Source organism: Pinus tabuliformis, chromosome 2_2, assembly GCF_031772625.1.
Source record: "Pinus tabuliformis cultivar Carrire ecotype Pingquan chromosome 2_2, CPIR1, whole genome shotgun sequence".
Classification (NCBI taxonomy): Eukaryota; Viridiplantae; Streptophyta; class Pinopsida; order Pinales; family Pinaceae; genus Pinus; species Pinus tabuliformis.
Window position 1 is genome coordinate 595,209,015 of NC_142300.1, and position 72,089 is coordinate 595,281,103.

The 72,089-nt window shown below is 38.6% G+C and overlaps 1 pseudogene; it reads right to left on the reverse strand.

Annotated features, from left to right (window-relative positions):
* Positions 1-28,196: 28,196 nt before the first annotated feature.
* Positions 28,197-38,178, reverse strand: LOC149194057 (subtilisin-like protease SBT2.3 pseudogene; annotated as a pseudogene).
* Positions 38,179-72,089: the final 33,911 nt, after the last annotated feature.

Below are 72,089 nucleotides of genomic sequence, written 5' to 3' on the forward strand. Positions count from 1 at the left end.
CTGCCGGCAACATTAGGGGAACCCTGGACCGAGCTAGCGAAGATAGTACAAAGTTATATCAACTGCGAAGAGAGAAAAGACGTGGTAAGACCTCGTCACCTGAAACTTTTAGTTGTTTTAAAAGGAAAATGTTTTGTAAATATCCCCGCACTTTTAAATTCGTTACTACATGACGCGGCCCAAAGCCTGAAAAAGGCCCAGCACATAGATGCAGTCGTTAGCCACCATGGGCTGATTCGGTTGATAGTGAGCCACAATCTCACCCAACAGCAAAGCACTTGGGAGGAACTGGTCGCAATAGTCGAAGGAGGATCGGCTGCACCACCCCCAAAACCTGAACAGTCCTCTAGTACACCGGAACGATTAGAGAAACGCAAGAAGTCAGCAGCAGAAAGACATGCCGCTTCTAAACGGAAACAGCCTTCCGATACGCCAGAACGACCAGAGGAACCCAGAGAACCTGCTGGCACACCCGACCTACCTGAGAGACAAGAAAGTCAGCTCGGCTGGCCCGGATACGAGGAAGGTTGGAAAGAATTCAGGAAACAACGGCCCAGCCAATTGAAATTGCGGACGAACCTCCAGAACCAGAAGGAGGACCTTCCGAAGGAAATGTGGAGCAATCAGGGCCCAGGACTGGCCAGCCGGAAGAGGAAGAAATGGTTATCGAACAGAGCAACCAAGAAGATGAGCACCCTGAGGAAGAAAGGGCCACCGAACATAACAATCGAGAAAATGAGCACTCTGAGGAAGAAAGGGTTACTGAACAGGGCAATCAAGAAGAAGAAATAACACAGCCAGGGGGTAGCCCGTTGCAGGACCCTGTAGGTGAGGAGGAATTGGCAGCAGTTCTGGCCAATATGGGGGAATATGGCCAGCCCTCCAGCACAGCAGGCGTCCCTGACAGTCCCGCAGAGGAAGAACTACCTGAGGAAGTACATGCAGAAAAAGTAGGAGAAGAAAACCTGCCTGGTTATGATAATGAAGACAACAATCAGGGACAGTCTGTCCCCAGGACGCCGGAAGATATCCCAGATGAAGAAGGAGCGGGCTTAAGGGTCAAACCCTTTGCCGAGGCAAAGGAGATTAAGAAATTAAGGAAGAAACAACAGAGATTGTTGGGCACTATAGCCAGGCTCCGGCAGCAAATTCGAATTCTGAAAGCCGATTTGAGAATACGAAGGACCTCAAGGAAAAGGAGGAGGGCCACTACAGCAAAAACCCCGAGGACAAGAACCCGTTTTGTTGGTCGAAACCCTATCAGGAGACTTACTGCCGAGGAACAGTCTGTTGTTCCAAATGTTAATGAGGAACAGGGTGCTGTTCCAAATAACATAGAGGGACAGACTGTTGTTCCATCTGACCCCGGAGAACAAACTGACATTCCAATTAAGGGAGAAGAGCAGCAAGATGTTTCAATGGCAGGGGGACCTTAGCAGCCTTTCATTCGTGTCAAGAAGGAGAAAGAGAATAAGGAAATCCAAACAGAGGCACCACCCTCAGGGGTTATTCGGGTTCTGAACTCTAAACAGCGCAATAAAAAGTTGCAGGAAAAATTCCCGGCCTCTACGGCTCAATGGAACAAGGATCCAAAAAATGAGAAACTTGCACAGGATGATGAAGCAAGCCCAACAAGAAGCTGAACAACTAAGAGAGCAAGCAATCCCCCGGGAGAAATACGAAGAATTACAACAACAACTTCGGAGTATGAGTCAATCCGAAAGCCAAGCCTTTGAGGGATGGCAGAAGGAACAAGAAAAGGTTGCTAAGGTAACTCGTCGATTAGATAGTGTTGTTAAGCAGATGGACACTGTGTGTTCCTTATATAATGACGTTTTGACTTGTAGGGCCCCTGCTAAAAATTATGCTTTATTTTTGCTTGAAAGATATTTGAGATTGAAAATAAAAGCCGTTAGGGCAGGAGCACCTATCCACATCAACACTGTTAATGATTTTATAGACTGTTGCAAGCATTATGGGGCTAAGGTTCAAAGGTTATTGTGCGAGTTTTACTTGCACAACCTTATGCTAGACCAGGAAACTGATTTAAATCCTGGCCCTTTTGTTGGCGATATACAATTCCAAGCCTTCATCTCATTTGGGGTTAATCAGATGAAATGGCTCAGAGCTTATAACACCTTTCAGAGACAAGAAAATAGCCTAGACTTGTGGATACGAGCTGAACCTAGAGACCCAGTGACGCTATGGAGAGAGCATAAGAGTCTTATGAGGATCCCAGGTGTCATTGAGGTAATAGGATCCATGCACGAAGACTTGATCCGAAATGGTCTGGAATATTTCCTGACTATTAAAGATCTTGCCCTCGATGCTGCAAAATTTCGATACTGGACCTCTAGTCCAAGCATCCAGCTCAGGGAACCATTCAAATATGAGAATTTCGAGCTGGCTGCTAGCCGATTCAACCTTTATGGGGAACGGATTCTGCAAGCAGGGCCATCCTGGTTAGGGTATCGATTTCGCATTCCAATTATTTGGCACCCTGCACCCGGATATCAGGCCTTGTATGAGATGCCTGCAGATCAAATAGATTAGTTCTTTGATAATCTAGTTGCTCACCACGGTTTTCGACCTCCTCACGAGATCCCTTCTCCGGCCTATTATCTCACCACGTTGCATGTCAACTACAATGTTTTCATGAGGCCATGAAACAGGGTACGCAGGGGGGTGTGTGGAGCACCTGGAAGGTATGCTTTTGACAAGCAATCTAGTGATTTTTCAATAATAATTGTAACCTTTTCTGCATTAGGAACTCAAAGAAGATAAAGGATTTTGATAAAATGTGCAAAAATAGACAAAGGAAGCTCAAGTGCTAATAATTGACGTTTTCTATGCAGGAAGACGTGCAAGCAAGGAGTTCCCGCCCAAAAGCGAGAAGCAGAGGGAAAATAACTGATGTTCCTCTAGTAGGGAATCGGATGCGGACACGATCAAGCAAAATCGGAATTGAATAGTCCAAGAAAAGAATGCGGGATACCGGCCCAGCGAACGCAAGAAGGGTTGAACGATTAGCGAATCCCTCAGGATCTTCGATCCTGAGGGATCGCTGCTTTACTTATCTCTGATTATCTAGATATCTCCGTCATTTCTTTTATATAATGGCACAACATCATTAAGCAAGAAGATGACTGTTTTTGTAATTTTACAGTTCCAGAACAAACTTTAATCATTGAGTCTCACTGAGACCTGATGTTGTTATACTTTTGTGAATGCGATTAATATAAAAGACTTGGTGTTTATTCCGTCTCTGCGTCTGGAGTAATCTAAGGCAGTGTACCATTGGCAGCTAAGGGCCCGGCTCCGAAGGACACTTGCTTTTGTATCATTATACGGTGATTTGTGTGCGGTTTGTTTATCTTTATTATTTAGCAGTCTGATGAATTCTTTATATGATGCACTATGCTCTGTTATGATTAATGAACGAATGATTTTCTCTATGTAAGGACTCTGCACTGTATAATTGGATTTACACAGGGTCGAATTGTATCTTTATTCAGCCATTTCTGTAACAGAGTACTGGTACGAATGTTACTGTCATTGGATTTATGTTAAACAATATTCGTGGGATTTGAGAGTAGCGTCATTCTGTTTAGAAACATAGTTGCATCATTCAATACTCTCAGATTTCTATATTAATGTAGAACATGTACATACAGGTGATGGTTGTTGTTTCATAAATCATTACGGATTGCTGTTCCATTTGATTATTGTTGTTCCATTTGATTGTTGTTGTTCCATTTGATTATTGCTGTTCTATTTTACTGCTGTTCCGTTTATTGCTGTCCCATTTCTATTTTGCTGTTCCATTTTACTTTCCGCTGATTTATTTACCTGCCTTTGTTGTTATGGTGTGAGAGAAGGCCTAAGGCTGTAGTGAGCCTCAGCAAGACGCTGCTTAGCTCCCAGACCTATAAGTCCATGCTCTAATTCCTCTTCTTTAATCAGTTTCTAGAGGGAAGGGTTATTGATTCCGTACCCTTGACTGATCAACTGTTTTGTGTGATTCTATCTTTTGGTTTAGTTTAGTTACAGCTTAACATCTGTTTTCCTTTGATCTTCTCAACCCACTGTACTACTAAGCATTACTCGGACAAATAGCTTTGGATTGAGCTACTTCTTGCAATAACAAAAAGTTCCCGGATTGACTTATTAATGTGGAATAATTAGCAGTGTGAGAGACCCTAGTTACAGCTCTACAGTCGCGACTTCTCCAAGTGGGCCCGGTCATTTACTCTTCAGTTTTTTGTCACTAGGGACGCCTTTTAAAGAATTTTCTCTCCAAGTGGGCATCTATCCAAGTGGCAAAAGAATGCAAAGGGTCACCCTAGCCAAATGTCATGCTTGAGAGCGTTGCACTTGTAGCTGATAGTTGGCTCTCCATTTCATTTTCGAAATGATTTGAGTAACTTCCCAACCCCTGGGCGTTCCATCTCTTCTCTAGACTTTCTATATATTGTATGCATTTTATTTGCAAAGGGTTGGCTGGCTTGTAACTTCTGAGAGACTGTGGGAAAGAAACTCTGTTTCTGCACTGTGTATTTTTGACAGAGAATTAATGAAAGGCAGCGGCTCTGTTTCATGAGATTCTTGTGGTTGTGAGTGTAGAAAATGTGTTCTTATGTTCCATATGTATCTTGTTATGTTTCATAATTCATTTCATGTTTCATTTCAGTGAAATTTTCTAAGCGAGATTAGGTAGAATTCAATTTATATTGCTCTGCCCGTGGGAAAATTTCATGTGCAGTGTTATTCTTCTGTTGAAAAGGATTCATGCAACCATGCCCTTTTCACTATCTTCAGCAATCTTTCCATTCCGCGTCACCTTAAGTTGAAATTGTTGCGCTTCCCGCCTACCTTGCCTCACGAAATAATCTGTGCCTTCATTCTCAATTCTCTGTTCTTTGCTGAGCACCAGTCCCATATACATCTCAGAAGTTCAGTCACTTAAAAAATCTTTTCCAAAATCCTTTTTCACTTACTAGCCTAAGTTAAACATTGCATTGTAAGTCATCTCAGACCATTTTGCTTATCCATTCGTTGAGCGTGACTCGGAGAGAGCCCTCTCCTGCTCTGGTAGGGCTAGCTACCACACTGAGCGTGGTTTGTGGTTACCCTAACTTTTGCCTTCCTTCAGCCTAAGGCAAATTTAGGTGCTAACATAGTGGCGACCATACTGGGGAGTCAAGTTGAAAATCAAATCCCCTTGTTTCATAAGAATTCTAGGCTCCCGGATGATGAACTTAGGATTGGAAAGGCTGAGTAAGTTGGTTGTGTCCCGTAATTCCTCTCAATAGCACGCTGGATTCAAGAGGATATACCAGAGTGAATCCGGACCCAGACCCTCCTCACATTTACGAAAATCCAAATTTGATCCCAAGACTCCTTCGTCAAGAAAGCACCATAACCCCCGTGTTCAAATCCCATTCATGTCCCTACATTTTTGAGTATCTTGAGGAGCTTGAGTTTGACGAACGATTTGAGATATCACTGTTTGAATCTAAATCTGAAAAGGCTGTTGATTGCACCATCCCCGATCCGCAATTTCTTGTAGACCTTGAGACGGAAAGAGCTAATAGATTAATTGATAATTATATTGCCACACAGCCCCAAACTCCAAGTGCAAGCCCCTTGCAAACTGTGCACACTCCTTCAACACCTCCAAGGCCAAATCCACCGAGAATGATGGCTGCCCGTTTCACACCCATTGTTCTGCCCCAAGTCCTAGATGACATGCCAAATGATTATCAAAGTAAAATTCCATTTTTTGATGGCACTCCTAACGGTATTACAACTCAACAACATGTGGATAAAATGGCAGACTTCTATGAACTTCATGAGATCGATGCGGAGAACGTGGCAATGATGCTCTTTGTACAAAAATTTGCAGGTGATGTGAGGAAATGGTTCAGAGGTTTGACAGTTGCAAGCATCACCACCTTGGCTGAGCTACAAAGACAATTTTTGAACAGGTGGGAAGTGAAAAAGAATCCCCTTCAAATTCTGGCCGAGTATGAGAAAATCAAAAGGAATGCCGGTGAGTCGGTCCAAGATTATTGTGTTAGATTTAATGCAGTCTACAACAACATCCCAGACCATCTAAAGCCACCTGTGGGACTAGCAATGATGAATTTTCCGGATGGTTTTGATGCTGACATGGCGTACCAATTGAGAGAGAGAGAACCAGCTACAATGGAAGATATGCAGAAAATTGCAGTCAGCGTTGAGGCTAACCTGCTGTCCAAAAGAGAAAGAGTGAAAGTAGAGAAGAAAACCACGGTGAAAGAAGAATCTTCTTCAATGGATCAGCTGCTCAAGAAGGTAGAACAGATGCTTGAAAGGGTAAAACTTGACAAGCCAGAGCCACAAGTTAGGAATCCTAACTTTCGTGGCCAACAGCAGCCACTATATAGGATAAGGCAAAGAGATCAGCGAACTCAAGAGTAGGCAGCACAACAGCCGATACAAACACCTTTGTAGCAGAATTTTGTACATGGACCGGAATCAGATGAGGAAGGGAATGTAATAGGCGAGGAAAACCATCTCTTCACTCCAGATGAGCTGCCTACTTACATCACCGAAGAGGAAGAATGTGCAGTAAATTCAGCTACACACCGAGACACTGATTTTATTCTAGCTAACGAAACCGTGTTGGAAGAAGAGTCAGAAGAATACCAAAGGGGGTATATGAATGCATTGTCCGCACAACAGCAGCGATATTCCCTTAGAAACAGAGATGTACCGGCCAAACCAATTCAGAAAAAGAAGGAGGGTGAAACAACAAAGAATGATCCATCAGCTACACAAAGAAAGGGAAAGGAGGCGGTTGTCCCGGAGAGCAGCAAATCGAAATCAGCAGAACAATCACAGCAACCAGCCACCTCAAAAGAGAAGGAAAGGAAAGAGATCCCAGTCAAAGAGGTAGAAAGAACTCCTGCTTTCAGCCTAGAGAATGAGATTTATAAGCTAAAGGTATCCATCCCTTTGACTGAAATCATGAAAAATAGCAGTTATAGAGGACAGATTTCTAAAATGTTGAATTTGGACCCAATGTCCGACATGGTAAACGTGGAAGATGATCAACCCGAGATGATTTTTGGACCAGCAAAAAATGGTGAGTCTGTTGAGAGCGAGGTGCCACCCTTCTATATCAGTTTACGCTTGCATGACTTTGTGCTACACAATGCCATGTTCGATTCCGGAGCCTCTCACAATCTCATGCCCAAGGCTATCATGGATAAGCTTGGTCTGGACATCACCCGCCAATATCATGATCTCTATTCATTCGACTCCAGCAAAGTAAGGTGCATAGGGCTCATCAAAGACTTAGTTGTGAGTTTGGATCAACTTCCTATGAAAAATGTTCTGATGGACGTAGTGGTAGCCGACATTCCTCCAAGGTTTGGCATGCTTCTTTCCAGGTCTTGGGTAGAAAAATTGAAAGGGACATTACAGCTGGATTTCTCCTATGCAACAATCCCTGTGTTTGGACAAATGAGGAAGCTATACCGGGAACAAAAGATGAAGTATATGATCACAAGCAAGGAGAAACCGATAAATCATCCTGTAAACTATGTACATACAGATTTAGAGTCTTTTGTTTTGTTTTCAAATAGTTTAAATGAGATAGATAGTCAGATAGTAGAAGTAGACGACATTCCAGAGATAACAGAAAATTTTAGAGATATTTTGAAGAAAGAAAGACAAGAAAAGCAACAAAAGATTGGGCAATCAGCTGAAAACGATGGACAACAAACAAACAATGGACAGCAAAAAGATTTTTAGCACTTGCAAGAAGAAGAAGAAGGCTTATGGACCATGGATTTTGATGGAGCAGTAGGGAATGATGGAGCTGGTATTGGTATTTGGGTACGCAGTCCTTTCTCTGCCCCAAACAAAGTACCTAGCAGCATGAGAGTTTGCTCCTACAAGCTGGCCTTTGAATGTTCCAATAATGAAGCTGAATATGAAGCTCTAATTACTGGCCTGAAGATTCTTAGAAAGCTGAATGCAAAGAGGATTTCAATATATGGCGACTCCGAGTTGGTGATAAAATAGGTCAGAGGTGAGTATCAAGCAAAACATCCGAGGATGCGGGCCTATCATAATGCAGTTTTGGACATCTTGAAGCTATTTTCCGAATACACCTTGACATGTGTGCCACGAATACAAAATAGCATTGCTGATGCTCTTGCCAAGGCAGGGAGCAGCTTGAAGATCCCCATGAACTCCAACAACAAATTTGAAATCCATGTCAAGCACCGTCCAACCATTCCAGACAATCAGTGACATTGGCAAGTGTTCCAAGATGATGAGGAGATTAAGGATTTTCTGCTCAACGAAGGTAAGTTCAAAGAAACCTTAATCGATGTGGAAAACGATGAGAATAAAGGGAATGGTACAGAAGAAGTACAAATCAATCAAATGGACGTATTGCAGCTAAAGAACAACATCATTCCTAAAGGCTTGATACCCCAGGAAGAACTTTTCGATCAGGATGATGTAGCCCGCAAGCCAACTTTGCAGCCAACAGAGAAAGGAGTGGAAGAAGTCAACATTGGTACAGCTGCAAATCCAAAATTGGTAAAATTGTCCAAAGCATTGCCGCCAAAGATCAAAGACAAATATATTAGTTTGATGGCTTCATTTGCAGATGTATTTGCTTGGGATTATTCTGATTTAAAGACCTATGATACGAACATCATTCAGCACACCATACCTATCGAGCCCAATCAGAAACCATTTAGACAAAATATGAGAAGGATCAATCCAAAGTTGCTGCCATCCATTGAAAAAGAGGTAAATAGGTTGTACAAGTCAGGTATCATTGTTCCTATCATATTTTCAGATTGGATATCTAACTTAATGCCTGTACGAAATAAGACCGGTGAGATCCGCCTATGCATCGATTTCAGAAATCTAAACAAGGTCTCATTGAAGGACAACTATCCGTTGCCCAAGATGGACCATATACTTCAGTGAGTAATGTGGGCATCTCGTATGTCGCTGCTTGATGGTTATTCCGGATATAACCAAATTTCAGTCCATGAAGATGATAGGGATAAGACAACATTCACAAATCCATGGGGGACATTTCACTATGCCAAAATGCCATTTGGTTTGAAGAATGCAGGTGCCACATTTCACCGTGCAATGGACTTGGCATTTGAAAATGAGAAAGATGTGTTTTTGGTGGTGTACTTGGGTGACTTGACGATGTTTTCAAAATCGGATGAAGAGCACATGCATCACCTAAAAATTGTCTTTCAAAAATGCAGGAAATATGGTTTATTGCTGAAACCTAAGAAGAGCTTGTTCGCCATGGAGGAAGGAAAATTACTTGAGCATATCATTTCAAAAGATGGCATCTGTATAGACCCAACACGTGTCCAAGAAATTCAGCAAATCAATCTGCCTAGGAAAAAAAAGGAGATACAATCATTTAATGGTAAGATGAATTTTCTGCGTCGCTTTGTGCCTAATCTTGCGGAACACTTGAAAGAAATGACCAAAATGCTTAAGAAGGACAGCCAGGTGAAATGGATGGATGAGGCTGTAAAATCTTTCAACTTAGTCAAATTGGCCCTCTCTTCAGCTCCAGTTCTAGTCAGCCCGGATTACACTCAAGATTTCATATTGTTTTCATTTGCTTCTGAGCACACTATGGCAGTGGTATTGTTGCAGAAGAGGGATGATCATGAAAGACCCATTGAATTCTTCAACAGGGCGCAACATTGAAGTACAACATCATTGAGAAGCAAGCCCTGGCATTGGTGAAGGCACTGAAGGATTTCCGGGTGTATATCTTACATTCTCATATTCTGGCCTATGTTCCTAATACTGCTATGAAAGATGTTTTAGTGCAGACCGATCCGGAAGGGAGAAGGGGCAAATGGATCGCAGCCTTGCTAGAATACGATGTGGAGATAAAGCCTACAAAGCTGGTCAAAGGACAGGGGTTGGCGAAGCTAATGGCTGAATCAAATTTGCATGCATTGGACATAAATCTGATCGCTGCATTGTCCGAGGAGAATGATGAAGGAACTTCAGTTCAGGTATCTGAAATGTTTTCTTTGTCCCCATGGTATTCTGATATAATATATGTGTTGAAAAATCTATCACCACTGCCCGGCATGGCTAGAAACAAAGCAAGAACACTTAAAATGAAGGCTGCCAAGTTTTGTATCTTGAATTCTGCACTGTATTGGAAAGATCCCGGTGGCATTTTGCTAAATTTTCTGGTGGAAGAGGAGGCAAAGAAAGTCATGGAGGACTTCCACGGAGGAGAGTGTGGTGGACATCTTTTTTGGAAGTCAACAGTGAACAAAATCTTGAGAGTGGGGTACTACTGGCCTACTTTATTTGTTGATGTGCATAAGATGGTAAAGCGTTGTCATAAGTGTCAAATTTTTGAAGGAAAACAGAAACTACAGCCTTTGCCACTCAAACCTATCGAAGTGAGCACTCCATTCTAGCAGTGGGGGTTGGATTTCATTGGGGAAATTCATCCCGCCTCTTCCGGACAACATAGGTGGATCCTTACAGCGACAGACTACTTCACAAAATGGATTGAGGCAGCCCCTACCAGACAAGCAACGGACACGGTAATCATCTCATTTCTCGAAAATAACATCTTGTCTCGCTTTGGTTGTCCAAACAAAATAATCACTGATAATGCAACAGCTTTTAAATCGAAAAGGATGGTAGAATTTTGTCACAAATATCACATAATTTTGGGTCATTCAACTACCTATCATCTGCAAGGCAATGGATTGGCGGAATCTTCGAATAAATCTTTGGTCAACATCATCAAAAAGCTGCTGGAAATGAATAAGAAGAGCTGGAACAAGAGGCTGGTACATGCACTTTGGGCAGATCGAATCAGTCAGAAGAAGTCTATTGGTATGTCACCGTTTGAGCTGGTTTATGGAGTGGACACAGTATTTCCCGCTTCTCTTGCTGCCCCGGTGGTCAAACTTCTTCAAGAGGCTGGCAGTGAGGAAGATCCCATGCAAAGAAGGCTGAATCAAATGATCCACTTGCAGCAAACAAGAGAAGAAGTTTTCAAAAACACATCCAAGTTACAGGAGAAGATAAATAAAATCTATGACAGAAAAGCAAAAGTGGATAAATTTCAATTGGATGATGTGGTGCTGAAGTGGGATGCAAGGAATGAGGAGAAAGGCAAGCACGGAAAGTTCGAAAATCTATGGAAAGGTCCTTTCAAGGTTGCAGCATACAGGGGTCAAAATGCCTTTCTTCTGAAAGAAATGAATGGGGAAGACTGTCCTGGAGGGCCAATCAATGGTCGGCTGCTCAAGCAGTATCATTGTTGATCTATTAACACTACTTCCACTATCATTGTAAATACCATTTCTATTTCAGTTTGGTTTCAGTATGTACAGTCAGTTTTTGAGTTATTCCAATTGTCAAGTTTGAGTCAATTTCTTGGTTACTCCAGTTTTGTAAATAAGTCAGAGTCTTGTGTTGTTTATCAAAATGATGACTCCATAGCCCAATGGACCAAGAGGCACTATCTAGCTCTTCCAGAGATCTGCTGTTCTTGGCACCTCTAAGGAGATACCATCCCCCATTGGAGCCAATGTTAGAGTCGGTCTGGTCAGCGCTCCGTCAGAGATCAAAGCTCTTTGTGCATTTCAAATTTAGGTGTCCTGCTCCATCCACTCAGCTGCATTTCGCTAGGGACATGTCATGGTCTGACGATACAGCTGCGGTTCAGAAAGCTTCATCATCACTTGAAGAGACATCGACTCTTCTTCAAAACTCTGTTTTGAAGAAAAGTCAAACAAGGTCAACTATGACAAAATTTTCCGAAAATCGCCAATTGACATTTTCAGATGCAGTCATGGATTTCAAAGCCAGAGGCCCAGTCACACAGTCCCCGCAAAGAACCGCTGAAAATTTCATCATGAGAGACAAAATTACAAAGAAAAAGGGAAAAAGAAGATTGTTTTAAAGTCAATAAAAAGTGCAAACATAAACATTATAAAGTGGGTTTGTAAAGAAGAAAAAATCAAACTCACCTCTCCCTAGCCTATATATACATGTTATGGCCCAAAACAAAAATCATTTGTGCTTTGGCAAGCTTGGAGAGAAATGGAAAAGTGAGAAAACAAATTCATGAGGGTTTGAGTGGAGGAGAGCTGGTTTCCAAAGGACGCGGCGCATACACCAGGGTGCGCGGCGCACACAAAGGGCGCGACGCATTGGCAGCCAGCCCACAGTGAAAAATCCACAAGGGCGCGATGCACTCAGGGCGCGCGGTGCACTGGGCTTGGCGCGGTCGCACACAGCCAGGTGCCTAAAAAACATTGCAATTCATCTCAAATCTCGGTGAAGTCAGCGGATCAAGAGATTTTCAGAGCATTCATCAGTGTCATTGGATTCAAAGGGCAGCATTAAACTCAGGGTACAAGCATCGGTGATGGCATCAGAAAATTCATCAGATTATGAGGGGGATACACACAGTGACACATCTTCAGGAGAGAGGGCCCATAGGAGACATCACCTGAGTGGCAGACATCTCAGAGACGAGCCCAACACCCTCACAGAGCTACAGGCATGCCCACTTGCCATGTCTTGTTTCCAGCACTTAGCATGTTATGAATTTTGCCAAAGGGTGGAAAATGTCAGAGTACATCATGAGTTGGCCCGCATTTTTGCACTTCATATACAGGGAGGCCAACCTGTCCTGGCTGGGGTCACTATCACCTTGACACTGGAGGCTATATCAGTGGCAACAGGGATACCTAACGTTGGGGAGTAGTGGCATAAGAAAAATAAGGTGGAGAGGCATCACTATGAGCCCTACATTAAGAACAACTACTTGAGCCAGCTCACTAGAGTGTTTCCATTCAGGTTTTTGAGAGACGAGTATGCCCCACTCATGAGATTGATCATGAAATATTTCAGTTGCGAGGGGAGGTTTTCTTGCCTTTATGCCTATCACATCCGCTTGCTCATGCACTTCACCAGGGTGAAGATGATGAGCCTCCCATTTTTTATCTGCAACAACATTGAGAAGATGAAAAACTTCATGCAGCGCAAGACCCCACAACAGCAGCTAAACAGTGTGTATCATTTTGCTGTCATCCGGATTTTAGTGGACCATCAGTTGGGATTGCAGGGTATTGCTTGGGAAGACTTCATCTCCCGTGATTTCTTCAGTGCTCCATCGGTGATATCAGAGGCAAAACATGAGGTAGGAGGTCCTTCACATCAGTTTGAGCATGACATAGGAGGTTCGTCACATCAGTTTGAGTGTGAGGTGGAGAGTCCTTCACATTAGTTTGAGAGTCATGAGACTGCCACCATGCCAGTTTTCCTCACATATTAGAGAGGCTATTCGAAAGGCACCAGACCGTTGTTTGCAGCAGCAAAGCGAGTGTTATCTCCACCCGGGGTGGAAGGGGCCTCGCTTCCACCATCAGCACCACAGGAGCAGGGTAAGGGCAAGGATTCAGTGTAGGAGGAAGGGCCATCAGGTGAGCAAGAGACTGAGTTTGTTCTCCTCTAGGATGATGAGACAGATGCAGAACCCACCAATGAGGAGCCTATAGAGATCATAAAAGAGCAGCAATCAGAGATTGAAGAGTTGACCATTGATCTAGAAAGGGCCAAGTGGAACATGAACTACCTAGAGAGAAGAAACAAACATCTTGAAGACCAACAGACGATCATGGAGCTGGAGAACATCCGTGAGCAGCGCCAAGCTACTCAAAGAAGAAGAGTTTCGCTCACCTTTTTGGAGCAAGAAATCAATGAAGACCGGGAGTCCAACCTTGAGAGAGTCAACATGCATTTGGAGAGGCTGTTGGACAAAGAAAACAGGGAGAAATACATGCTGAGGTGCTTGACTCATCACTACCAGGCCCGCAACATGAGTTCCAAGGCAAGAATCAGGAGCCTAAAGGCAAAATTGAGCAAAGCAAGAAAAGAGGAAAAAGAGGCGAAGGAGGCAAAGGAGCAAGATAGGCTTCGAGTCTTGGCTGAGGCTTCATTGGCACAACAAAGCACTTCATAGGGAACCTCTAGCCCAAATTTCAAAAACTTTGGGCAAATTTTGGTCACAGGCAAAATTTTTGGGCACAAAAAAGGAAATTACTCCCTGTGCACCGCGCCACTGGCGCGACGCTAAAACTCTAGAAATCAAATCAAGGAACGGCTTGCATATTTGGATTCAACATCAAAAAATATGTCTACTGGTGTCCGGGATAGAAATTTTGACAAGTTTTGGGTCTCCTAAAGGGCACAAAACACCCAAAAATGGCCTCTCTGCCACCTTTTGGACACACAGAAAGCAGTCTTGGGAGAATGAAGCTTTGGAGGGGAAAATTAGCTTCAAATCCAGAAATTCAAGCTGGGTTCGAAATTAGACAGGACAGGATTTCCAGAAAGTCCACTTGGGGACATTTTAGACACATAAAAGTGCCGCAAAACAGGCTCCAAAGTGTCACGACGCATAGGGAATTTGGCGCAGTGCACAGGGGAAAAAACTGCCAAATTGCTCCCGTTTCGCGAAATTTCGGGTCGCGACTTCTCCAAGTGGGCCCGGTCATTTACTCTTTGGTTTTTTGGCACCAAGGATGCCTTTTAAAGAATTTTCTCTCGAAGTGGGCATCTATCCAAGTGGAAAAAGAATGCAAAGGGTCACCCCAGCCAAATGTCATGCTTGAGAGCACTACACCTGTAGCTGATGGTTGGCTCTCCATTTCCTTTTCGAAATGATTTGAGTAACTTCCCAACCCCTGGGCATTCCATCTCTTCTCTACACTTTCTATATATTGTATGCATTTTATTTGCAAAGGGTTGGCTGGCTTGTAACTTCTGAGAGACTGTGGGAAAGAAACTCTGTTTCTGCACTGTGTATTTTTGACAGAGAATTAATGAAAGGAAGCAGCTCTGTTTCATGAGATTCTTGTGGTTGTGAGTGTAGCAAATGTGTTCTTATGTTCCATATGTATCTTGTTATGTTTCATAATTCATTTCATGTTTCATTTCAGTGAAATTTTCTAAGTGAGATTAGGTAGAATTCAATCTATATTGCTCTGCCTGTGGGAAAATTTCATGTGCAGTGTTATTCTTCTGTTGAAAAGGATTCATGCGACCATGCCCTTTTCCCTATCTTCAACAATCTTTCCATTCCATGTCACCTTAAGTTGAAATTGTTGCGCTTCCTGCCTACCTTGCCTCACGAAATAATCTGTGCCTTCATTCTCAATTCTCTGTTCTTTGCTGAGCGCCAGTCCCATATACATCTCAGAAGTTCAGTCACTTAAAAAATATTTTCCAAAATCCTTTTTCACTTACTAGCCTAAGGTAAACATCGCATTGTAAGTCATCTGAGACCATTTTTCTTATCCATTTGCTGAGTGTGACTCAGAGAGAGCCCTCTCCTGCTCTGGTAGGGCTAGCTACCAGACTGAGCGTGGTTTGTGGTTACCCTAATTTTTGCCTTCCTTCAGCCTAAGGCAGATTTAGGTGCTAACAGAAGGATTGGAGGTGTACATGGACGATTTTACACCCTACGGGGATGACTTTGATCAAGCATTGCATATATTGGAGAAAGTCCTAGAACGGTGTATTACTACTAGGCTATGCTTGAGTCATGAGAAAGGTCATATGATGATGACAGAGGGCCTGATTCTGGGTCATTACATTTCAGCAGCTGGAATTCAGGTAGATGCAACAAAGATACATGTAATCCTCTTATTAGCTACCCCCTACACTCAAACAGACGTACGTAGTTTTTTGGGATTTGCCGGATATTATCATAGATTTATAAATAATTTTTCGCACATTTCTGCACCTTTATATGTCTTGATAGGGAATGTTGATTTTATATGGGCTGATAAATGTGACACTACCTTCACAGATCTTAAACGATTAGTATCGACAACACCAATATTACAAGTCCGAACTAGGATATACCTTTCCAGATTTCATCAGACGCATTAGATACATCTATTGGAGTTGTTCTTAGCCAAGAATACAAGAAACCCTACTCTATATATTACATCAGCAAAAACCTAACTCCTACTTAGTTGAACTATACAGTCACCGAAAAAGAGTTTCTAGTTGTTATTTATGCTATAAACAAATTTAGACACTATATAACTGGATATCCTGTCTTTTTGTATACTGACCAATCTGCTATTAAATATTTAGCCAAAAAAACCTATCACAAATGGAAGAGTGACACGTTGGTTACTACTTTTATAGGAATTTGACATAACTATAAGGGATCGACCAGGGAAGGAGAACTTTGTTGCAGACTTCCTCTCCTGAGTACCAAGAACAAACGATACAATCGCGGTGGAGGATCAGTTCCCAGATGAACATTTGTTTGTTGTGGCCATAAAAACACCATGGTATGCAGATGTGGCGAATTACTTAGCAGTGCAAAAATTACCCAAACATCTAATGTCCAGAGAAAGGAAATTGATTGTGTAGCGCAAAAATCGTTTCTCCTGGATTGGCAAATATCTTTTCCACACAGGGGCTGATATGCACATCCCTAGGGGCATCAGGGAGGACAAAATTTATGATATCCTAAAAGCTTGCCATGAAGGACCTTGCGGTGGACACTTTGCAGACCGCAGAATTGGACATAAAATTCTACGGATAGGCTACTACTGGCCCACTTTTTTTAAGGATGCTAAGAAATTTGCTCAGGCAGGCGATAACTGCCAAAGGATGGGCCGCCCTGGGCAATCTGATCAAATGCCCCTGCATCCACAGCTGGTGATGGAACCTTTTGAGTGTTGGGCATTAGATTTTGTTGGGCCATGTTGAAGCCCCGAAAATTGGGTCTACAACAAGGGGGATACCCACCCGGTCCGGACCTTGGTTAGCAGCTCCTTTTCCGTTTGGTATAGTGGGTCTGACTGGAGATATGGGACCAGTTTCCCAATTTATGTGTGTGTGTGTGTGATGGACTGATATTTCTCTTACTAATAGTTTCTAAATGGAATACTTTTACTCTAACTCTAATCTAATAATATAGAAATTGCATTTTAATAAACAGAAATATCTAAGTCTACACTAACCCGGGGTGTAACCTTTCTTTTATGCGATCTAAAATGATTTCAAATAACAACTGGTAATAAAGATCATTCAACTGTTATGAGAAAAGAATTCAATAAAGATGAACCACTTCGTATAAAAAGTTAGACGAAACAGTTGTGAAAAACATATCGCATAATAAGCTATTCATACATTAAGCATAAATAAATAGCTATCACCGTACAAAAGTGCCAAATGATAACTCAGGCATTCATACATCAATATATAAATAACTGAAAATGAAAATCACTTTAACACAAGGGCAGAAATAGTTAAGAGATAGAAGTACCATTTATAACTAGTCCTACTCATGAGCTTCAAGCGATAATGATTTATCTCTTCTTAATCTAACATCCACTAAGAGTACAAAAGTGCAACATTAGTAGCAGATATCAAATGCAAATATCAATAAATAATGTTCCATTCATTCATCAAAACCTCCTCAGAGGGTACATAAGTGCAAGTTATGGGGATAAGTTTTTGACAAATTTCAGGACCCTTCTCTAAATGCATGAGAAGGGTTTAAATACTACTAACTAAATCTAAAAATAGATTATTACAAAAATGTAGAATGTGGTTTAAATGACTATCCTCATTTCAGGAAAATAAAACAAAATTAAAACTAAAATTGAATCTAAAATTGAAACTACTTATGTATCTGGTCCCTGAAATCGCACGCATGCAGCATCTATTTGAGAAGAGTCGGCTGGCCGACATCCGATTTTAGCTGGGCTGAGAAAATAGAATCGACAAGAGCTGACACCATTTTTTCGGCCGTATTAATAATACACTTAAGAGTCATCCACTCGCTATGTGGCTTTACGAAGTATGCCCAGTAATAATCCCAGTTCAACTAGGTTAACCCTTGGATTGCTTCTGCCTTTTCTTGAGCTTTCTGCTTCCAATTTGTCTCTATCGTTGCTTTCTTGCAATTTTCGGGGCTTGCAGGTGACTGGGCAATTAGCAGCTTTCCTTTTCGAGAAATTTTTCTCAGCGATGCGCGATTAGGCACTAATCGCACATCGGAAACTGCCTATGTTTCTTGCTCCGGACTTCTTTGATGCGTTTTTTCGCCTTTTGCGCTTTTTCCCTTTAGCAGATATAAAGCTAGAAATTTGTAAAAATAATAATTCCGTAAGCTCTTGACCCTGAGTCTTAAACTGTCTATTTCTGATATCAACGTTGTCTAGTATCCACTTAACCATCTCTGTATATGGGAGAATTTTGGGCCTTGCTGCTATCCGGTGCAAGAATGAGCAAGCTAGCTCTGTGATGGATGCCTCAGAAGAACTATGTGAGCCCACAGTAGCAATAACTTCCATTACTCTGGGATTCTCCTCCTCAAGAAGATTATACATGCCTTCCCACGTAGCAATTCCTGTGTCTCTGTTACAGGCTGTGTTTGTATACAAGGGCGCCATTTCTTTCTCTTCAGAGCTCGGAGCTTTGCTTTTCTTTCCCATTTTATCCTGCGTATTGCTTTGTATCGTTCTCTGTTCTTCGTTCCTGCAATTCACAAGTGAAGTGAAAATAATGACAAGGAAGGGTGATGGGAAAGCTTTAAATGCCGAAGATGCATAAACTATACCACCTTACGTGAGATGATTTTTCGATAAGCACAAAACCATATTCCATTAATAATTGGAAACTAACTCATTTATTAGCATTAAAGCACATAACCAAGTGTCATTTTATGGAAAATACTTTTTTAAACCACGCGCCCGAAAGATATGCGATGAAGCGATTTTGCGATTTGCTTCGGAATATCACAGATCGCAACATCGCAGAATCATAACATCACTGAGTTGATCGCTCGTGACATCGCATTATCGCATTGTCGCTGATATCACGAAATTGCAATATCGCAATATCGCAGATTGCAGGAACGTGATATATGACAATCTTTGTTATTCTGTTTTCTGCGAAATGTGATTTGCGATATGCATCATCGCATATCGGCAGTTTAAGATGTTTTAATACAAGTTGTGCTTAATGTATGTGATGTGATATTTTATTATCGCATATCGCGATCTCGCAATGTTGGAATTCGGCTCATAAGGTGGTATCCTGTAATCTTTTTTTTACGATGTGATATTTCCTAAGGAAAGATTTTGTCTTACCTTATCATAAAACTTAGATTTTTAGATTTTCCAAGGGGATTTCCTAAGTTTATGATGGTAAGTTTTATTCGAAAAGGAGATTTAAGCACTAATTGATTTTTGAATTTTTTAACTAAGGGTCCCCACTTATTTAGCATTAGGAATAATACTAAATAAGAAGGGGGGTTGTTGCTGGCCACAACAATTGGCAATTCACTTGGGAGAACCAGTTATCTCTGTTGCTCTTTTGAATTTTCAAAACTTCTAAAATAGAAAATTTTCCAGAAAATTAAACTTTACTATAGAAAGACTAGGTACATTATGCTTTTGCCTATCAATGATATTTCGTTTCTTCTTTTTCCTAGCTTTGATTATTTACTCCCTCAAGCTAGCCTTTGTATCTACATCAGTCATTACTTGGCTTATAAAGATAAAAACAAAGTCTTCTCTGTAAATCTGTTTTAAATATGCTCATTTGTCGTAGGTAGAGCCTCTGCTGCTAGCAAGCATTTATAGCTTCGACAGGGTTACCTGTTACCCAGCAATGATCCTGTATCCTACTTAGAGAAATTTACAATTTTCAAAGAAAAATCCATTTCCACACTTTTGCTTTCATTTTATTTTTATCCTTAAAGAACAATGTCTTGGTTTGGTATCCAATTCATGACACAGTCATTCACTGACTTATAATTTTGCTAAACAAGCTGGCTCGTGATGAGACCCCTTGTCTTTTGATTGCAACAATCTTGAGTCATTGCCCTGTTGTGGTATGCACTAATGGCAAAGTCAACAAGCTATAATATCTATGATCATGATAAGTTGGCTCGTGATGAGACCTCTTACTCTTTAAGTTAAAGTGTATCTTTGGATCATTCTCTGAATATTGTAGTTTCCTAGATGGGGAGGAAGTCATTGTTTCCTTAAGACAGCTCTGGACGACAATGATAGAGTTTTTTGGAAAGAGCCTTTCTACAGAGAATCTTTATTTTGTTATTGATACCTTTCATTGGACTGAAATAAAACAATTTCTAACTAAAGGTGGCTTTTCGTCAAAATTTACAAAGTTGAAACTAATATCATTTCTAGGTCTAGAGTCTTTAACTGTATCTTTCAATAGTAATGATTAATTTTTCAAAAAGAATTCTATTTATACAAGTGAAAAAACAAAATCTAGAAGAGAATTTGTGTCTTTTTCGTGAATCTCAAATGTAACCATTTACAACTGGTTTTATTATGAAAATAAAAACAATTACTTCTACAAAAATAGAAGAATGATCTTCTATGGAAAATATTTTTTAAGAACCTGACCATTAACAGGTAAAGAATCTCTTTTCCTTGTTAAATCTTGTAACATGAAGGTAGACGGACCTATGACTTCTATGATTTGAAAAGGACCAAGCCACATTCTTTGAAATTTTGTATGTTTTCCTTTTTCCTCATGAGCCTTGTCCCATTTTAAAACTAGATCTCCCATTTGAAAATATTTTCTGGATATCATATTGGAATCAAAAGAGGCTTTTACTAATGCTTGGTGATGAGCATGAGTTATCTTAGCCCGTTTTCATTGTTCTTCTAACTTAATTAATTCCTCCTGCCTTAGTTGTAAGGAAGAAGCTGGTGCTTCATCAATATATTGAACTAAGGCTAAAGAAGGAATCTCCAGATATGTTGGAAGAACCACTTCTTTCCCATAAACTAAATTAAAGGGAGAAGTGTTGATAGAGGCTTTCTGCCTTATTCTATTGCCCATAAAGCATATATTAAAGACTTATGCCAATTTTTATGATTTTGGTCAATGGTTCTCTTAATGATTCTAATTAAGTTCTTATTTTTAGATTCAGCTAACCCATTCCCTTGTGGGTAATAATTGGCAGAGTATTTAATCTTGAAACCCCTTTTGAGTGCAAATTGAGTCATTGCATTACCCGAAAAATATGATGCATTATCAAACATTAAAGAAAAAGGCAACCCAAACCTGGTGATTATGAACTGATCTATGAACTCGATGATATTTTCAGTGTTATCCGTCTTGAGTGGAACTGCTTCTACCCATTTAGTAAAGTAATCTATTGCTGTAAGGATATATCTATGTTTCTTAGAAGAGTGAGGAACGATCTCACCTATTACGTCTAATCCCCACTGATCGAAAGGTTGTTCAATGTTAACTGGTTGCAGTGGCAAGGATGGTTTCTTTTGCCTCCCAGCAGCAGTTTGACAGACTTGACATTTCCTTACGTAGTTATGTGCATCTTTGAATAATGTAGGCCAGTAATAGTCTGCGCGTAAAATTTTGTGAGCAGTAGCGTCTCCAGCGTAGTGTCCGCCTGCTGGCCCATCGTGGAGTTCCTGCAAGACTTTTTCAGCTTCAGATTTCTCAAGACATCTAAGGAGAACAAAATCATAATTTATCCTCAAAAGAACGTCATTCACGAGTTGATATTGTTTGGCTTTTAACCTTAGAGCTCTTTTCTTGGTATGGTCGAGATTTGAAGGAGCATATCCATTCTTTAGATAATAAATAATATCAGCGTATAATGACTCAACATCGTTTAGGCTTACCTCGTACACTTGTACCTCTGCAGATGGATTTTCGGACATTAGCGATGCTCCTGCCAGCATTTTGCAAAAGCCTTGACCTTTTACAATATTTGCTGGTTTGATTTCTACATCATATTCCTGCAAGGCTGTAACCCAATTAGCCCTTTTCTCACCCACATCCTTCTGTACTAGAAGATTTCTTACCGCTGGAAATGATACTATGATTTTGGTATGTGTTTTGAGTAAAAAAGGTCTGAAATATTTAATTGCTTTGAAAATAGCATAAGCTTATTTCTGCACATCTGAATAATTCAACTCAGCTCCTTGTAAATTGGAACTGAAAAAAGCAATTGGGGCTTCCACCTTTTCTTGATTTGCTTGAGTGAGTATCGCAGCATATGATTTATCCGAGGCAAATGTATACAAAATAAAAGGATCGGAAAAATTTGGAGTGGCTAAAGATGGAGCATTAATTATTGCTTGTTTGATCAGATTGAATGCCTCATGTTTGTCTTGGCCCCATTTAAAATTTACATTCTTTTTAATCATTGCTTGTAAAGCAGACACGATTCTTGAAAAGTCTAGAACAAATCTCTTTACAAAGTTAATCTGGCCAAGGAAAGATTGCATGGCTTTCTTGTTGTGAGGTAAGGGTACTGCGAAAATTTCCTTGATTCTGTCAGGATCAATGTGAATTCCAGATTTTGACACTATGAATCCTAGGAGTTTTCCTTCACTTAACGCAAAAAAGGATTTTTTCGGGTTAAGTGAAATCCCATACCTTAAAGAATGTTGGAAGATTTGTTTTAAATCTCTGAGATGGTTGTTTCGTTTCTTGGAATACACAGTTATATCATCCAAATAGATCACCACTGATTTATTAACTAACCCCTTGAATGCGATGTCCATGGCTCTCTGAAATGTGGCACCTGCGTTAATCAATCCAAATGGCATCTTTTGATATGCGTATGTGCCCCATTTAGTTCTAAATGTAGTTTTTAATTGATCATCGGGATGTACCAACACTTGATTGTATCCTGAGAATCCATCCAAGAATGACATTAATTCTGAGCCTGCGACTGCCTGCAGTATTTGTTCCATGGGGGGCAAAGGAAAATTATCCTTTTGGCAGGCCTTGTTAAGATTTCGAAAGTCAATGCAGATTCTAATATCTCCGTTTTTCTTTCTAACAGGCACCATATTGGAGACCCATTTAGAATTTCTAACGGGAAATATTATTTTGGCTTTCAATAAGTTAGTGAGTTCAGTTTTGATCTGATTTTCTAAATTGGGATGGATTTTTCTCAACTTTTGTTGGACAAGTTTTTCATTATCGTTCATTGGGATAGTATGTTGGATGATGGAGGTGTCGTATGTTTTGAGTTCATCATAATTCCAAGCAAAGAAACTTTTGTATTGTCTCAAGAGACAAATATACGCTAATTTTTCTTCAGGGGCTAGGCCAATGCCTAGGTTGATATTCTGTAATTTGGCCTCAGTTCCTAGATTTACTAATTCATAATTCAAATTTGAACTTTGGAGTTTTGAATTGGTAGATCTTTTGAATCGATCTTTCAAATCATAAAGGTCTTCTAATTTGACTATTGATTTAGGTATAGCATTGTTAGTACTATCCTATTGCAATTGTTGGTCATGTTGGTCTTCGTCAATTATTTGATTGGTGTAGGATCCTTCAGATGTGAGAAAACTCACGATATCAGGATCGTTGTTGAAAATCCTCCAATTGGTAATGTTATCAGGAATAGATGGTCTAAAATTTAACTCAATTGAAAATCGGTCAGGGCTAAAATCTTCTGAAGGAATGATCTTGGAAGCTACGTTGGCTAAGAGGTCTGCGCTAGCATTCTAGAGTCTAGGAATTGATGAAATATTAAATGCTATAAAGTGTTCAGTCAGATATTGAACTAAATATTGGTAATGCTTTAAATGACCTGATAAACAGTGTATAGTGTTACGTACCTGTCTGATTACAATTTCAGAATCTCCGAAAACTTGAAGGTATTTGACGTCTAATCTGATTGCCTTGTATAGTCCTTGGATTAAAGCCTCGTATTCTGCGGTATTGTTGGTGCAATCAAATTCGAGTCTACAAGTTAGCATAGTTTTATCTCCCTCTGGGCTTACTAACACACACCCTGCTCCTGCTCCTTCGTTAGACTTAGAACCATCAAAAAATAGTTTCCAAAACAAAGATTTATTTACAGGACTATCTATAGAATTAATACATTTAGAACTATCTGTTTGAGAGAAATTTTCTACTTGAGATAAAACAGAATGTTCTAAGTAAGGTGAAGTATGAGCATTAAAGTTTCCTAGGAAAAAATCTACTGAATAGTTGCCGATGATGTTAGAATTATATGCTACTGGTTCATTTTCTCCCTCGAGTTCTGTTACTATTTATTTATGATGTCGTTCGCGTTCAACTTTTATTTGGTTGGGTTTACCATTGTAAGGGAGCCACATATGCGACCAGTCAGTTGCAAAGTATCCATGAAGTTTTTCTGACTAGTCTCTGCTAAGAATTAAGCCATAAAATTCTGGAATATCAGCAACTAAAATGTCGATAACTTGACATACCTTTGGGTTGGATGACAACCTTATGGTAACCTGATTTAATTCGCCAATCACTTCAACTTGCGATCAATCTAGCTAAACTATGTGCACAATGGATTTCTATGGTTGAACGTTCAATTTTGCACATATTGATCTTGGTAAAATATTCGATGAAGCTCCAGAATCGACTAAGCAATTATGCACGTTTTTATTGAAAATTTCATAAGTAAGGAGAAATGGGGGAGTATGAGATCTCAATCTTCCTCCAATTAAGGCAATATCATTTGTATCAACTTTATTCATCGCATTAGTTGGAGGTCTTCCCATGTCATGGGAAGCTTCGGAGATTACAACGGCTAGTAAAGGTGCAACTGGTACAACATGTAATTCTTTCAAAAGTACTTTTTGCTACTGTTTTAACTTGCTCAATTCAAAAAGAGTAATATTGGCCCTAGTATTTTTCATATCTTCTATGATATTATACTCCATTTCATCCAAAACGATTAGCGTTTTAGATGGAGTTGATGTGTCTGTTTGGACTGGGTTGGTTTGAGTCGCTTTAGGTGATGTTTTCTTGGCTGCAACTTTTTCCTTAGTCATCGAGCTTAAGCTCTTTGGCTTAGGTGTAGGTTGAGGAGGATCAAGTTGATTTCTGCTATGAGTACTGACCGTGAATGCCTCTTGATCCTCTTCATCTGGGAGGATGAAATCCCACATACCTTGTAACTCTACAACTTCCTCTTCATCGGTATGTTGTTCGGTAGCGATTTCCTCTTCTTCTTCTTCTAATTCAGCACTTGTGATTGCGTTAGGGGGTTTGGAATCAGTTGAAGGATTTCTTTTAAAAGGCCTGTACGGATTTTTAGAAGAAGTTTCTGCTACTTGTTTCTTAATGTCGACCATCTCGTTAGACATGGTCTTCAAAACTTTTTGTAATCCTTCTAAATCGAATGGATCTTTCGGTTGTTTTTTCTTGGGATCTTCTTTGAAATACACCTTCTTAGATCTTTGTTCTTCTATCACATTTTTCTTTTCTAGGGCCATAATACATTTCTCTACTACTATCACTTCTTTCATATTTTCAACTAAGGTTGTTTTGTTAGCCCTATCAACAAAGATTGCTATGTTTGATGTGTTAGCGCTTGAATCTGCCTCAGGCTGAAGGAAGGCGAGGTTCAAGGCAACATCAAACCAAGCTCAGCCTCGTAGCTAGCCCTACGAGGACAGGAGAGGGCTCTCTCCGGGTCTATCTCAATAAAATGATCAATAGAGTCCGAGATGACTTAAAATGGGAAATGATTTTAGGCTAGTAAATGAATTTGAATGAGGGATATTTGATTTAATGACTAAGTTGTTGGGCTGTGTGGGAGAAGGACAGCATGAGCAAAGATTTAACCAAAGGCACAGGATATTTCATAAGGCGAGATAAGCATGAGATTTTAGCAATCGAATTGAAATTAAATGGGGTGAAAAGACTGTTTAAGAAGGCTGAAAAGGGCATTAATGTATGAATCCTTTCCAGGCAGAAGAAAACACATAAAGACTGAACACTTCCTCAAGGCAGAGCAATGACTAAATTCTACCTTTCTCACTTAAAAGTATTCAGCTGGAAACGATCATGAATGAACTGCAAAACATCACAGGATACATATGAAATAGAAAAAAAAAAAGACACATGCCAAAACTCATACCGCAAGAATCTTATAAATCAGAGCTGCACCATTTAATTATTTCTCTGTCAAAACTGTATAGTGATAGTGCTGGGTTTTCTCTTCCCACACTTTTTCTCAGAACTCAGAACCATTTACACATAATTTTCATACAATAAATAGACTCAGGAATGGGAAAACAAATCGATTTGAGAATAGGGGTCGTTTCACCTAAAATCATGAGAATAGGAAAGGTCTGCTCTAAAAAGGAGCAACGTTACATTTGTTTGTTGATGGCCAATTAAAAGATAGAATCTGGAGTGTAGACCCTTAGAATTGCAACTGCAGTTAAAAATATACCATCGGTTCCTATCTTTCTGCTACGGTGACTCTTCACCTTACGCTGGCCCTTTGAATCAAAAACTAATTTTCAATAAACGGTTTTCCACTAAAATTTGTCCTTTAATGAATGCACCCAGCTGCAATTTGCTAAGCTCAACACGTGTCTCCATTTTGCAGAAATTACTTTTATCACTGATCTGAGAGAGCTGGTCTAATGAAAGCGTAACAATGACCACCTAGCACACCTCCACTGTGAACCAAAACACTATGAAGAGTATATAAATCGCGCACACTTCTATCAGCATATGGAGAGAGATATTTGCCATTGTCTCTGTCTGAGTCAAGTGAAGTAGAAATTCATTTCGATCATTTATCTTGACCATTGTGTCTCGCATGAAATCATATTCAACGCTTCACTGAAGTTGTGGTACGGGGAAAACCGAGGAAAAGAACACCTTTTCTTGCCTTCTGAAGTCCATATTGCTCTACGCGATATTTGTTATCACCATCAAGTTTTTTCAACTTCAACATACTTATCAAATGAATAATATACATCTCGGCAGCCTTTAACATCAAGTTGTAGATCATATAATGATTCCTTCCTTGTAGATTTATAATCCACATTTACGCACTCGATGTAGTTCAAATATTGTCTTTCAAATAGATGCTTTATTGTATCCTCACCAGCTATTCCCTTCATTTATCTTCTAATTTCTCGCAGAGTACTTGGTTTAGCTCCTGCAAATCCTCTGTTGTAGCGTGCTCCACTTCCATGCTACAGAGAGGCGTAGAGAAATCTATATCATGCTTCTTTAAAAAAGCTCGAAGCCCACGAGTGGATCTTGTGAGATATGCAGCACATGTATTCTCCAATTTCGCATTTAAACTACCTCCCACAAACATGACTATAAACTGTTGAGTGCAAAAATAAATGGTATCACATGTCTTTTTCCTAAACATGTAATATATGGAACGAAATGAATCTTCCCAGGCTGATTGTCGTTTTGACAGGAACTCATTCTCTGCAACATAGTATTATTCAACATCCGGCACCAGTTTAAGTGAAGAGGAAGAAATTAGGCGCATATTAACTTTCAAGCTCAAATCCGAAGGTACTCTATCTCCAGCCATTGGCAAATCATGTCCAAAACTGTTAGCATGCAAGGATGATCCTAAATTTCCCAATAAACCTGTAGAGTCATGAGGTTGAGCGACAATAGTTGAGGCCTTATTATTTGCCAATCCCTTAAATGCCTTGGTCATATCAACAGTCGTTCTTGAAGACCAAGCAGGAGAACTTGAAGAGCGCTCAACAACATTAGGAAAGTTGTTATATTCTTTGACACTCAGCCTTTAATTCAACGTTCTTGTTTGTATATGCACTATTTATGGAGATATCTGGATTACCGGATGAAGCATGATTTCCATTCGTTCTCCAAATAAATTTTGATGAAAGCTTCACATCAGACGGTGTGGAACATCGGTTGGTCTCTTTTATCTGTTTCTTTGCCACGGTAGATGTCTTTGTGGCATTTCAGGCTTTGACTTATCACCTTCCCCGTTTGAATCAAAACCAATTTTTTATACTCAGCATCCAGATGTCTAGTTTTGCAAGCATATCTCCCAACGTGTCCTAAGAGCATTTCATAGCCGCTATATGCTCTATATTATTTCCATTCTTTCTGCTGTGGAAATTCTGTAGCTTCTCCAAATTCCTCTGGAAATTCAACACATCTGTCATTGTGCGACAGCTGTAGTCTTCTCAAATTAGGAAATTTTTTGCAGTCCTTTATAAACATTGGCCATGGAGTCATCGTATTGTAACTCCAGGTCCATGAGGTTCTGAAGTCCAAATATCCATTTGGGTACCACGCATTTAGTCAGACTAACCGTTTCAAGGCGTTCCATGACTTCCAAGCAGAAGGATTCTTCCAAAGCTAGGTGCAGTACTATTACCGGTGGCATTGAGGAATACTGTAAGCTTCTGGGTCTCCCAATGTGAAACTGTAAATGATGTGGGTGCAACAGAAACAGAAACACCAAATGGCGCACTCCAAAGAGCCTTGTAACTCTCATTTACTGCTATATTCAGAAAGCTCCTCTCAATGGTATGAGAATTGATCAAACTAGCTACTGTGATTGAAGGAACGTTGAGGTCAGAACTAATTCCAACGTTTGAACTACATACAACACCGGTGTAATTGAGAACAAGAGGTGCAGATCCATTTATGGTACATAGGAACGCAATATAATTTTCATAACCTGCATCGAAGATGAGTCCGGGATCCAAGGCAGCAGTTGGATTCACAAATCCACTTCCCATGTCAAAAGGTGTGGCTGGAATTGCATCGGCATCTGGATTGCTGTAGGAATGCTGTGCCATAATTGGTAACCCTTGATTGTCATTGAGTGATGCAGTGGTGGATAGTACAGAAGCAATGGCTGCTGGGTTAAATTTGGGGTATTTTTATTTCACTAGAGCTGCCACTCCCGCTATATGAGGTGCTGCCATGCTTGTTCCCGATAACATTGCAAAATTCTCGCCTTCAAATTCAGCTGAATCTGTGCCAACAGAGTTTCAAGCAGCCCAGATGAGATTACCAAGAGCTATTATATTTGGTTTCAGTATATCTGCTGCATCGAAGATTGTCCTGCGGATTGGGCCCCCTTGAAGAATAATACACGACTTTGGGTGCTTTCTCGCTGTAATCTGCTTTCAATCCTCCAAGGACTCTGGAAACTCCTCCAAACTTAACAATGTTGTTAGATTCATCTCTAGTTATGGAGTCACTATAGTATTTCAGAAAAGTCTTAGAATCATCTGAAGAGGAAATGATCAATCCCGGCATCGTCAAAGGGACTGGATTGAACGGAAACCCAACCACAAAAGGGTTTGTGTAGAAGATGATGTCCACTGCACTCAAATTGTTAGCAGTCATAACTGCTTGTCTCACAGAAGACAGACCAAGGAAAAACCTTATTGTGTAGCTACAGATCAAGATGTTTCCTTCAACTAGATGTTGTTCCAGCTCATTGGGATCTTGGCATTCATTGGCATACATATCATCAGTTCCATTCTTCTGGGCATGAGTTGCAGCAACTAGACTGTACATATCATCATCATCTGTTCCAGGAGCAAGTCCAACTCCTGAGATTGTGATATTGTTGCCAAGAACTATAGAATTATTATAACTACGATCATCGGCAGCAGCTCCCGCTGTGAATATCCATGGGCCGAAGGACCAAATACTCTTTGGAGAAGGTCCAGCGTTTCCTGCAGCTTGAACGACAAATATTCCAACTTTCATAGCGGACATCAAAGCCATGTCTATTGGGTTAAATAAAGTCGCAATCCCAGAAGGTGGCCTGTTAGGTATGATTGACAGAGACAGTATATCAACCCCATCTTGAGCTGCCTGGAATAAACATGTGAAAAAACTTGCCAATTCATATTGTTGTCTGTCAAGATGTCTGTTGATCTATAGCTTCCACAATATCTGCATTCTAATTTTGGCTTTCGGTCCTTTCACCATTTAAACTCTAATGTTTTCGCTTCTAAACACATCATACATGAATAAAATCACTGAACAGGCCCTATCGACTTATTTGGAGAAGAATTGAGCTGAAACAAATTGAGTTTTTGATGAATCGATGATGAACTTCGGCCTTAGGGCTCTGTGCGCCATGCCTAGTGAGTGTGTCGCGCCAGTGTTAATTTTACACTGCGGAGGAGCACCCCATGCGCTGCGTGGCCCATGTGCGCCGCGCCTTCTTCCTATGCACCGCGCAACTCCGTTTCAACACAATTTCGACCTCCAACATTGAATTTGCTTTCTCCATGTTTTCCCTTCAGTTCTCTGACGTTATTTGGCGTGAAAATGAGATGTTAGAACACAGAAATGTCTCTTATGATAGGGATTTGACTTTCGATTTGTGCACACCAACTGAACTTCGGCACTTTTCAATTTTAATACAAACTCTGTTCTGCAAGTTTTCCTTTTCGATTTTATGAAATTGAAGGATAGCCTCTTGGTTGATTCGTGCAAGAATGATGACCTTTGGACTTCGGCAAAGGATCAGGAGAGGCTGCACGTGAAATATTCCATGATAAAATTACCAACTCATTACAAACATTAAAAATTGATGATTTCTTCTTCAAAACAGAGTTTTGAAGAAGAAATATTTGTGAGCATTAATGATGATGCAACTCTTGAAATAAGAAACTTATTGAACCTCCCTCTGGCCTGCAAGCGTTATTTCACACTTCTAGAGACAAAACCCTGGACTCAAGAATTAAAATGACTCTTTTTGACCAAAATGGCATTTGATGACGAGAAATGAACCTGGGTGAATTTGATTCTGATAGAGGACTGACAAGACTGAGTCTAACATGATGGTAAAGCAGTGATGTACCATTCACTTCACACTTCTTCGCTAGGCTGGGAAGTAGTAGGAATTTTGTTTAAGATTTTATTGAAACGTAAATTGAAATCTTTGATAGGTTCTCTTGACTCGGCCCTAAGGTTAGACAAGTCGTTGATCAGTGTTGCCGTAGACCTGTCATCACTGAACTTGGTCAGGAATTGTTCTTGGAAGATATCCCAACTAGTAATAGATCCAGATGGTAATGAGAAATACCATGATTTGGCTGTTCCTTGCAGAGTATAAGGAAAAAGTCGAACAACAACATCTTCGTTAACAACTCCATTGAGATTTATGGATAGCATAAAGTTATTTATATGTTCTTCGACTAGCATGCCTGCCTCAAGATTAAACTTAGGCAGCCATTTTTCAGGATGGGCCGGTAGCTGACTCAAGGGTGCAGGCATTAAGACTGCCCCTGGGTTATTCCATGGAGATTGAGCCATCACTGAACTACTAACAGAGGAAAGCGCAGAAGATGATCCCTGCGGTTGAGAAGATGAGGATATTATGGCTCCAGATGGTTGAGAAGGAGTTGAGGAAGTTCCAGTAGGCTGATGGACAATGATCTGAAGTGGAGGAGTGGATGGTTGACTTCGCGGTGAAGAGGTTGAGATGGATGATGATGATGAAAGAGTCTCACTATTGGACCCTTTAGGAGACTTCCTTGCTCTCTTCCTAGTAGGTAGAGGTAATTCGGTTGGCTGAACACCAAACTTTTTGCTCTTTAACCTGGTAAGAGGATGAGAAGGGTTGTATTGCGAAGTCATGTTGCCTTGAGATTTATCAGATTTTTGAGGAGATATAGAAAATGGCTGAAATTTGTGAATCAAAGATTCAACTTCAGGAGGTTCAATGGTAGATTGTTCTGAAATGTTAGCGTTTGTGGCAGCAGCTGTTGCTCTAGCGACTTCTGACTCTGGATCTAAAGATTCTAAATGCAATGGAGAAGTCGGGGGAGATGGTGAGGGCGATTTACCCTTAGAATGGTATTTAGATTTAGGTTTGCTTGCCATTCACAGTTCGAGGCCCTCCTTCTAGCACCAAATATGTTGAATCCCCAAAAGTCGGGTCTACAGAAAGGGGGATACCCACCCAGTCTGGACCTTGGTTAGCAGCTCCTTTTCCATTTGGTATAGTTGGTCTGACTGGAGATATGGGACCAGCTTCCAAATTTATGTGTGTGTGTGTGATGGACTGATATTTCTCTTACTAACAGTTTCTAAATGGAATACTTTTACTCTAACTCTAATCTAATAATATAGAAATTGCATTTTAATAAATAGAAATATCTAAGTCTACACTAACCCGGGGTGTAACCTTTCTTTTATGCAATCTAAAATGATTTCAAATAACAACTGGTAATAAATATTATTCAACTGTTATGAGAAAAGAATTCAATAAATATGAACCACTTCGTATAAAAAGTTAGACGAAACAGTTCTGAAAAACATATCGCATAGTAAGCTATTCATACATTAAGCATAAATAAATAGCTATCACCGTACAAAAGTGCCAAATGATAACTAAGGCATTCATACATCAATATATAAATAAATGAACATGAAAATCACTTTAACACAAGGGCAGAAATAGTTAAGAGATAGAAGTACCATTTATAACTAGTCCTACTCATGAGCTTCAAGCGATAATGATTTATCTCTTCTTGATCTAACATCCACTAAGAGTACAAAAGTGCAACATCAGTAGCAGATATCAAATGCAAATATTAATAAATCTTGTTCCATTTGTTCATCAAAACCTCCTCAGAGGGTACACAAGTGCATGTTCTGGGGATACGTTTTTGACAAATTTCAGGACCCTTCTCTAAATGCATGAGAAGGGTTTAAATACTACTAACTAAATCTAAAAATAAATTATTACAAAAATGTAGGATGCGGTTTAAATGACCGTCCTCATTTTAGGAAAATAAAACAAAATTAAAACTAAAATTGAATCTAAAATTAAAACTACTTCTGTATCTGGTCCTTGAAATCGCACGCATGCAACATCTGTTTGAGAAGAGTCGGCTGGCCGACTTCTGATTTTAGCTGGGCTGAGAAAACAGAATCGACAAGAGCTGGCGCCATTTTTTCGGCCGTATTGATAATACACTTAAGAGTCATCCACTGGCTATGTGGCTTTACCAAGTATGCCCAGTAATAATCCCAATTCAACTTGGTTAACCCTTGGATTGCTTCTGCCTTTTCTTGAGCTTTCTGCTTCTAATCTGTCTCTATCGTTGCTTTCTTGCAATTTTCGGGGCTTGCAGGTGACTGGGCAATTAGCAGCTTTCCTTTTCGAGAAATGTTTCTCAGCGATGTGCGATTAGCACCTAGGAAACTACCTCTGTTTCTTGGTCTGGACTTCCTTGATGTGTTTTTCGCCTTTTGCGCTTTTTCCTTTTAGCGGATATAAAGCTAAAAATTTGTAAAAATAATAATTCCGTAAGCTCTTGACCCTGAGTCTTAAACTGTCTATTTCTGATATCAACGTTGTCTAGTATCCACTTAACCATGTCCGTATATGGGAGAATTTTGGGCCTTGCTGCTATCCGGTGCAAGAATGAGCAAGCTAGCTCTGTGATGGATGCCTCAGAAGAACTATGTGAGCCCACAGTAGCAATAACTTCCATTACTCTGGGATTCTTGTTACACTAAAAAATGTCACCATGACTATTTACAGTTAGTATGGCTCTATCAACAGTCATGCTATCCTCTTAGGCAAGTCTTATGCCTCTGCTCTCCATGTCAAACTCCAAAAAGAGAGAAAGTCTTTATAAATGTATTTATCTCTGGGTACGCAGGTTCTCTCAACCTTACCTGCGGGTACGCATCCAATTTTCACAAAAGCTGTGTCTTTGGACGCTCTGTATGTAAAGGGGCAGGTGCGTCCCCCTGTAAAGGTCAAAATGCACAAGTTTCATCTTTAAAAAGTTACTTGTGGTCATTTCTAGAGCATTCTAGAAGGTTGTTCGACGTGTATTGAGCGCCTCCAGATGGTTCATACACCCCTACCAAAGAGGAACTTATCCCATCAATAAGGGAGCTATCCCATCCAAAGAGGGGATTATCCCATTGATGGTGGACCTGATTAACTTCTTCTTGAGCACTATAAATACAGGCATTGGGCCAGAAGGAAGAGAGGTTGGAAGCTATACATTTCTAAGGGTAAATTCTACTGGAATTAGGACTCCCATTTAGAAGCTTGTGAGGAGAGATTGCCATCTTTGCTTGTTCTATTTGGAAGTGGGTGAGCTTTGTCAAAGTAAAGGAGAACTCTTGATGGACCCTGGGAGGGACTTGCACAACACCAAGGCTCAGGTTGCATTTGTTCCTTTTGTTACCTATTAATGCAAATGAGTCCATTCTTCTCAATAACTTGTTATTTATGAGTTGTTTCATGTACTCCTTGGTCTATGTGTTAAATAGGTTTTATTCTATGAGATTATCAAGTGCTATTTAATTGTTTGATTGTTAGTGGATGCAGGTTTCAAAGTGAAGGAGGAGCTCATCCAGATCAGCGGAGCTGGACTGCTACAACAGCGTTGGATTACAGGTAGGATCTAAACACTTGATTTCCCATATAGTAAATGCATGTTTAGAGAAGGATTGCCCTTGTTTGTCTTGTTTGTCACTAGAGAGTCTTAGGCTCCTAGGGAGGTTGGTTGTGTCCACACAATTGACTCTTTCCACCTGAAAAATTGGCGACTCCGCTGGGGACTCCATTGATGTGAAAGTCTTTTCCTTTGTATGCAACTTTGCTCTGAGAAAAGTCATTTATTTTCGGGTTTTTGGCTTTGTGACTTTGTTTTTGGGCGGGTTAGCTTAGGGTTAGGTTCAATTTAGTTTTTCTTGAATTTTACAGTAGGACGCACCCTCTGAGTATTGCACAGTGCGTCGCTGGACGCACTGTCGCTGTGTGCACAGAGCGGGCCCGCACCTGTTTTAACGGGTTGCCTGCGTCCCCTGCTAAAATTTAAGAAAATTCCATTTTTTGCATTTTTTCTCTTAGATTTTGCTTTTTCTTAGTTTTTACTGCCCAGATCCATTAGTCTCTTGTCAAAGATCTTCACCTGAACTTGTTTCGATAGCATTGAGTGTTTTAGTGGATTTCATAGAAGTTTAAGCCCTAGGGTTTGATTTTTGAGTAGGTCTTATAGTGACTTTGGCGGTAGAAGTTGTCAAGCCTTAGATCTCTCTGGTTTTGTCAGCATTCTTAGAAGTCAGACCTGTCATAAAGTCTACCTGTGAGAGCCACTTACCATTGAGTTGTCTCTTTGGCAAATTTCGAAGTGCTTGTTGATTGAGTATTGAATTCCATTTTACAAAAAGAACAAAAAGATTTGAGTTTTGTTTTGACTAGTCTTTTGATTCTGCATTAGCTGGTCCTTGACTTGATTTTGGTCAAGTAAAACAACCTAGAATCATCTTTGTAGGCTTTTGCCTTGTTAGGTTTGCTTAGAATAAATTTCTTTTTGATTTGCTTGTGAGTCAAGTTTTCATAGATTTTATAGCTTTTGAGATTGATTTTCGTTAAAATAGATTTATATGCTTTATTAAAAAAGAGAAAATACAAAAACATCTCCTTTGAAAAGTTTTGTTTCAAGTAGCTTTGAAGGGTTTTGAAAGAAAAAGAGTTTTTCGTGCACGTAAAGAGTGGTCATGTTTGTATGCTTGGAAAGATAGAGAGAATTGTTTCTTTGATTGTCTTTACTAAGAAAGTTGTTTTCTATAAAATTTGCATCTCTCAACTCTCTTAGTTAGGAATTTCATTGAAAGAGGAAAGTAGCGTAAATCATCTTAGGTGCATCTTTGTAGTGGTTTGAGTCGAGTCTACACACCATTGGTTTCACTTCCGCTACCTTTTGTCTTTAAGAAAAACCATAAAATTAACGCTTAAAGTAAAATCGACGTAGTAACTTTTATTTACTAGGGCTCTGAAACACCAATTTAGATCAGGCTAGTGTCTTGGAGTAGGAGAGTAATTAACTCTCCAAGACAACAAAACCAAACAAGTAGCTTATCTTGTGATAAGATAAATCCAATTGTCTCATTTGTACTCTGGGAAAGCTCCTCTTAAAGGAGAGGCACGAGCTCGTGTCCGAACCAGTGAGGGGATCAATCCCCCCTCGTTGGGAACGACGCCAGACACGCACGTATTACAAATGGTAAACCTCGGATTAACCATTGTCGAGGAGCCAGGGGTCACTTGTCGGTAAACCTTGGATTATTTTCAAGGAACCGGCAAGGGGATTGAGCTTGATACTCTGCCCTTGCGTGCTGTCGGAGTGTAGACTGTTCCCCCAGGTGCATTTGTTGCGGTTGGTAACCTTAGTGACCATTATCTTTAGGATTCTACCGAGGTGACGGTGGAGGGAAGATCCCACTGTACCTGGAGCAGACGTCGGCTAGACTCACTTGGATTTTCCGGGGGGTTCACTTCACTCGAGACAGTTAAAGTGGAGGAACTTGTGCCGGTCTATTCATTAAGCAGGTTGCCGGGGTAACTGTTCCACCCGCCACTTTTGTACTAAATCCGGTGATGTTGGGCTTCATCACCAACTAGCGTTTTCGGTCTGGAAGGCTATTGTTTGTGCTTGGTTTGACGCCCTAGATTCTTTAGGCGTGTGATTCAAATTTGTTTGGTTCTTTAGAGACTTTAGGTGGTTTGATTTGAGATTTTACTTTGTTTTCGTGTGTAGTAGTTAAAAGTTTTTAGCTGTGGCGGAATTACCGAGACAGTCCCGTAGACTTCGGGGCTAGTCTCCTGAAGTTGTTTCTGTGGCCGAATTGTTGAGAAGATCCCGTAGACTTAGGGGATCACCTCCTCGAGATGACCCCGGTAATCTAGAAGGTTTAAAGGTCCTTGTAACTCCTCCTAGTGGCAGTAGAGTAGGTTCACCTGAAGAAGGAGAATCTTCCTTGGTAGTCCATTCAGATTACCAAGGCTTAGAGACAGGTTATAATCCCGAAGTTGTTACAGTTTCTGAGCTTGTTGGTAGTTTTTCGTCTGCTAGTGATACAGGCGAAGAACCTGAAATATCTGAACCTGCTACTCCGACTTCTAGTGTTCCAGATTCAGCAAGAGTAGAATGAGTTATCACCGAAAATCTTCCTACTCGTCTGATTGCTATTGAAGAACTTTCTCCAGAGGAAGAAATAGGCGTCTCTAACCTTGAAGATCAACTTACTATTGATCTAAGGGAGCGTGAATCTATCTTTTACAGTCCTCCTAGAAGTACTACTTGGTACCTTTCGTTAACCAATTATTTAGACAACTCAGGGGTAGGTTTTTCTACACCTCGTACTCCCTTTCCACCTGGAGGTATTTATACTCACGTAAATATGTCTGGTCAGTCGTCCGTGTTTACTCAAAGTCCTGAATCTTTCTTACACGGCGGTCCTTCTGTTCCCACTGGGTATCAATCACTTTCTGGTACCTTTGCGGGGGCATCTCCTCAACCCATTGATCATGGGTTATTAGCTGGAAACAGTGGTAATATACCATTGGGTGTAGGAGACATTTACATGATGTCAGGTTCAGTTCCCGTTTCCCAACCTCAAGGTGGCCAATTACTGCCTGGGGGGCAACCTCAGTTAACGCCTGGGGGGCAACCTCAAGGTACACCAATCGTGTCTGGGGGGCAACCTCAAGGTCAGTATGTACCTATGGTGCAATACATGCCTCAAGGTCAACCCCAGCCTCAATATGTACCCCAGGGTCAACCTCAGTATCAATATCAACCTCAAGGATGGCAACCTTAAGGATGGCAACCTCAAGGGTATCAACCCCAAGGGTATCAACCTCAAGGCTATCAACCTCAAGGTCAAGGTCAACTCCAGTATCCATATTTACCTCAAGGTTATCAACCTCAAGGTCAATACTCAAGTCAAGGTTATCAACCACCTCAAGGTCAGTCATATGTTCCAGGTATGGGAACTGCACCTTTCAATTATCAACCCTATCCTCAATCCGGTTATGGATCTCAGTATCCTCAACCTGTTACGGGTCAATACCCCGGAATGTTAGTGTGGGATCCATCACAGGGTCAACAGGTGTTGCAGCCAAGTTTACAGTTGGTACCTCAAGCTGGACAACCCGTAGTTTCTGGTCCACCCCAGCAACCGCAACTGTCCAGTCAAATGTTCAAACTTCTGTAACTCCGGTAGTTACTCAGCCGCCAATTGCACCTAGTACTCCATCTCAAACGGCTGCTGCAACTACCGCTACATCTGCCGCACTTACTTCTGGAGTATCGACAGCTCCGGTTTCTACTGTCTCTGTAACCACTCGTCAGACATCTTTACCGTTGTCTGGATCTACGATTCAAACCACGGTCCAGATGCCTACAGGTCAGCCTGGTGTAAGTACGGTTGTTACTACTCAAACTCAATTTGTTCAACAACCGTACCAGGGACAGTACCAACCTGGGCAAGCTGTCCAACAGCCATTTTACCACTATCAACCGTATCCTGGGTACACTTATCAACAACCTTAACAACCCCAGTACGGTCCGGTTAATCCTGGTTTTCCAGGAGGATATAATATCCCAAATGCGACTCCTGTTCCTAGTTATCCTGGATATCCTCCTCCTGGGACTGGTCTTGTGACCCAGAGTTTTAGAGATCCTAACCGGCAGTTACCGTTTATCGCAACTTTGGATTTACCAGACTTGACGCGCCTAACGAACGATCCAATTCAATATCTTCCGTTCTGGCCGCCAATGCCAAATAAGTTGCCCAGTGATATACCCAAGTTCGAAGGTAAGTCTGGAGAGGATCCGTCCAATCATGTGATGACTTACCACCTCTGGTGTGCTTCAAATTCTATCTCGGATGATTCGATCCGCTTACGTCTTTTCCAGCGTACACTCATTGGTCTCGCGGCCAAGTGGTACATTGAGTTACCACGGGCCTCTTTTTACAATTTTAGCCAGTTAGCTACCTCGTTCTTAACTCACTTTCAGTTGCCGGTCAGATACGATAACGGCACGGAGTTATTAACTTCACTAAAACAATCGACGTCCACGTATATTTCTGATCACATTCATGAGTGGAGACGTCGAAGAAGGCTAGTGAAAGTTTTTATCCCGGACCAAATCTTAGCTGAATGGTTTGTTAAATCATTATTACCGAAGATTACTGAAGATGTAGCTAAGGCCGGAGTAGTTACTGAGGAGCAAGTCATTGCTCAGGCGCAGTACCTTGACTTAGTTTACACTCAGTCGGGTACGTTACACGAGAAGATTCCAGATCTTCCAAAGTCGAATCAAATCGCTGCTGCTCCTTCGGGATCTCATGCCGCTGATGGTATGATTGGTATCGTGAATACAAAGAGCAAGAAGAAGTCTTCCAAGGCTTCAACTACTCCTATTATCACTTTGCCTGATTCCCCGACAGGAGAGTCTTCTCCTGAACTTTCCGCCGATATTCATGCTGTAGAGTCATCTACGGCCAAATCAAAAAATGGTGGAAAGAAGAAAGGAAAGAAGAAGGCTAAAGCAGACAAGGCTCCGAAGGAGAAAACGGAAAAGTCGGAAACCAATGACGAAAAGCGCAAACCTCGATATCCTTGTCTTATTTGTGAAGAGGATCATTTTACGAGAGATTGCCCTCATCGGGCCGAGGTTGTGAAAATAGTCAAAGGTTCTCCCACTCCTGCTGTGTTAAAAAATCCATTTCCGGAACAGGAGAATAAGATGATAGGTTCTTCCTCGAATGCCAGTGAAGAACCCATTTTGATGATGTCTCATGTGAGGATTGCGACTCGATCGCAAGATTATGGTAGTAAGAATCCTGTTGATGGTAAGGAAGCAGAATCTTCTCACTCTAACCCATCAACCTCAGCTCCTGGTTCCGATCCACTACAGATCGAGAAACCTAACCGGATCTAGTAATCAAACCGCCCGCCAAGGGTGTACTTCGAAGGTCTGCTTTCAATCCACATGCGAGAGCGGCCCAGAATTACAACATTGTTGAGGACTTAGCTGTTTCACCCTCAGCAATGTCGGCTTTAGAAGTGCTGCAATCATGCCCAGCACAACGAAAATTACTTTTGTCGGCTATCGGAGCTGTTGATGTTCAGGACCCGAACCTGATAATCTTCGATCTAGAAAATAGTACACCGCGTCTACCCCATCAAATGGCTTTCCAAATTCCAGTGATAGTCAAAAACAGGCCTATTCATCGGACTGTGATTGATGAGGGAGCTTCTACGTGTATTATGTCGATTCAATGTTGGAGATCGCTTGGTTCTCCTTCGTTGAACCAATCCCCGACCATCCTTAAGGCCTTTGATGGCCGTGGGTTCCGTCCGTTTGGTATTCTACAGGAATTGCCTATAGGGGTAGAAGGTAAAACCGTTAGTCTGGATGTGGAGGTGGTTGATGCCCCTCTAGACTACAACCTTCTTTTGGGTCGAAGTTGGTCATATGCTATGACAGCGGTCGTTTCATCGGTCTTCAGAGTAATAAAGTTTCCACATAACGGTAAGATCGTGACAATTGATCAGCTGACATACTTTTCATCCGACCCAGCCTCTTCAGAGAGTATCCAGCATGTCGGTAAGACGACAATCCCTTATAGGGACGTTGGCGTAGGTTTAGTTAAAGATTCCGGTTTACTGGGAACTTTTCCTTTCCCTCCAATCAACGCAGACCCTTCATTTGCATCAATTCATATGATTACATCAGAAAACATTATTTATGATGATCCTTGGATCGTCCCATCTGAATCTGAGATAGACTCATTCGGTGATGCTATGCCTTTGAGTCCATATGAAATTGCTTATGAAGCTGTCATGTCTTTTACCGACTCGTGTTCAACCAAAAGCGACCAAATGAATGTGGTCAGTGAAGAATCACTTTTCACCTCAACCTTAGAATGGATAGCGTTTCCCGAAGTCGTGTCATCTGACGAACAACTTCGCGAAATCCTAAGTGTAGACGATCTACCGTGGGAAGATCTCCATCACAGATCTTCATTTTTACCTAAGATTAAAATTTTTGAAAATGATTTTTCATCTATTTTTACCGCTGAATATGTCAAAGACGCTCAGAATCCAACGAAACATTCTGATTCAGAGTTGAATTTAGGGAATATTTCTCGCACTATTCCCATTGATATTTCAGTGAAGCCCGGAATCGAGGAGAACATTCATATAGGTGCCTCATGTACAGAAGATGAAATCCAAACTTACAAGGCCCTATTCCAAGAATTTCGCGATGTGTTTGCCTGGTCCCATCAGGAAATGCTAGGAATCGACCCTGCCATTGTTGTTAATGAAATAAAGACCTACTTGGATGCTAAACCCGTCCGGCAACGGTTGCGTCAGATTCACCCTCGGAAAGCTGCTGTGATTAAAGAAGAAGTCGAAAAGCTGTTGAAAGCAGGTTTCATTTATCCGATCCCGTTAACGGATTGGGTATCGAATATTGTTCCGGTCAACAAGAAACAAGGAACAATAAGAATCTGTATCGACTATAGGGATATAAATCGAGCTTGTCCAAAAGAAAACTATCCTACGCCTTATATCGATCAAATTATTGATGGTTTTTCGGGCTATAATCAAATCAATATTCTACCTGCCGACCAACCAAAAACGGCATTCATTTGTCCATGGGGGACATTTGCTTATTGTAAATTACCTTTTGGGCTTAAGAATGCCGGGGCCACTTTTCAACGGGCGATGTCTTATGCATTTCATGACATCAAGCACATTGTGCAACCGTATCTCGATGATTTTCCTGCTCATGATGTGCAACCGTATCACCTTGTCCACTTACGAGCAATCTTTATGAGGTGTAGGCATTATCGAATTCGGTTGAATCCCCACAAGTGTGTTTTCTGTATAGAGACGGGTCGATTGCTGGGATTTGTTGTTTCAAAAGCCGACATTCGCGTCGATCCCTCGAAGGTCGAAGCTATCATCAAATTGCCTCCTCCTTCGAGTTTGCGCCAACTCCAAAGTTTGCAAGGGAAAGCGAACTTTTTACGCCGATTCATTCCAAACTACGCCGAGGTCACTAAAGGTTTTACACGGTTGTTGAAACAGAACGCTCAATTCTTTTGGGACGAGATTGCCCAACAATCTTTTGATGCACTTAAACACGCGTTGACCCATGCACCGTTGTTGCATCCTCCCAACTACAACCAGGACTACTTCTTATACCTCGCAGCTTCGCATTCCACTATTGGAATGGTGTTAGTTCAAGAAGATGAATTCAGAGCGGAACATGTGATATATTATCTTAGTAGGACCTTAAATCCCACTGAGCTAAAATATTCGCATGTGGAGAAATTGGCCCTGGCAGCCGTTCAAGCTGTCCAGCGTTTTCGTCACTACATTCTTCTCCGTAAAACTACAGTCATTTCGGATTGCAACCCTATGATTTACATTTTGACAAAACAACTGCTAGGGGGCAAGTACTCTAAATGGATCGTTATCCTGCAAGAGTTCGACTTGGAGTTCGAGAAGTCCAAGTCTAAGAAATCCTTAGTTTTTGCGGAATTGATGTGTGATTTCCCGCGTGCTGACACAGAGACTGTGGCAGAGGAGTCCATTGCGGACGAATCTTTGTTTCTTATCAGTACTTTAGATCCGTGGTATGGGGATATAATCATCTATCTCCAAACCCAAACCTTTCGGCCTGAAGCTTCAAAGGCGGAACGTCGAAAATTCGGTTTCAATCCCAGCAATACAAAATTATTGGAGATACACTTTATCGCCGGGGGGCAGACTTAGTTTTTCGACGTTGTTTAACTCACGAAGAGGCTGAGAGGGTTTTGAATGATTGTCACTCTGGAGCATGTGGCGGTCATATGTCTGGGTATGCCACAGCTCAGAAGGTGTTGCGCGCTGGCTATTTCTGGCCGTCTATGTTTAAAGATTGTATCATTGCAGTCCGGAAGTGCCACAACTGTCAAGTGTTTGATCGCAAGATGCGCGCACCACCTGCTCCTCTCCACCCTATAATTGCCGTTGGTCCATTCGCCAAATGGGGTCTCGATTTTATTACTTGTAACCCTCACTCGGCCGGGGGGCATGCGTATATCATCCTCGCGTTGATTATTTTACTAAATGGGCCGAGGCGATGCCTACATTCGACGCAAGCGGCAAAACAGCTGCAGTTTTCGTATTCAATCATATTATAACTAGGTTTGGTGTCCCACAAGCAATCATTACTGACCATGGGAGCCATTTTCGAAACATCATGATGACTGAGCTTACAAGCCAGCTTGGTTTGCGCCACGATAGCTCTACTCCTTATTATCCGCAAGCCAACGGTTTGGTTGAGTCTATCAACAAAGTTCTGGTTATCATGATCCGACGAACCATTGGTATTCATCGGTCGAATTGGCACAACATGTTATTTTCGGTACTATGGGCATACCGAACCTCAGTAAAAACTTCAACAGGGTTCACTCCTTTCCAGCTAGTTTATGGCTTGGAAGCTGTGTTACCCATTGAATGCGAAATCCCATCACTTCAAATGGCTGTCGAATTACTTCCAGCTACTTCCGAAGAGGAGAAACGTTTATTATACTTAGCTAAATTAGATGAGACTCGACGTGACGCTGCATTGGCAATCGAGACTCACGCGAAGCGAATGAAAGCTCAGTATGATAGAAATGTGACCCCTCGAAGTTTTTCGAAGGGAGACCTAGTGCTATTATATGATCAAGCTAACGATAAGCTAGGTGCTGGAAAATTCGTTCCTATGTGGCATGGACCCTACATTGTAAAGCGAAAGCTAGCAAAAGGGGCTTATGAGCTGGTAGATTTTGATGGGGACTCTTTGGGTAAACCCAGAAATGGACTTTACCTAAAGAGGTATTATGCTTAAATGGTGGGTATGGAGAATTTTTAGTTAGGTTAGGTTTTCTTTCTAGCTAGTATGTTTGTTAGTTTAGTCAGTGTGCTTAGCTTAGAGAGTGTGTTTTTCGTCGTTATTCTGGCTTATCTTGGTTTTACTCTTGATATTGCAGATGTCGACGCCTCTCCAAACATACATTGGATTTGCTGATGGTGCTTGTCGTAGTACACGGAATATCTCTTCCGCAGCTTGGGTTATCTATTCGCCCTCTGACGAGTTAGTTTCTATGCATGGGGTAAGCCTCGGTCAAACAACAAACAACATTGCAGAATACAGTGCAGTGGTTGAATTATTATCCGAATCTATTTCATTTGGAATTCGACGTTTGATAGTGAGGTTAGATTCTGAACTTGTTGTATTACAGCTTAATAGAGTATTTGCCATTAGAAATCCTGTGTTATTAAGGTTTTTTTTGAGAGTGCGTCTCTTGGAACGTGAATTTGATTACATTGAATATCAGCATATTCCGAGGTCTTTAAATACATTAGCAGATGCAATTGCTTCTCGAATGTTGGACAGACATTTACGATAATCATGCAAGTAAATTTAAAAACATTTCATCACATATGTTAAACAAGATAAGCCGGTAATAGTGATATATATATAGATAGGAGTGTGTCAAAAAATATACATCGTCTTCGATCATAGGTTGAAAAACACCTTATGATCGGAAAAATGATAAGTACAAAAAGTCAAAAATGTCACATGTGTCTACAAAAGTGACTAGCCAATCACTGGTGGTGCTCCCTATACGACACCACTGCACGGGCTACCTTACACAAAAACCTCCTAAATGGCCCAGGGACTGCGACTACATAGCGCTGAAGTCTGATAGGAATATCATCTATGGTAGTCTCAGGTATATCCACCGTCAGACGCTCTAGATCCTGCTCCAACTCAGCTAGTGACTCTGCAGCCGCATCCTGTGGAGTCGGTACCGGTGCAACTGGATGTCTTCTCTCAAAAGGCTGGAGGTTGGCTGGGCGCCGTGGACCAACATCTGCATTTTGAAAAATTTTACTGTCAGTTTTGAGACGATATATATAAAAAACAAAAAAATATATAATTTGAAAACTTGTGAAAAATAAATTACCTCTGTCATCCCATTGTTCTCCCTGTGGAAGAACCATGTCTGGATCACCTCGAAAATCTACTCCGGCATACGGAAAGTCCTGGATCGAAAAAACCTGGTCCTCTAACTAGTGAAAATAACTATCAGGGAATCGAAAAACCGTCGTGCCCTCGTCAGGATGCCGGGCCATCACCGTAACCCATCGTATCAGCTTTGGCTCCCGAGGACCCAAGATTTCAACAGTGAGTTGCTGAGGGATCAGCATCGGAACTCTCTCTAAGGCAAAGCTCACAACTAGAGGCCCATATCCAAAGGTCTTCAGTTGTCCGTTCTTTGCCCTAGTCAGTTGGCCCTTCATATTGGCCGACACAGCATCACACCAGTTGAAAATGGTGCCTTGGAAACAGTCAATCGCCATCCGCATTTGGGACCCGGTGGCAATATGTAAAGCGGCTGTACCGCAAATTCTGGTAACCGTGAAAGCTATAACCTTGAGTTCACACAGAGAGATGTGTTTGATTTCTACACCTTTCGCATGGTGCGCATTGGGTGTGCACCAATCTGCCCGGAGACTAGCAAGGGATTGGCCACCCGGCCTAGTCCCGGCTAGATTGAGTTGCTCGCCCCTATTTGGCAAGCCAGTGAGAAAGTATATGTCAGAGGGCTCTATCTCGAGCTGGTGCCCTCCGATGTAAAAGCATTGCTCGTGAATGTTCCATCTCTCAACCAGCCACTCCAAGAATCTCACCTGAGCCCTCATGCCAGGTATGGCCCAGTATTTATATAGTCCGCATGCTTTTAGGGCATCAATGGAAGGTTGATGATTAATTGCGGCTAAATCAATGTCCTCGTGCTCTCTTTCTCTCCAATCCAACATGGTGAGTGCCCTACACACCAACAAATGAAGATTAGAATTGATTTGGGAAAATTCAAATGGTTGTTTGTGGAGTTTGGGGTTTCAAATTCCGCCTTTCGCGGGGGACGCACCTCGCGTTTAGGACACAGAGCGTCGGGACGCAGCTGGCCTGAAGGTGGGCTGCGTCCCCCGACCTTTTTCCTGTGTGGGAAAAAGTCGGGGGATGCAGGTCACCCTAAGGGCACCTGCGTACCCCGCAGAGTGATTTTTGAAACCCAAAACCCCCCAAAAATCAAAACTAAAACCTAAAACAAACTTTTAATCGGATGAAATTGAAGAGGAGGATGTTGTGAAATACCTGGAAGAGACGACGTTCGATTCTGACGGTCGGATTCTCCGCAGCGACCACGGGAAGTTTCTTGCCAAAAGCCCTTTTTTCAACCTCAACAGTAAAATGGTAAAAATGACATGGTAAAAAGTCTTTTTATAGGTTTTTTGGATGAATGAATGCTAGGTTTGTTCATTTTTCACCATGGAAGGATATTTTTCAATGTATTTTTTCCTATCTTAAACAGGTATGAGTAATGTGTCGTTTTTGTGCAGGCCAAAGGGATTTAGAGTGAAAATTCTAATTTTTCACGAACCAAAATATCAGAGTCATCTTTTAAGCCCTTTTCTGACTCCTAAAATATGAAAAGATTGCCGAGCGTTTCTTTTACACTCGTTAAAATGGAATTAAAAGACGGTCCCCTTATAGCTCTTTTCTGACCGTAAAATCAGGAAAAGATTGCCGGGTTTTTGTCGTTTCAAACTCGATACGGAAATAAAACGACGTGTCCTTGATCGCTTTTTACTTTTCAGGTCAGTGACACTAATTATGAAAGTACTCCTTGGTCGCAAGATCAAGCGGTTCCCCCAGGTATTATTTTATACTTTTTCGGGCTTGAGGGACACAAATCTACGAAAAAGTTCAACTTGGAGTCTTCTTAAGTTTTTCAGACTCTCTAAAATTGAAAAACGTCGAGTTTCTCCTATACTGGGCTCGTTAAAACATTTCACAGTAAAGGACCTGTTCAATTACAAACAGGAACGAACCACTCCTTCCTAGGGTTCGAATCAAAACTAGGTTGGACTCATCCGAAGGATGAGCTTATAATCAAGCATATGTTATCCTCCTCAAGCTTGTTAAAAATAAAGAGGTACTTGCCAGAAATGGTGGGGGAAAAGAGAGAAGAATGAGCCTATTTGTTATCCTTTGTCTCAGAAGAAACTTTATTACCACTCTTCGACACAACACTTTTCATTCACCTGGGTTGGGAAATCCTTTACCTCACAGTTGATCAAACCACTTTGAAAGTCTTCAGCCGGGTTCCGGGGATTAACTTTGAGTTATTCATCACCAAGCCATCTGTCGTGTCGTTATGTGTTCAAGAGGTCTGCAAGCAAAACTTTCATCTGCAAAATACTTGTCATCCATTTGACCATCCCTGAGTCAGTCCTTACAGCAACATTTCTTCAACTTGAACAATGATTTCGTGTTGTGGGCTTGCCTGCAACGGGTCGCTTTCTATCGACATCAGCACATTATCTAGAGAGATGACTTAGAAATCGTCAGTACCTTGAAGTCTGCATGCATCAATGGCAGGTTTCTCGCCTTTGACGTCAGTTTACATCATTGACTTTCGATCGAAGGATTCCGTGAAATGTTCGACATCAACTCATTCATTCACATCTCATGGATTGTACTGGGTACTTTGAGAACCATTGACATTACTGGTGGTCTCTCTCACACTTGTTAACATTTTTCATCATCGACTGGTAATCAAGTGGTTTCTACCATGTTCGACATCAACTCATTTATTCGCATGGCTAGAATCGTACCAATTCAGGAAGTAGAAATGAAGACCCTGGATCTAGTTTCCACCATCCAGGCTGCGAGGAGTTTTGTATTCATTATCTAAGTAGACTAATCATAAACAGATGGCTGCGCCCATACTGTGTCTACAAAAGTCTATGATTATGATGTACTGCAAGATCATTCCTGTATCAGAGTAGTTAGTCTGTTAGTTAAAGTTTTGATCTGAGTATGGGAATGCCTACCTCAGTGATGATATAATCTTATACATGTATTTTTGTGTTGAAAATTGCAGGTTCTGACCAGGCTCTCCACGAGATAATCCTTGAAATGATAAAGCGCTTCACCCTTCCTAGATAATACAAAACCCTAATCTATTACAGGCTTCGCACTTTAGGGGGCAATCTGTTACACTAAAAAATGTCACCATGACTATTTACAGTTAGTATGGCTCTATCAACAGTCATGCTATCCTCTTAGGAAAGTCTTATGCCTCTGCTCTCCATGTCAAACTCCAAAAAGAGAGAAAGTCTTTATAAATGTATTTATCTCTGGGTACGCAGGTTCTCTCAACCTTACCTGCGGGTACGCATCCAATGTTCACAAAAGCTGCGTCTTTGGACGCTCTGTATGTAAAGGGGCAGGTGCGTCCCCCTGTAAAGGTCAAAATGCGCAAGTTTCATCTTTAAAAAGTTACTTGTGGTCATTTCTAGAGCATTCTAGAAGGTTGTTTGACGTGTATTGAGCGCCTCCAGATGGTTCATGTACCCCTACAAAAGAGGAACTTATCCCATCAATAAGGGAGCTATCCCATCCAAAGAGGGGATTATCCCATTGATGGTGGACCTGATTAACTTCCTCTTGAGCACTATAAATACAGGCATTGGGCCAGAAGGAAGAGAGGTTGGAAGCTATACATTTCTAAGGGTAAATGGTGCTGGAATTAGGACTCCCATTTAGAAGCTTGTGAGGAGAGATTTCCATCTTTGCTTGTTCTATTTGGAAGTGGGTGAGCTTTGTCAAAGTAAAGGAGAACTCTTGATGGACCCTGGGAGGGACTTGCACAACACCAAGGCTCAGGTTGTATTTGTTCCTTTTGTTACCTATTAATGCAAATGAGTCCATTCTTCTCAATTACTTGTTATTTATGAGTTGTTTCATGTACTCCTTGGTCTATGTGTTAAATATGTTTTATTCTATGAGATTATCAAGTGCTATTTAATCGTTTGATTGTTAGTGGATGCAGGTTTCAAAGTGAAGGAGGAGCTCATCCGGGTCAGCGGAGCTGGACTGCTACAACAACGTTGGATTACAGGTAGGATCTAAACACTTGATTTCCCATATAGTAAATGCATGTTTAGAGAAGGATTGCCCTTGTTTGTCTTGTTTGTCACTAGAGAGTCTTAGGCTCCTAGGGAGGTTGGTTGTGTCCGCAAAATCGACTCTTTCCGCCTGACAATTCTCCTCCTCAAGCAGATTATACATGCCTTCCCACGTAGCAATTCCTGTGTCTCTGTTACAGGCCGTGTCTGTATACAAGGGCACCATTTCTTTCTCTTTAGAGCTCGAAGCTTTGCTTTTATTTCCCATTTTATCCTGTGTATTACTTTGTATCGTTCTCTGTTCTCAGTTCCTGCAATTCACAAGTGAAGTGAAAGTAATGACAAGGAAGGGTGATGGGAAAGTTTTAAATGACGAAGATGCATAAAGTATACCACCTTATGTGAGATGATTTTTCAATAACAACGAAACCATATTCCATTAATAACTAGAAACTAACTCATTTATTAGCATTAAAGCGCATAACCAGGTGTCATTTTATGGAGAATAATTTTTTGAACCATGCGCCCGAAAGATCTGCGATGAATCGATTTTGCGATTTGCTTCGCAATATCGCAGATCGCAACATCACAGAATCATAGCATCGCTGAGTTGATCGCTCATGACATCGCATTATCGCATTGTCGTTGATATCGTGAAATCGCAATATCACAATATCGCAGATCGCAGGAACGTGATATATGACAATCTTTGTTATTATGTTTTCTGTGAAATGTGATTTGCGATATGCATCATCGCATATTGGCAGTTTAGGATGTTTCAATATAAGTTGTGCATAATGTATGCGATGCAATATTTTATTATCACGTATCGCGATCTCACAATGTTGGAATTCGGCTCATAAGGTGGTATCCTGTCATATTTTTTTTGCGATGCGATATTTCCTAAGGAAAGACTTTGTCTTACCTTATCATAAAACTTAGATTTTTAGATTTTCCAAGGGGATTTCCTAAGTTTATGATGGTAAGTTTTATTCGAAAAGGAGATCTAAGCACTAATTGATTTTTGAATTTTTTAACTAAGGGTCCCCACTTATTTAGCATTAGGAATAATACTAAATAAGAAGGGGGTTGTTGTTGGCCACAATAGGCCGATCAAACCATCACCCAACCAGAAATCGTATATATTGGTTGCAACAGAATATTTAACTAAGTGGATGGAAGCAGTAGCGTTACCAAGAGCAATAGATCAAACTGTTATTAACTTTATTTTCAAAGTTTTTGTGTGGTATGGTTTACCTAGAGAAGTGATTACTGATGGGGGGCCACAATTCATGGGTCACAACATTGCTGCTACACTGAAAAATCATCACATTACACACATAATTACCTCTTCGTATGACCCGCAGGCGAACGGGTAGGTATAGAGCACCAACAATGTTATCGAAACTATTCTAACGAAGACAGTCTCATTGCATAGACAAGACTGGACTACTCGACTACTAGAGGCCTTGTGGGCGTATCACAAAACTTGGAGAAACACTACTGGATACTCTCCATATCGGTTGGTATTTGGTAAGGAACCCATTTTCCCCATAAAATTTTAAATACAAACACTAAGGATAGCCTAGGAGGTAGGACTGGAATTAATTGAAGCCTAGGTTAATAGGTTACAACAAATGAATGAATTAGATGAAATTTGACTATTGACTCTACAATGTATTGCACTTATTCAACAACAAAGAACCAAATGGCACGATGCCCTTATTAAGAAAAAGACATTTCATGAGGGCGACTGGCCACTTCTATATGATTTGAGGTTCCAAAACTTCCCTGGAAAACTGCAGACTAGATGGCTAGGCCCTTACGAAATAAAGAAAGTACATGACAATGACACCCTTACGTTGGCCACCATTGATGGGTTTGGTTCTTCTTTTAAAGCAAATGGGCATTGGGTACACCTCTACCAAAAACCATTTACCAGAGAATCTTTCTACCAGTAGATACTTGAGGACCCCACCATGCAAGTTTTAGCTTAAGAGGGCAATCCCTCGGCATCTTCATAATGATAAAAGTTATTTCTTCATTGTACAATATGTAAATATGGTTGCTAATTTGATTTTCTTTTCTTTCTTTTTTCTTTCCTCTATTGTTCAAACTTTTGAACAATACTTTTTTGCACACTTTTGCTGTTCAAACTTTTGAACAACATTTTTCTTTGTGTTTTTGTTGTTCAAAAATTTGAACAACTGTTGTTCAAACTTTTGAACAACACTTTTTTCCCCATTTTTGTTGTTCAAAGTTTTGAACAACATTTTTCTTCGTGTTTTTACTATTCAAACTTTTGAACAACACTTTTTCTCGCATTTTTGTTGTTCAAACTTTCGAACAACAATTTTCTTCATGTTTTTGTTGTTCAAACTTTCGAACAACACTTTTCTTCGAATTTTTGCTGTTCAAACTTTTGAACAACACTTTTTCCCGCATTTTTGTTGTTCAAACTTTTGAACAACACCTTTTTATTTTTGTTGTTTAACAACACTTTTTGTGTATTTGGCACTGCTATTCAAACTTTTGAACAACACTTTTTCTTTCGACTATGTTGCTGTTCAATGTATTGAACATCACTTCTTTTCCTTTTGTGTGATTTCTCTTAGCTTATCTTAGCCCCATTTTGTTTTCTTTTCATGGCAGGAAGTACACTACTTTCATGAGGGCAAGAAGTATGGATCCTATTGAAGGGAGTTAATATTATTAACGTTATGATCTTTAATAGGACAACCTCTTGATGATAGATTCCTTTCAAGAAAAGGGACACAATTATCTAGATACTACTCTATTGCATTGTCTTCTCATGTACCTGATATTGATGGATCATCTTGAATACCATGCTGGTTCTACTTCTCCTACTTATAAATTTCTCTGTCTATAATAAATAAGACTATGGGCATATTTTTTTCTATTGTCATATTCAACTTTTCCCACTATCCTTGCTCTTAAGGAGTATTGAGACTGCCTTTATTTATCATAAAAATATGTAACAATAGTAAAATTTTGTTTGCAGATAGAGGATAGGGGGTTTCATTAAGAGCCAGCCTACCATGTTCATAAGGCTATAGAAAAGTGGCATTCCCACTATGGCTACCACACGAGGGTTATGATCCATTGGACAACTAGAATATCCTTAGAACAGGAGGTCTCATCACGAGTTAGACTGAAAACTTTTGCTACATCCCAGTGAATGGCGGTGTGGTCATCTGGTTACCACGCCAGCACATTGATCTCTTCTGTAGAACAACAATGGAATTTTCCACTTATGAATTGAGGATCCTAGCTCATAAGGGTTAAAAAGCAATCCTGCCGAGGCTATGGACGCCTGTTAAAGCAGAGGCTTTGCTTATGGTATTGAAGTGATATTTTAATGTCAATAATCATTATAATACCATCTTCTTATTCTTTCTTTTTTGGAGAATTTTTTCCCTAATTTTTTTTACAACCTTTATGCATGAGATAATGTTTTTTTTTATCAATCATATCATTCCTAGCTAAGGTAACGTCAGTATAACATCTCTTTTCCATATTGCTGTCCTTTTTCGCACAACCTATCATCAACCCAAAGTGTCTTATCTTTTATTTCATAACTACATTTTTACACTCCACTCTCATTATAACCATACCTCTTGCCGTCCTGCCATTGATATGCGTACTCTGTCTCATTTACTACCATACCCTTCACCCTCTTGCCTTGACGTCAGAACAACACATCCCTATCTATTCGGTCATAGGCGACCTCTCATTTGAAGGTGGGGGAGGACTCCCATTACACCCTTGCATGCACTATATTTATTTTATTGGATTTCATAAGTTGCTACGGTATCCCATGATGAAACGGCATGTGGCAATATGATGGTCCTTGCATTAATAATATTAATTATCAGGGAAATGTCGCTTAATGAAACCTAGCCATTACATCTGCTTCTTGTTCTATCTCACCATTGTTGTTCTCTGTTGTATGTTTCTTGCTATTGTTGTTCTCTGCTGCGTTTTTCTTTCCTATTAATCTTTTTGAAATTGTAGGAAGAATTCAAGCATTATGGGTGGAAAATCAATACTCCGAGAACCTTTAGTATTGGAAATTTTGGATAGAACCAGGGAGATTCTGGTATGCGCAGGATGGATGTCATACTTCACCAAGATTCAGGCCCCTAAAAGTGATGTTGCTATCGAATTCTTACAACATTTACGGAATGGGTTGTCCATGGTGAAAGGAAGAAGAATCACAATATTAAGATATTAAGATATATGATATTAAGATATATATTAGTTTTTAGATTTTGATTTAGGTTTTTGATTTATGATATTAAGATATATATTAGTTTTTAGATATTGATTTAGGTTTTTGATTTAATTCTAATATATATATATTAAGTTGTATAATCTTTAGGTTATATAAATATTAAATTATATAGTAATCAATTATATTAAGTTATATAGTCATTAGGTTTTAAAATTATTAATAGGATTTATGATATCAATATTAATATATATATTAGTTTTTAGTTTTCAACATCAATATAGATTTTAGGTTATAATAGGTTTTGATATTAATATTAATATACATTTTAGTTCTTTAGATATCAATAGTAATTTAGATTTCAGTTTAAGTTTTTGTCTTAAAGGTATTAAATAATTAATATTATTTCATAAAAATTAAAAATTAAAATTAAAAATTAAAATTAGGTTTCATTATATCTTTCTGGCCGACCTGTGCTTTGCCTCTAAAATTCATCCCTCTTGAGTATTTATTTCCTCCATCTGACTCTTCTTTTATCATCTTTCTCTTTACCCTGATGATGGATCCCATTTGGGATTCGAAACGTTGGTGTAAAAACTCCATTACTGTGGATTCTCCGGTCAAAAATTTAAAAAATATCAGAAGCTGTGATAGCTGAAGTATCTAGGCTATCGGCGGAAGGAACTGTATGGCCTAAAAAACACGTAATGTTGCAAGATGCGGTGGAGATTTTCAGAGATGTAGATGAGGAATTAACCAGAAAAAGGAAAGGGCATCCAACCGTCTTCTCTAGGAGAACCATGGTGTGAGTTGGAAAGTGTTGTCTAGAGGTACATTTCCTGTGATGGACGGAGAGATGTGGTAAGACCACGAAAACTCAAAATCTTAGCTATTTTAAAACAAAATCTCACTGTTAATCTGCCATCTTTCTTGAATTTATTGCTGCATGATACCACTGATAGAATAAGACAGGCTAGGCACTTGGAAACTGTAGTTATCCACCATGGTTTGATTAGACAAATTGTTATCCATAATCTTGTTCAACAAAACTTAACATGGGATGGTCTCATAGCACCCTTAGAGATTAGTCAAGACCCTGTAATCCAAAACTCTGCAATCTTGGAAATGAGCCAGCAGAGCCCTGTTCCGAAGAGGAAAAGGATTTCTCACTCAAAAATTGAACCCCATAAGCACAGGCGGTCTAAAAGGTTAAAACTAGCCCAGGGGATGTTTGTAAGTCCTCAAGGTAGCGCCGAACGACCAACAGAGCCATCCATACCAATTAATGTACAAGACTCTGAGTCAAAACTAGAGGAACAATGCAATTCTGAGCCAGAACCAGAAGAAAAGGATAATTCAGAGACCAAGCCCAAGGAAGAGTACAATTTTGAACCTGAACAGGGGATAGAATGTCATTCTGAATCGAAAACTAAAGAAGAAGCCAATTCAAAACAAGAATCTGAGGAAGAACATAAGTCAGACTCAGAACAAGAGGGAGCACAGTATTTTGATGATGAACCAGGCAATGAAGCAGGACCTCCTTAAACACCACCTATGAACCCCCAAGATGATCTTTTGTAGCATTTTGAGGAAGGGATGGCACAGGTCCTGGCAAATTGAATGCATACATGCAACCTGGAGGATCACTCGATCCTAACCTTATGGAAGCATAATCCTTAGGAGATTCTGGTCATTATAGAATTTATTATAGAATTTAGACTTCTGTGATCCATAATATGTTTGTGAGAATAATTTCGGCAAAATCACATAAAAAGCCTTCTCCAGAAGCTGCAAACCAAGAAGAGGGCGTAAGCATGGAAATTATTCTCAAATCCGATAAACAGTCTGGCGACACAATTATACTGGAGCACACCCATGATGAGCACCAAGAGCCCTTAGATACATAGGGTATTGAGAAACCCGTTCTTACAAATAAAGCACCTCAGAAAAAGCAGGTAGCTGAAACAAAACTAAAGAAGTTGAGGAAGAAATACCAAAAGCTCAAGAAGACAGTTAGAAGGCTACGTCAGAAATTGAACAAAACTACAAATAGAGAAGCCCAAAGCACTACTCCTGAGGTAGTCACGGTGGCCACACAAACAGAAATATGTGAGGGCAGGGAAACTGAAACCCAGACCGAGCCTATTTTTACTCAAACAGTAGCCACCCAAACAAATTTGCATGCAGACTTAATGGATACAAATGTTTAGATGGAGGGTTGGTCCCCCCATAATAAGAGAACTCAAACCGAGAGCATAAGCTCTCACAGCACAAGCACCCAAACTAAAGAAAAATTTAAGGACACCCCTTCAAGCAGTGATATACTCTTTGGAAGTTACAGGAGGAACTGACACAAGCCCAGCTTGCTTTAAAGCAATATAGGGATGAGACAGTTCCTCTACATAATTATCAAGAGTTGGAAAAGCAATTCAGAATGTTGACTATCACATAGGATGAAACGTTTTCTCGGTTTAGACAGGTGGAAGAAAGGCTGAAGAAGGTAAAGATTAAGCTGGACAAGGTCATGGATCAGATTGACACCATTTTCTCGCTATATTCGATGTCTTATCTTGTAGGTCTCCTGCTATGAACTATGCCCTGTTTCTATTGGAAAGATACTTATTATTGAAGATTAAAGCCGTAAAGGCCGGAAAACCAATATAATTAAAAAAAACTGAAGAATTTATAAGTTGTTGTAAAGAACATGGCGTAAAAGTTCATCGAATTATTTGTGAATTTTATTTACATAATTTTGTATTAGAAGAATAGGTAGATAAGAATACTAGCCCTTTTGTTGGGGACATTCAGTTTCAAGCTTTTATTTCCTTCGCAGTTAATCAAATTAAGTGGTTTAAGGCCTATAACTCTTTCTAGAGCAAAGAACATGAAATGGATTTATGGGTAAGAAGCGAGCCTACTCACCCATTGCAACTGTTTATTAAGCACAAAAGGCTTATGACACAGGAGGACGTAACTAAGATTTTTGGACCTATACATAGGGAAATCGTGCAAACAAGAAGGGCATATTTCCTCTCCATTCAAGAAAGATCCTTGATTGCATCCAAGATGAGATGGAAAATCTGAACTAATAGTGTCATGAAAAGAGAACCATTTAACTATAGGAACTTCAAAGCTACTGCAAGCCGCTTGGTCACATACAACAATATTATCCTAAGAGAAGGACCATATTGGTTATGATGTCGATATAGGAGCCCTATTATTTGGTACCCTCTTGAAGGATATCGTTTCGACTATGAGTTGCCTAAAGGACAGGAAGAAACAACCTTTTCCAGTTGGATACAACAACACGGTTTTAGGTCTGATAAAGAAACAAGTTTTCCATCTTACTCTCTAACTGCACTACATAGGAACTACTTGTTTTTCATGAGGACATGAAACAAGGTAAGAAGGGGAGTATGCTAGGCCATATAATGCGTATAAGTTTACTCTTGATTACACTGTCTTTTTCCTTCTTCCTTTATGCATTTGTGCCATGATATAATAAGATGTTGATAAAACTTCAATGAGAAATGAATAAAATTGCTTTTGATATGGTTCGACTAAGCAAAGCTAACTTTCGTTGTTTTTATGCAGAAATTGGCAAATGGAACAGTTGAAGTTCAGAAGATGGAACAACAAATTATAGACAGAGGAAAAGGAGCACGTCTTATGTAGACGAATCAAGGAATAGATCAAGAGGATCAACACAAGTTGAAATGTTGTCTGATAAGAGAATTTAGTTGCTAATCAAGGGAACTTCTCACCCTTTTGAAGGAGGTAATTTCATATATACAAAGTGTAATTTTGAAGAAGACAGCATGTTGTAATGACATTTGAATTCGATGATTAATACATGAATTGAGTTGTTATTCCCTCGTGATATTCTGAAGTAGTTAAGCAGTATTCGCTAGCGGCTTGGGCCCGGTCACTAGTGGATTCCACTGCTATTCCCTGTGTTTTTACTTTTCCTTTACCACAAGTTTAATTACGCTGCTTTACAATTTTACAGATGATTTACTTTCACTGGTGTGGAATTCGTGTATGTATTTCATTGCTTCTTAATTATGCCAATCAATTTCATTTACTTATGTTGTGGATTGAATTAATCATTAGGAGAGAGTTATTTCTGGTTCATTAAAAGATAGAAGCGTTATTGATTGAATTGAATGCTTTATTCCTCCACAGTAGTTTAGAATCAGCTAGAAGAGCTCTATTATTGCTATAGGCACTCAGTGGATGCGATTGCAATTAGAACCTCTTGATTAAGATTGAGTCTTGTTTCTGATTAAGGTTGAGTTTTGATGCTTAGATGGATTATTTTTCCTGAAGTTACAATCTTGAGATTTGTGATTTAATCCATTTATTGTTGTATTGAATTTAATAAACTATCTCAAATCATTACTCTCCATAGTTCTAGCATTTTCATATATTGTGTACACTCTTGGAACATAAAGATGTACCCAGGTTGATGATTAATGTGAGGCAATTAGGAGTTTTTAAAGACACCCTATAGCACCCAACAGTGAGCAATCGAAAAAAAAATGGAACCTGACTATCAAGCTTCCAAAGGCTTCTTAGATTCTATGGTACCATTATCTTGGGTTAAGAATCAAGCTATATTGTATTAGGATAGGGTGGAAATATATTCCTTCTAATACAGAGGTAAATAAATCCATATCTTATCCAATTTATTTGGTGCATCATAGGGAGTTCTCTATCCATTTAGAAATTTTGAGACATATTCCAGAATAAAGCAAAATTTGATATTTTTTCTCGGGTAGTGTGGTTATTTAGTAATATTTCCATTCTGTTGGGTATCCATTTCCAACTCAGAAAATCGGTTTAGATAGCAGTCAAATCTATCGCATAAGAAATAAAGGTGGTGCTTTTTAGGTCAACTCAGTTTCAACGTATTTCCTCTTCATCTAGCTTGCATCTTGGCATCTTCTATTCATGGATTCCAACTTAGAGTCTAACTCCTCAGCTTCAACTGTCTATGACCTGTGCCGAAAGTCATGTGCAAAAATGAATGCGGAAAGTTATGACTTCTAGGGTCTATTGTATCAACAGTATAATTTGGATATATCATTAGTAGAAATAGTAGAGGCTTAGCAAAAGAGAATCGGTCCTTTGGAGGACACGATGGAAGCCCTGCGTAGCATTATCATGGATTTTTTTTACAGATCAATCATCCAACGAGCCTAACACGGGAAACTCCTAGGGACATGGAGCCTAATCACCTTTCTGAGGTATCTAATCAAATATAATTGTAATGGTCAGAGTTAAATGTGTAATGTTGTTGTTCCAATTTCGTCGCATGTATACTTATAGTATAATAAGATTATTTTTATGGTTTGGGGACTTTGTTGTAACCAGTGATGGGGTAAATAGATGTAATATCACAATCTAGATTCCCATACGAAAAACAATATTGAAACTCTCCAGAGTATATGTCGCAAGTAGGTGTAGAATTAATGAAAAAGTACTCATTTTTGTTTTATAAAACAAGCATAAATATATTCTAAAATACACATTCAAATTCACCAACTTCATTAATTATATACACCTATAGCACATATAAATTTCATTAGCTAGCACACAAATATAATAATTTAACAAGGCACCATCATCGTGATCACATCTAACAATATCGCATGCTAATTGTATTGCTTTTTATTCGTCTTGTTGGCATTTTATATAATGGGTAAGATATTAAATTTAAATTACATGAAATTCTAATAACTTTAGTCATAAATTGGATTTTATGAAAATATAATTATTTAAGCTATATTAAATCTAAATTAATTATAGTCAAGTCTCACTAGCACGACTAGTTGAGCATGGGCCTCGTCAGCGACGCGAACCATGATCAAACCTTGTGGGGGGTGGTTATGCCTTGTGCTAGGGGGAGGAGACATGCTAAGAAATCAAGTCATCCTATGATTAGTGTGGCCTAGGTCGGGTGAGATCCCCAGGTTATTTTGATCGATTATATGCCCCTAGGTCACAACTCTTGAAGCCACAAGTCAAACCTGCAGGATCACAAACAACTTGACAAACCAATCAAAAATAGTAAAAAATTCTAAATTAAAGTTTTTAAATTTGATAATAAAATGAATTTTATAAACAAAATTAAAAGAATGTTTTTATGTTTTTTAAATAAATATTATTGATAACAATTTATTATTTCATTTTCTTTTTTATTAATTTAAACATTTGAAATTAAAAAAATAATTATCGAAACGCATCGGCAAAATTTTCTCCTATGTGATTTCTACCGAAAAGACTCTTCTTAAAATAATTTAAATTTAAATTTAAAAATACATATCATTGATGGGGGTGTTTAACGATGTGATTGCAAGCCCTGAAGAACCACGTGGGGATTGATGATGCTCCCATCGATGCAAGTATGAAGGCATGCCCCCAGGCCTTCTCCAAGTACCTTGAGAATGGGGGTATAGAACCTTGAATGCATGAAACATTCGCTTGAAGTGTACATTGTAGGTGGTGGCATTAGGGGAGCATTCATGGACGAGGAGGAGGCTTGTTATAACCCAGACAGGGCCTGGCTCAATTTTGAAATCCTACATGGTGAATGGTGTTATTATGGATCCTGGTGTGTGAGGTTGGAGAGGGAAATTGCTAAGTCGCAAGCACAACGGTTGTGGGAAAGGTGGCGGATTTACCATTGACATTCCTTCCTACTCCTGTGAGGGTATATCCTGGTGAAGTATTGGTTAAGCGTACACATACATTTAGAGTGCTAGAGCAATAAATGGGATAATTATTTATCCTAAAGTAAGGGTGGTTCAAAAAAGGGTGAGGAATTCTTCTATCGAGCAATTGAGGTAGGGAGGTGCATGTTCGGGCGTGGAGAGACTCTGTTCTTGGTGCCCTCACTTGTTGTTCAGCTAAGGTCATTTCATCCTAGTGGTGTAGTGCATCGTGGGTGGATTACTCGGTGGTAGGTATCATTTTCCCCTCATGCGTCGATAGTTCTATGTTGTTGGTGGTGAGACCGAGTGCCTAATAGCTCGACTCTATTAGTATACATATGGTCGTGGTGGTGGAAGGACGGAATACCTCCATTTCTCTTTCAGTCAGTCTTTTCTAGTGGATTAGAATGAGGTCGAAACCTCACATTTTGTGCAAGTCATCCTGTCTGAAGCCTAATTTGGCAAACCCTGTGGGTGGTGGGACCCTATCCCTGATGGAGCTGACATTCAGTAAAAAAACATATAGGATGCGGTGGTTCTAGGGGTGGGATTCTCGCTTCTCAGCTTCAGTAGGTCATGGGGGAGGAAGATCAAGTAGAAATTTTAAGGATGGTTCAGAGGTTCGGGGAGGTAGAGGCCCAAGATTTTCAATTGGTGGCAAAGGTGACCACACCATCAGAGGTTGACACCGAGGAGGGTCTGCTTGTCCTGGAGGAGGACGAAGTTTGGGGGTGGTGCATTCTGGATAAGGGGGGCAGCAATGGACATGCTACATGGATCATTATTGGGACCTCATCTAGACAATTATGGATAGATTATCTACCACAAAGCGTGTGAGGAAGGAGGAACATGCAAATCTTATCACAATACTGAACAAGATGCCTGGGAATATGTGGTGGTGTTCTGGCGCAGCCAGAATCCACTCTCTGAGAAAGTTGAAAGGGTGGAGGCTTGGATGGCCCATTTTTAGGAGCATGTGCAATGCCTCTTCCACCCTCCTCCACCTCCTGAAACATCCCTAGACAACCCAAAATCCATCACCTTTGACAATTTATATGATATTAGGTGTTTTATGTAGCTTTCTTATCTTATGGTGCTTCTGGCCCTTTCAACTGTGGTGTTTGTTACATTCTGTTATTTTATATTACTTTCACTTGCTACTGGCAGTAGTCAATAAACCTTGTCGAGATGAGACTACCTATGTTTTTGTTAATGATGTACACCCTTTTGAAGAATGAATAGAAGACCGATTTACAAAAAAAATAAAAAATAAAAATACATATTAATTTAAAAACTATATTTAAAATAGTAATTATAATTAATAAAAATATTTTTAAATGATTCTTCATTCATAATTATTATTAATCAATAAACATTACTTTATAAAATTTATAAAATCAATTTAATTGTAATGTTATTTTTATAATTCAATATTTTATAAACAAAGTTCGTTAAATATATTTGATTTTATAGACCAATCGATTATATATTTTGATTTTATTATAAACATTTTGAAATTATTATCTAAGAATTACATGTTACAATATTGTATTATAAGTATAGGTCACAACTTTCTGATTTCTTCCCAAAGTTTTAACTTTGAAAGTCACTTGCACACACATGCCTAGTCTTTGATGAGTTTATGAGCGCGCACTCTTTGCACCATAAAGAATAGCATCTTCCATAAAGATAGTTCTTATGTGATGTTAAACTCATGTTGCATTCAATGCACACTTTCGTTGACAGTCTCAGTCACTTTGTTTGTGTTTGTACTTATATTTTAGTGAGTTTTTTCACTGTCATCTTTTGCGCACTTCAGGTTTCACAAGTGTCAGTTTCACACACAAAGCTATAATATTGACTTGCTTTCAATTTAATAAGTGTTGTTTTCACATTATCTTCACTTTGACATGTGTTAGTCTCAAGTTCGTTCATATTTCACAAGTGTCGTCTTCAAGTTCTCCTCATTTTGCAGGCATACTTTTGTTGTTGTCACTCCAGCATGTGTTGCACCTTTGCGTATCACCAAATTTAGTTATGGTGCCCTCTCCTACTTTACACATTCTATATATCATTAGGATATGCACTAGACACATTCCAAAAGCTTAGCACACATTTTTCTCGTGGACATCACATTTTCATAACTTGTGTTATAAGTGTCGTAATGTGTCATTTCAAATATTGCACTTAAAAATAAGTGTCGCTTCATTGTCGTTTCAAGGTTTTATGTGTGTGATTCAAGTTTGAGTCATGATAGGATGCATTTCCCTCTCTTACTCTCTTGGTCCCACACTTAGCCCATTTGGAGCCCTTCTTGTTCCTTTAGCCCAGTGAAAGTTGTAAAGGCATTTTCCCTTTTACCAAGTGAGGATCTTAACCTATTCATGGGACCCAATGATGTAATCCTACTCACTAATATTGGTGCACTAAGTCCTCCTCAAGACTATTTTATGTTATTATGTATCTCTACTCTTATGAATTAAATTATGATTTCTGAGTAACTATTTACTCAGAAATCTGTTTTATAAAACTAGTTTGTTGAATAGTGATATGTTGTGAACTTCTTCCGCATATTATTATTTAATTATTCAAGTTACTGATTAAATGATCAATATCATTTTTTTGAACTTCTTCCTGAGTATTGTCAATTGATTATTTCAGTTAAGAGGTCTCAATAGGATGTGTTTGGTATTCCTAAGGTCAGTTAATTGAACTAATTCATTAGCTTGATATTCATTATAAGCCAGACATATTTAAATCCCAATACTTTAAATATCTTGCTCTTGGTTGGGTTAGATCTATATATGCTTAATTGAGATAGGATTAAGATAGTTCCTTTTGCTTGCATCTTAGCATAAGTTTTCATTTATAATAATTTCTACATTCTTTTAAGTCCTCTTCCCAAAGAGGAAACCTTTAGTAGTGGATTGGCTAAGCCCTAAATCAGCTTAAGGATCACTTTCTTCCCTGATCAGCAAGAGGGTTGATCTGATGTCTCTTCTCCATTGGTGAATGAAAGTCATATTTTAAAGCCATTGAAGATTGACAGAAGGTAACTGCACCTAGTTGAACCAGTCAGAGCCACCATTCTAAAAAGAAAAGGAGTTGCTTTAAGGTCCAGACCAGGTGGTCATCCCCCATGTTGTTGCAACGATTTTCGAGGCTTCAACATTTTGGCGCTAGAAGGAGGGCTTGAAACTTGTCATCTATTGGAGTCTTTTCAATTTTCACATTTTATTTGAATCACGATGGTTCCTCTTAAGCTTCCAATTTGGAGTTGTATCTATCGACGTGCATATTCCAATACTCCACCCGAAGTGGTAAGACTCTTGTCTCAACCAAAGTTTAATGGCAAGAGAAATTATTCTGCTTTTAATTATGTCTTTCAATTTATTCAAAATGTTTCAAATTATGATTTTCAAGGAATTGATGAAGGCATTTTATGCAGAATTTTTACTCTCACATTTGCGGCAAAAGCTAGAAACTAATGTAGAACTCTTCCAGTTGCCTCAATTCACAGTTGGGATCAATTTGTTACAATTTTCATTTGTAAATTTGACGGCTATGATTATGAACATGTATGTAAGGAAATTGAATATTTGTGAAGGTTTGAAAATGAGTCTATTATTGATTTTAATATTTGATTTCATTTGAATTGTTTAAGATTTAAAGTCGAAGATAAACCTATAGAAGAAGAATCACTAGATTGGTTTGAACATATTTTCTCTCTTTCTCCCATTCCCAATTCATATGAAATTAGTTCAGGCTTTGTTCCATCCCCTTCCAACATAAATGAGAATTCAAATATAGATGTGCATGATGAAGTGGTGTCACAAAGCTTAGGAAACATTTCTAATCAAATGCAAGAAGACAATAACAACAATTTTGGAGAAAAAGTTGCCTTGAAATCTGAAAGTTACTCTGCAATGAATTTAGAAAATCAGATTGCAAATCATCATGTACAAGCAGCAATCAAAGTAAATACTAACACGCAAACTGTTGTACAAATTTCTGAATTCTTTCATGATGGAAAAATGCCAAGTTCAGAGAACCAAAGCACAATTCTTCAAGAAAGCACGAGTAGACAAAGGAATGATCTAGAATCTGAAATTTATAATGAGCATAATATACAAGACTTCTCAAACAAAGACATTTTTAAATGCATTATTTCAGATTCACATTTTTCCCTTTATGCTGATATTTTTAATGATGGTAATTTTTCCCCTCTTAGTATTAATGATATTTCAGAAAATAAAGAGGATGATCTAAATGAATTACCAATAAGTTTTTATCAAGATAGAGAAACAATTCTTGATCATTATTTTGCCATTAGTGAACATGAAATTTTTGTTCCTCCTTGTTTTGATATATCGACGAAATCATAGGGAATTCTAGAGAATATTGCGAAGTCGTTTATGATAATTACTCTGACATTGAGGATGTTGATCTCTATTCTTCTCAAGAGAATCCTCATGTTAAAATTCAAATAACATCTAGGAATGAGGAACGTTTCAATTTAGAAATTATTCCAACCAATCCTCATTCTAGAGTAGCAAATTATCTTCATGATTTCACTATTCGAGAAAACATTCCAATTTATGATTCATATCATGATCAAGCTCTCATTCCTACTCATAATCATAATTCTCTTTCTAATTCACAAGTTGGAATTGGAAATTAATCAAATTCCATAATTCTGGCCAATCCTTGTGAAAAAAATTATTTCAAAACAATCTCAATTGTGCTGTAACATTAGTTGTACCGACAATGATTTCATTTTCTTTTTTCTTTTTCACTTGTTTTGTTTAAATTTAGATTTATTTTCTGATTTTATTTCTGATATATTTTTTGACACTTTACATTGGCATATTGAGCACTTTAATATCAAACACTCAATTGATGCATTGCCCTATTGGGAAAGTGAAGTTTCATATTATAACCATGAACATCAAAAGCTATTAATATTTCAATTTCAATCGATGTTCATCTCTTATCAAAAGCTTCTATCTTCTCAAAGGCAGTGTTAACAAGAGAATGTATTTTTACAATTTGGCTAGCAATCCAAACCAATTAATAATTTTCCATTTTATTGGACAGATTTCCATTCATTTTTTGGTCTAATTGAAAACCGTATGGAAATTTTTCCTTCAAGGAAGATTGTTAATAGTTTAACACTTACACATTACACTAACAATTTTTTCTAGGCCTTTGAATTGAAAAGTTCATATCCGCAATCTGGCTTGTCATCTCCTATTTTAAACATTTTCCAATCCTTAATGGAAACCCATCCAGGTTTTGATGACCCAATTGGAATTCAGTTGGAAAAGACATTTCAAAAGAAGGTGATTGTAAATAAGCTACTAATAATAACTGTACATTCTGATTACATATTTAATTTTCTTAGTTCAATTAGATTTGTATTTTTATTACGAACATTTGAACTGTACATATATGCCAGAATTAAAATAAGAGAATGGTTACACTGGAAATATGATTACACCTAGTCATTTTCATGTATATGGTTAGAATAGAAGTAGAATTAATTTAGTTAGTTTGTTTTATGTAGTTGATTTATTCTTAATAGTTTTGCAGATAAAAATAAAGCGAGCAATCAACCCTTCTAATATCATATATATGTTCACGGAAATATTTTCCTCTCATCAGAAAATTTTTAATTCTTGCTTCCCATTTTTAAATAAAAATTTCTTGCAACAATACTTCTACCCATAACTACATCTCTGCCTATTCCGAATAATGTCTTGACTAAATTTAATTGAGTTTGCACTTGGCACCCATCAACTCAAAGCCAGTTTTATCTGTTTCGAGATGTCCTTGCAAGATTTTCTTCTGAAATTTATTTGTTAAAGGTTTTGAGGATATAAAGCTTCATGATCTTATTATCTCATGAAATATATGACTGTCTATTATAAGCTTAATTCCAATTCAATCATTATTAGTCAGTCTAACCTTTCACTATAATCAAATGAAGTTTCTTTTCCTCGAAATTGGTTAAAATGACCTTAATGGTGTCCATGCTATTATGTGCACACATTTGAATTTGTAATTATATTCTTTCATAATTAGTGGCTTTATCCCATTCTGATCTTTAGTTTATTATCTGATGCTACAATACGCATCATATTTATTTACTAAATGCATTATTGAATAGTCACTATAACAATATAGATTTTTCTCAAGTTAATTCGGAATGAGCAAAGGTAATAAGTGATTGTTAGAATTCAAAGAGAAGCATATTTTCATTTTTATTTCTGATGAATTTTATGAGTTTCATATTTCCTGAACATGAATAAACAAGTTTTATTAGACTGATTGCACACTCTGATTTAGAATAAATAATAAGATGATTTTGAACAAAGTCGAAATTTTGATAAATCAAAGGAAGAATTTCAAGATTCATGAGGTAAAATCTATATACAATTTCCTTCCCGGTATGCATTTACAAGTTCATTTTCATCTATTATTAGTTTCTCTTTTCCTCAATCTATTTTTTATTCTTGTTCTGTTTCATTTGTAGGTTTTCATTTGTTCTCGAAACTTGAAGTAAGCAACAAACCCATTTCAAATTAGCAAAAGGTGCAAGGAAATTTTATTTGTGATTCATTAGAATTTAAGCATTCTTTAACTTTGCTTTCATTCATTAGAAAATCTAATTGAAATTTAAAACAGTATCACAGGATTCATATCAAAAACATTTCAACTTAATTTTCATATTGTTGATACCACAGTGAATTTATATTCACAATATCCCATCGGAAGCGACTCTTAGTGTTTACCGACAAAAATTGTTGATACAAGACCTCTGATGTGTTACCTCACACATTTTCTCATAAAATGCTATATCGCATTTCGCATATCAGAGGTTTTTACTTGAATATACTTCCATTATCTTGAATCACCGATCTCCAATAAAATGACTTTACCAATATTGTGATGTCCACATAATTCGGGACCCAATATCAAATTTAAATCAGGTCCATAAGAAATATCGTGTCTGTTCAATCACAATAATGGTAGGGGCATAATTTTAAAAGTACCGATGTCTCGGATCCAATATGATATTAAATTCTCATAATAAATCCATCGGGTCCATTCTTCATCGCATATCGGCGTATTAAGAATATTACATCGTGTACTTAAGATTTCCAATTGTCGATTTCTTTTGAGGTCCAAAGCTGGTCTCACCCAAAAGCCACGTCATCCATCGCATTTTCGCCATCGCAAGAATCATATTGGCATTTCCGACATGACTATTTTATGATATTTTGATATGCCGATATCGCAATTGCTTCATCGCATTTTTATTCATGGTCGTATCACTATTCTGGATCTGTGATGCGCGATGTGCGATGTACGATGCGCGGTGTATAAGGAACGATGTGATTATTCCCCGATCCTTGGTATAACAATTATTCAATATTGTGATCGCTTCATCTCATTGCATATATTCCATCGCATGTTCTCATATCACCAATTCGCCATTGCAACTTTCGATGTGATAGACTCCAACGCATGTCTCTATGCCATTAACATTTAATCAATATATGGCATATCAACAAAGGTGAAATTTTGCAGATTGAACTTTTAGCATGGTGAAGAAACATGCAATACGAATCATCCGATAAGGCATTGTGTTATTTTAAAGCAATCTTGGGTAACCGCTATGGTACTAAAATAATTGATGACAAATTTGCAGCATATTTAAATCATTCTGATTTCTCATATATTTCAGTTTTATATATAATTCCATAATTAATATGAAATTCAGAGACCTCTCTATCCTCACATTTAAATTTCAATATCTTGGATTTGGTCTTAATTCTGGACAATTTATAAAAATCATGGACTTTATATGAAACTTATAATATTTTGAGAACATTCATTAATGCAAATTCTCATTCTCATTTCTGATGCATTTGTTTTAATTTCAATTCCTGTGAACACAAAGCATTCCCTTTTTTACATTTTACTGCTTGCCTTAGTTTAAATAAAATAAATAATGATTTTGGGTTATAAGATTTTGGTTATTTTGAATTTGTGTTTTAATGTCAACTAAAAGAAGAAGTCAGCAAGTATTGGAGAAACTGATACCTCTCAGGTAAGATCAAAAACAATTATCCAATGGTAAGATTCATATACCCACTTTCATTAATTTCCATTTCATTACTTTAGTTTTGTTTTTAAATTACGCTGATATAAAAAATCTATTTTGCAGCTCTTCATAAAAGCTTTCAATCCTCCGCCAGATGATATTTTGAAGCCTTATACTCTTCTCTTGGTTTTATTTCAAGAAGTAGCGATAATCTTCGTTGAAACAACTACACTAGGAAGTTTCTGAACCTTTAGTTTGTTTCTGAAAATGATTAAGATGATTCTTTGAAACAAGAAGATTGACATCAGACAAAAATTTTTCATTGTGGCCGAATTTATCATCACTGCTGTCTAAAAATCCTAAAACATTTACAACCCTGTAAGGTATAATTTATCTGAATCTCGACATAAGAAGGAATGATTACATGATTATTTTCCTTTACTTCATTTTGTTTAGATATTGGTATAAACATTCTTGTTAGAGTTTATCTGTCAAAACTTGTATTTGCTGATTTCTTTTCTCACTTTGGCTTAAGAATTCATTTCCTTTGGTTTTCAGTTTTAATTTTGGTGACTCTGCCATGATTTATATGGAAGGCCTTCTAGCTACCTAACAATGGTTGACATACATAGGGAAAAATTGTTAATAGTTTACTATTAGCTTTTTCTTCAAATCTCTTGATAAAATTTGTTTTTCTTATTATAAAGGTAGACATACTTAAGGGAGAGATTACAAAACAAGAGAAGTTGACAAAGTATCATAAAATCTGAGAAATTTCTTTTCTCCATCAAAATTGTAATTATTTTTAGATTTTCGATATTTTATTAAGATCTTTCAAAGTTCTATTATCAGTCAAGAAAAGTTATTTTTAGCCAAGTAAAGACACTTTATATAAAAGCACCTTTAACCCTGAAATTGTCATTCTTAACTCTTAAGGAGTCAATGATTCTCCCCGTCCCAAAAAGTCTTATTTTTCTAGAGTGTAATCTAAAAAATATATTTAAACTTAAAAGATAAGAGGTCTCATCATGAGCCTGCTTACCATGATCACATGGGAAAAATAGGCTGGCATTACCAACACTGCTAAACAAACCAAGGTAATGGCTTATGATTGCAAACAATTATAAAACAAGGGGTCTCATCACGAGCCAGCTTGTTCAGTCCAATTATAACCAGTGAATGACATTGTAAACTATCTAGCTACCAAACCAGGACAATGGTTTTTAAGAACTAAAAAAAAATACAAAGAAAATAAACTTATATATATATATATATATATATATATATATATGGATTTATCTCTAGGTCAATAATTCTTAAATAGATGGGATTCTGAATCATCGATGATTAAAAGGTAACCCTGTCGAGACTATAGATGTTTGCTGGCAACAGTGGCTCTACCTGTGACAAATGAGTATATTTTAAAAGCTAAGTTGTAAAGTGACCCATGCTTTATCTCTACCACTAATTAAGAACTGATATATAGTTCTAAAATATTTTAATATATGAGGAATTTTAAGAAAAATTACAGTAAGATGATTCTTGTTTTTATTCAGATTAATGAACCTAGTCAAGCATTCCAAAAAATAAATTTTCTTCTTTAATTATTTTTATTTTGATTTTAGGAAAATCTCATTCATATCAAATAGAGATAACTAGTTCTTCTCCTGTGTGTCGGCATTGTTGTGGTAAAACACAACCCCCCCATTTTTTATTTGTTCACTTCAAATAATGGGGACCCTTTCTATAAAAAATTTGGATAAATGCCTTTTAAGATTTTTATTAAGTTGATTATCCTACGATTTTGTTAATTTTTCATTTTCTTTAGACTCTTGTTTTGATTGCCTTGTTAAAATCGATTTTTTATAAGCTTTCCATTGATGCTTGTTTTACCTCACTTGGTCAACTGGTTTATAAATGACACTCCTTTGAAGTCTAATCATTTATGTAGCCTCGGTTAAAATGCGTAAAATGTACAATATTCCATTTTTTGTAATTAAATTAGTTCAATAATGCATTTATTTTAAATATTAACCCCTAGTTAGTTATTACTAACATTTTTCATTTTTTTACTTGTACAGCCAAATCATAAAGCATCAGAATTTCAGTAATCTATTCCAAATTTCAAAATAAATTACTAATCTTGAAAACGCAAAATGTCAAAGTGGCTGTAGTTTATTTTTATTTTTATTTATTTATTATTAAAGTGGCTGTAGTTTAGATAAGAAAATATACCGTAGATAATTTTATAACTAAACTAGTCTTTATTAAAATAAAACCAAAATAAAAAATTGATATTTAATATTAAATCTTAAATTAATTAAATTAATTACTATATAAAATATAATTAAATTAAAATTTTAATATATATCGTATCGGAGTTTTTTTATTGCATTGGGATTTTATTCCACATCGCAAATTCTTATCGCAACATTGTTTTAAAAAAACTCGATAACCCTCATTCACCGATATGCGATCGCCAAAGTCAAAGGGCATTCATAAAAGCCTCTTTATAAACTTTGGTTTTCATTTGAGTTTCCAACTCATTCATACGAATGAGTTAAATAGTAATGGAGTATGTAATTTAATATTAGTTTAAATAATAATATTAAATTTTAAATTAATTAAATTGATTAATATATAAAATTAAATTAGTTTAATTAAATTAAAACTTAATTATTATTTAGATTAATATTAATTTGTTTATAAATAGTTAATTATATTAGTTAGTTAGATTAATAAATAGTTTATTAAATAATTGATTTAATTTATGATTAATAATTAAATTAGAATTAATTATTAGATAATTAGAGTCTAATTTAGGATTAAATTTTTAATTAAAATTTTGATTTTTTTAGCCCAACAACAAAAATTCCAGAATTATTCTAGATTTGATTAATCAACTTTGGAGGCTCATAGATTGAGTTTTATTTAGACAAATGAGGCCGATGATGGCTTATTGGAAAGATAAGATCAAGGATAACATTTCTGAGGAGGTTTCACTAACAGATTTGGTCATTTATTGGGTCGAAAATTAGGCATAAGATCAAGCTCTGAATTTCTAAAACAAAATCAATTTTCTGAGTTTTATTTTATGCATTTTCATTTGTCCAAGACTCTTCTGAATGCAAATCCATTCGTCAATGATATCATTGGCCAATTAAACCATCCTAGGCATCAATAGAAAGCTTATATTTTATTTTAAATTATTTAATTAATTGCATTTGATTGGATTTATTTTAATGCTAAAAATGAAATTTTGATTTTATTGTTTCATCTTAATTTATTTTGATTTCTTTTTGTAGGAAAATAGTAGAAGAGATATGGAAAAAAAGATCTCAATCAATGAAAATGCTTCAGCAATTAAAGATTGTAATTTTGAGCAAATAAAATTTATTGGGCAAATTTTTCTTCAACAAACTCTCCTCTCAAAAATTTCTTTGAAAATATTATAAATAGCAAATTGAAAAATTTAATAAAGGGCTGCTCTCCTCTGCACTTCAGAAATTCCAAAAGCACTTTTGTAATAAGGATATAGAGTTGTAGGTGGGAGGAGTGGAATCTTAGATCTGGATATTATTGAGGTTTTTCTTTTACATTCTGAGTTATGTATAATGAACAGAGTTTACACTATTGTAGCTCTGCTTTTGAAGCTCAGGCATTGTAAAGGACTATTAGAGACTGGAGCTAGAGAAATGGATTCAATAATTTGGTATTTATAATACTATTATTTTAAATGCTTGTTTCATTTTATGATGACAGGAATTGTGTCAATTTACTTACATATTTGTGCATTTTTGTCGGTATGGGTAATTTGTCTCTATTTTATGTTATTATGTATCTCTACTCTTATGGATTAAGTTATGATTTCTTAGCAACTATTTACTCAAAAATTTGTCTTATAAAATCGATTTGTTGAACACTGATATGTTGTAAACTTCTTCCGCATATTATTATTTAGTTATTCAAGTTACTGATTAAATGATCAATATCATTTTGTGAACTTCTTCCTGAGTATTGTTGATTGATTATTTCAGTTAAGAGGTCTCAATAGGATGTGTTTGGTATTCCTAATGTCAGTTAATTGAACTAATTTTCTAGCTTGATATTCATTATAAGCCAGACATATTTATATCCCAATACTTTAAACATCTTGCTCTTGGTTGGGTTAGATCTATATCTATCTAATTGAGATAGGATTAAGATAGTTCCTTTTGCTTGCATCTTAGCATAAGTTTTCATTTAGATTAATTTCTACATTCTTTTAAGTCCTCTTCCCAAAGAGGAAAACTTTAGTAGTGGATT